At 40.9% G+C, this 67,490-nt stretch overlaps 3 protein-coding genes across 4 annotated transcripts; 2 read left to right on the forward strand and 1 right to left on the reverse strand.

Annotated features, from left to right (window-relative positions):
• Positions 1-684: 684 nt before the first annotated feature.
• Positions 685-19,960, forward strand: RB195_013567 (uncharacterized protein; the record flags this gene model as incomplete). Of its 2 annotated transcripts, XM_064203453.1 has the most annotated exons (26): positions 685-732; positions 1,744-1,756; positions 5,968-6,105; positions 7,915-9,202; positions 9,887-9,954; positions 11,682-11,838; positions 14,370-14,489; positions 14,649-14,706; positions 14,841-15,012; positions 15,738-15,847; positions 16,107-16,225; positions 16,309-16,438; positions 16,671-16,775; positions 16,861-16,991; positions 17,057-17,147; positions 17,290-17,364; positions 17,506-17,594; positions 17,657-17,732; positions 17,803-17,904; positions 17,964-18,076; positions 18,400-18,520; positions 18,607-18,726; positions 18,812-18,901; positions 19,573-19,647; positions 19,733-19,818; positions 19,879-19,960. In XM_064203453.1, the coding sequence occupies 26 exons, from the start codon at positions 685-687 to the stop codon at positions 19,958-19,960; spliced, it is 3,777 nt and encodes a 1,258-aa protein (XP_064059333.1). The 2 variants fall into 2 exon arrangements, with proteins under 2 accessions (XP_064059333.1, XP_064059334.1); XM_064203452.1 differs by lacking the exons at positions 685-732; positions 1,744-1,756 and having other exon boundaries at positions 5,970-6,105.
• Positions 19,961-31,930: 11,970 nt separating this feature from the next.
• RB195_013568 (uncharacterized protein) lies at positions 31,931-48,712 on the forward strand (the record flags this gene model as incomplete). The annotated part of the gene is made up of 53 exons (XM_064203454.1): positions 31,931-31,987; positions 32,279-32,416; positions 32,489-32,629; positions 33,006-33,162; positions 33,216-33,321; positions 33,542-33,621; positions 33,947-34,051; positions 34,117-34,215; positions 34,288-34,391; positions 34,835-34,898; positions 34,986-35,060; positions 35,131-35,249; positions 35,829-35,896; positions 35,980-36,064; positions 36,151-36,321; positions 36,387-36,527; positions 36,583-36,660; positions 36,721-36,864; positions 36,936-37,065; positions 37,316-37,433; positions 39,151-39,280; positions 39,807-39,943; positions 40,211-40,351; positions 40,413-40,491; positions 40,916-41,026; positions 41,155-41,226; positions 41,290-41,400; positions 41,922-41,987; positions 42,051-42,227; positions 42,547-42,611; positions 42,894-43,041; positions 43,103-43,219; positions 43,331-43,467; positions 43,816-43,897; positions 44,156-44,292; positions 44,349-44,478; positions 44,981-45,069; positions 45,119-45,221; positions 45,280-45,393; positions 45,451-45,630; positions 45,683-45,823; positions 45,889-46,002; positions 46,065-46,196; positions 46,282-46,374; positions 46,854-46,973; positions 47,024-47,146; positions 47,284-47,349; positions 47,415-47,516; positions 47,632-47,711; positions 47,762-47,867; positions 47,933-48,028; positions 48,093-48,242; positions 48,638-48,712. The coding sequence occupies 53 exons, from the start codon at positions 31,931-31,933 to the stop codon at positions 48,710-48,712; spliced, it is 5,904 nt and encodes a 1,967-aa protein (XP_064059335.1).
• A 600-nt stretch (positions 48,713-49,312) lies between these two features.
• On the reverse strand, positions 49,313-53,166 carry RB195_013569 (uncharacterized protein; the record flags this gene model as incomplete). The annotated part of the gene is made up of 8 exons (XM_064203455.1): positions 49,313-49,367; positions 49,437-49,501; positions 49,625-49,701; positions 49,775-49,892; positions 50,048-50,163; positions 50,569-50,692; positions 50,870-50,965; positions 53,080-53,166. 8 exons carry the CDS (start codon positions 53,164-53,166, stop codon positions 49,313-49,315), a joined length of 738 nt encoding a protein of 245 aa, XP_064059336.1.
• Positions 53,167-67,490: the final 14,324 nt, after the last annotated feature.

Here is a 67,490-nt window from a genome sequence, read left to right on the forward strand (position 1 = left end):
CGCTCGTGGATACGGCGCGTGTACAAGGGGGGATTTTCTCGTACCTCGTAGGAACAAACGCAGTTTCCCACGCCCATATTTCACTGCGATTAGGTCGAATTGAGTGGGGCACAGTCATACTCGTAGCCTAAATCCCAAACTCTATATTTTCCAGCAGCTTCTCTATACATATTAATTTCGTGATACGCTGCTTTTAAGTGGTAATCTACGCTTATTGGTCCTCTCTTCTCCTCTGTGCTCTCCAAAGCTGCCACTATCTCTAACCTCAGAATCCTACCAGGAATAGCAACTTTTGCGGCGACGACGAACACATGCACCCATTGTTTGAATGCACTTTGTGTGTTGTCCGCCGAGGAAAAAGAAAAAACTCGTCGGCGCCCACTCCTGCAAATCTTGCAATGGGTGCAAAGTCATAAAAATCGAATGGCGGCCACTTCTTGAGTACACTTGCGTCATAAAATCACTGCGTACTGTAAGATGTTTAAGGTCATGTTAGGTAGGAAATGACTAATGCGATCGAGTCCGCTGCATAAAAGCTGCATTAGCGGTGACCATCTTCATTTGCAACGGTTTTCCTGCGCGTGGTGGATGTCCTTGACTGCACTTTACGCTTAATGTGTTTTTGCATAATTTTTCTCTTCTTGTTTCTTTTCCAGTAACTACTGGATCTTAATCTATCATTGCATGGCAAGGGCAAAGAAACACGCGATCCTTGCATTTATTCATAACGAGGTTCTCGTCACTAGGTGTGAGAAAATATTCATTTGCTTAGATATGATTTATTCTTTCGTTCTAATCATTAATTATTGCGCTAAAACTTTCGGGAATCCCTCCAGGAACTTCTTCTCCTACTCACATAGAAGTTGGCTTCCACAGCGTCAATACTGAAACACTGCAGTTATGGAACTTTTTTCCATAAAATAAAGAGATTTCCCAGCAAAACGGATCAAAATGGCATATCTATTTCTTTTGTTTAAGAGTTAATTGATGAAAATTGCTTCCTATTTGCCATAAAGTCGTTCTGATAGGAGGCACCTACATTAGATAAGCGGAAGCTTGCAGCCTTGATAGAAAATAATGCGTTAATTGTCTACCATGTGCCCAAATGAATCCGATCTCCGCGCTGCACTCCACTGTTTCGTGTCCTCGTTCTACGGATCTACCGTAGTTGTTTGCGCGGCGGGACACAGGTAACCTACCGTTCTGCCTTGAAACATGTCCAGTTTCATAACACGTTTAAAAGACGTTTTTAATCGTAAGTGGTTTTGGAAAGACGCGTTCAGTCACGCAAGAATCGCGTGCAGACATGAAAAAACACGGTTGTCGCACCTTAAATCGAGAGTTTTCGCCCGTACTGTAAACACCACTTCCTCAAATCGTTGCGTGGTTTAGCCTCTTCCGCATCATTTTCTTCAGTGATGTCACATAATTACAAATAATAAAGCCAATAATTGACCTTGACGAGTCATGCTAGACGCTTGTAAAGAAAGCTTCGTTTCTAAAAAATTGAGCTGAACAATCGCTATTTGTACTTGCCACCATTCCTAACGCGAAAATCTGAAATCTATAACTTGGAATAAAGATGAAAAGCCGATAAAAAGTTCCCAATATCACTAATTCCGTAACAACGTTGTTTACGATGCTACTCTACAAGGAATTCAGATAATTTATCGATTTTCGTTGGTCAGTTTGATAAACCTGGATGAGGAGTTTCATTGTATTCGAGTGGTTCCTCCAGTCTAGGTACATGTTCGGTGTGAGTCCACCCTTTTGTTATTTATTCACATCTGTAACGCATCGTACATTTCGTCGACAAGGAGAGACTCCAGAAAATTGCTGTATAAAAGGTACAATGGGAAGCTAAGAAGAAAGTCCGTAATTAGATGGTTTAGCTTGAAGACCTCATCAAATGAAGGTTTTCTGGGATCAAATGAAGTTTCATAGGAACATCAAGAAATTTTGCAAAACATTCGCAGCGAGCAGGATTCGAACCTGCGCGGGCAGAGCCCAATTGATTTCGAGTCAATCTCCTTAACCACTCGGACATCGCTGCATGTCAACGGGCTAGACCGGCACCCCTACAACAAACGAATTGGCATGAACATGGTTGCATGACTCTAAAGAGATTGTTTTGTCTTAACACTTACATATCTGTGCGCATTTGAAATTATTTTAAAGGCATCGCACCACGTATCTGAGGTGGTACAGATTTCAGGTGGAGTATTCGTATACGGGATGGGACACTATGGAGAGGAGGGTGATTCCGTCCATTTCTTCCCAGTTGCTGTAAAAAACGGCCCGGGAAATGCGGCGCCGCACAAGGCTGGCGCGCTCCAGTCAAACTCCCTGTAGAAACTAGTGCGCCAGCACGCCAGAAGCCGTATCTTCCGGGCCGTTTTTTTACGGCAATTAGGGAGAAATTGGCGGAATCACCCCCCTCTCCATAGTCTCCCATCCCGTATACGAATACTCAACCTGAAATCTGCACCACCTCAGATTCGTGGGGTGACGCCTTTATACGAGGATGATGTATCTGAGAATATAACGATGACTCACTGGGGCTTCGAGAAATGCGCTGAAAAAACATGTAGACTCTGCATATTTGTTGTACAACTACACCCGATAACGTCTCCTGCAGGAAGCGTGCAGTGTAAAATTGCGTTGGAGGGAATTTTCAGTGTACAATTGCGTCTACGTACAACTACTGAGGTGTAGTATCTTTAAAAATGGGCTCGCACCGTGGTTATTGCACACTACATTGTTGAGAGTATTTGAGGGAGCAATCAACTAGTGCGAGTCAGCTGCCGCTGAGTTGAACCTGATCCCATTCTGAAAGTTTCTTCGTTCTTGTGTCACCGTTTTAGATTTGTCTGCATCATTTTTCTCCTTGGAAGGAATGATGTGCTATTGCCACAGCAATTTTCTCCACTTCTGAACTCTTGGACTTTCTATGTAATTCGAAATCCATGGGAATATTGCAAAGTTTTGAGCAGACGTGGGAGATTTTCATGGGTCTGATTTTCTTTTCAAAGATTTCCTGCTCCTTTTATTGCTCATTGTTTTATTGTTGTTTCACTAGTCTTACGATTATTGGGTAGTAACGAGATTTCAACTTACTAAAATGACAAATGAATAAAAATTAATAAAATGAAAATATGATTCTACTATGCTGAAGAAGACCACCGCTTCAAGAGGCTCTCATTAGTTGCCGCCTCATTAGAACCACCCAGAAATTCCAGCCAGCTTTTTTGATGTCTCGAATACATTTCCGGACGCTAAAGTGATAAACGTCTTGCTCTTTCCTTTATTGCTCTGCGCATTGGTCCAACAACAATGCGAGAATATCTACGAAATAAGCATGTAGCGCATTCCGTTCCACTACAGTATTTTGCACCTCGTATACCGTAATAAGTGGTTTTTTCTCAAAGCATTTTCCGTTATTCCTGTGGAGGAAGCATGTTTTCGAGCTAATGGAATGTGGAGCATTGTTAGAGAAAAATGGGCGGGATGAGCGTTAAAATGATTGGCTCATTGAAACGTCCCCGTCTTTACATCAGCAGCTTCTTTTCCTTTCATATCCCGATTATATGATATTTGTGTAATTAGCACATATTCAAACCGACTGAGGAATGGCCTGGTACGCCTTTGATGAGTAGATGAAGAAACGATTAGAATTCTCTCCATCTTGATTTTCCCTCAGCAAAATCCGTTTTCTAAATAGCAGCGAACTTTCTAATGGAACTTGCTTAAGGATAAGAGATTCGTGAGCACTATTATCGATTCTATTCGATTTTTTTACTGCTTCAGTTGTAACTTCAGTTTTCTTCTCTAGGCTTCCTCAACTTATCGTACATTTCAAGCGTTTGATCTTTTTAAACTCCTTATCACTTCCTCGTAAAAGTGTTGTTAGTCCAAGCATTGCCCGTACAAAATCCACACTTTGTCGCTTATCACTGCACCACTTTCTCACCAAGGTGCCATTGTTGACTTTAATGAAATGCAGTGCGGTGATCGTCGCGATTGATTTCTTCAACAGAATTGCAGCTTCTTTTCTGTGCTAATGATCCCTGATCTCAATTTCCCCTACTTTATTGCTTGCTTTCTGTTTCCTTTACTAGGTGGTTCAAAGGTGTTAGATCGGCAGATATTACAAGTGTAAATAGTTTGATGCGTATTTCTTGTATTGTCCTTGTACACTAAAATAACATTGTATATAGTAGGGTCAAAAAGACATGAGGCGCGTACGCAATTGCGTAGGAGAGGCGCTTCGGTGGAGCGTAGTGGCTAGGAGCGTAATGAAATCCTCGCTGACACCATCCATCGCTGCAGTTTGCGACGGTCCCAACTTGGTCCCAACTGCTGCCTCCACCGCGCCATTTCGAGCGCGTACGCAAATGCACCGCAACTACACTCGTGTTTCATGTCGTATTGATTCGACTATGTGTATGGTCGGGTCAAAACGAGCTAAGTTGTGGTCCAATCGCATAAGTAGTTGGTTGTCAAGTCGTTTTGAATCAACCGTCAATTTGCACATATATCTTAATTCGCAATGGAACAGTCGCCAACTTTAATGGGACTGCCGAGCTGGACAAGGGTCCCACCGCGCCACTTCAAGTGCAGTCATTTACGGAGGTTCGCTACAAGTCATGTCGTTTTGAACCTTCCGTAAATTTTAATTTAAATTTTCACATATAACCTAATTATACAATTATGTGTTGATTAAGCACTGTCAAATTCGCACCTCACTTATGGAGACGTGTATTACAGCTTTGCACACAATAGCGTTCCCACAAGTAAGGAGGTCATTTTATAGATGCCAGGAGCAGAAGTGTAGGTTTTAGAGACGACCATACAGATTTGATCTGACTCAACTCTTGTTACCTTAGTACAAATATCTAAGAAGTCTATTGTTCAAGTTGCTGCAGCAGCTTGCAATGTCTCATTGCTAAACCATCAATTATGCTTGCCCCGCCCCTACTTCGCCAACCAATCATGTGCAAGTTGTAGTCGTCTCCTGCCACGATTGCTGGGAGACTTTTTCCACAAATGATTGCAGTACGGGGTAATTCTTTTAAGAGGGAGTCATGTCTTTAAAATTCTGTCGCGATAGCAGCCGAGCAGGTAAGCGCTGCCTACGTTCTTCCTAATCAGCTTTTGGATTGGTGTAATAGACGATTTTATCACTCTGTTGTTTTTGTTGTTGATTTCTATGCTGTCAGCTAAAGATTTCCTCGAAAACACTTTCTTGCACGGTTTTCCGCCAAACTTTATCGCTTCATTTAATTAGCTTCATTTAATGTATTTCCGTGCAAAGTGGCTGTTTTAAGTGGATGTGCTTGATCAATAGGTATAGTTTCCTCTGTTAACGCCTGCTACAAGATACATTATCTCCATGAGCAGATTAGTAGTCGTCCTTCACCACGCAGCACCCATTTCCGGGTAAAATGTAGTTAGGAGAGGGGGGTGGGGCACTCAGTGGTGCCCTCGAAGTAGATACTCAAATCAGTCGGTAAGGCCTTAGCATTAGTCTTCGAGAATCCATGACGTGCAAACTAAAGTTACTAAGAGAAAATAGTAAGTTAGAGCGTTGAGAAATAGGGGCACCACTGAGTGCCGAACCCTCAACTACGTTTTACCCCCTCCCCCATTTCCTATGTCCTAGTGATTGACGAGAAACCTTTGGGACCATTAGTCGTGAGTATTTCCCTGTGGGCATTTGATGCAATATATTCCGCAATTGCAGAACATCTTGTTCTTCTAAGCGCGTAGCGTGCAAGCGAGCAGTCTACTTTCTCTGCGTCTCTCACCTGTGAACGATGCCCATATCTCATTTCGCTTCTCATGCACATTTTCTCTGAAGTGTGTTGTTCATGTGTCTGATGAGGCGTGACACGTTGCGTGTGCCCACGAGTGAAGTTCACAACTACGTATTCCCGAAACAAGCCAGTTAATTTACCTAAGTTTTAGTTATGCCGACATCCTTGAACGGCGTGAATTTCTTCAATCCTACCGAAGAAGACGAGGTGCAGCACGCAGGCGACTCACAAGCTGTCGGATCCCCTTTGGCGACGGACCCTCTCGGATCACTCAAAAACTGTTCTTTAAGTGAGTCATTGGTTTGTTGGTCATTAATGGTATAGTCCAGTTACTCTGACTTCCATTTTTTGCACTCGATAAAAGTATGAACAGTGGTAAGATAAATATATTAAATGCATCATACTCACTACGGGTTGCTCCCATTAAATTCGCGTTCGATTAGTGATCAATCGGTGGGCGAATCTAGATGCCCCACTGCCACAGCATGTCTAGATCACCGTGTTCACGACCCATTTCACACCATGGTCATTCCAAGTCGATTGGATAGTCAAGTCGAAAGTTAATTAATGGTTAATGGCGAAAATGATTTAAGAGGTTGTGTACACAAGGTTTTTATTCGCTTGTAGATGATTGTAGGTGAAGGTTATGTCAACAATTCATACCAAATTTGACGATCCACATGAGAAAGACCCTATATACAATGAAAAGAAATGATTGGATAATAAAACCAAGTGACACCTAGTGATTTGATAACGGGAGTAAGAAAGGTGATGACAAAAACGATATGACAATGAAATAGAAGGGAAGTTGGAGAAGTCAGCAAATCAGGTTTTGCTGAATCATATAATGACGATAAGGTCGACAGCAGTGGCAAATGCGCCAAAAGAACGATGGGTGCCTATCATCATTCACAGTTCAAGATATTGTTAAATGTCGATTTCAAAAAATTTCCGCTTCGGACCTGAGTGTATTAAATCGGATGGACACGATGCTTTTTTTGATTGGGCCTGGACAAAGGAGAGTGTATAGTCGGATCAAAACGACATGAAGCACGGTGAAGTTGCGTAAACTGTTGCGCACGAAGCGGGGCGGTGGAGATAACGACACCGCTTCGAGCGCAACCGCTTACGCAACTGTACCGTGCTTCATGTTGTTTTGACCCTACTATATGTCAAGCAGTGAAACAACGTGCGTTTGTGGCCGAAGTGTTGCACGCAGCTGGGTGAATACATTCAGCACCGATTACGCACTGTCTTTCTACCACACGCATCACACAGTTCGTGTAATGATAAGTACAGACGCATAGATAGAGTGTGTGCAGAAAAGGTGTGTTCCAAGGATAGAAGATACGTGAAGTACATTAGCTTCATCGCCTTTTATACCTGCATAAGAAACAGAAACATAAGCATTGGCACTTGAGATACATTGAGTAAGACTATGCTTGAAATATTAAGCTCCAGCATCTCCCCATTCAATGCACAAAATTCCTGAAACCGAGAAAAAAAGTCGCTCGGCTGAATTTAAGTGACGGCGAACTCTCCCATCCATCTGAGCAGGGGTGTAACCAGACAGAGCACGAGACGGTAAGATGGATGACAGAGAACTATAGAAAAAAATGAAAACTTAGGGGGAATCTCCCTTGTTTCGAGACGCGCGCAGCGTTTTGAGCAACCGCTGGCGTATCAATCCGTTTGGGATGCGCCAGAAACTTTTTCGGCAGTTCGGAATCGATGAGGTCTTACGCGAATTGGCGTGCGCAAGTGCCTGCACGATTTGCAAGAGCTAGCCTATGTATGTTATGTATGTTTCGACCTCATAGGGATGAACTGTTTGGTTGGCACTAGGATTGGAGTAGGAGTGGATTCGAACCATCGATCGACCATGTACAGACTTCTTACCGAAAGCGTTACGGCAGCCCTTTTTCAACATTACGGACAACAATGGCACAATTTGTGCAGCTAGTGTAATTATGAGGAGTGTTTCACATCTCTAGTTCCATTGTCTTTCAAGCCCTATACATGCTTTTTTTGCTTACATTACTGATTCCTTGACTTCATTATAGGTCTTGATCCACTATGTTATGTTGGGTTTTTTTAGCACCAGATCTTGCTCTTAATCAAACAATTGGCGGAAAAATCCGGGAATTGATACACAAGTTATCCGTTGTAACAACGATGGGAAAACATGAACCAACCAAGAACATCCTTACAGTTCATGGGGTGAATCCATCAAAAAACTCACCGCAAGAAATTAACACAAGTAAAAGCAGCACTTCTCGTGCGTCTAATCCGTCAGTGTCATCGAGCAGATCGTATTCATCTGAAGATACTTGCGAGAATGTTAGCTCAGTTACATCGAGTACGGTGAATAAGACTACGTTGGAAGCAAAAAAGCCGGAATCGAAGGTTCAGGAAAATATGATGAGGACAAAGCTGATGAACACAAAGAAAATGTCAACGCAGAATGGTATCAGTGGTTCTACTACTGTTTCTCAGCTAGACCATTCTCCTACGTTCATTTCGACAGGAAGGGGTCGCTCTTCTGTGGAAGTGTGTGCAGATGAAAGCGCTTATGGTGTGTATTCGGATATGACCAGTGCATTTGTTCCAGTTCCAAAACAACAAAAACCTGGATCTTTGCTTCCAACAAGACCACTTTACGAGGATGGTACTCAAAGTGACAGATCACCAACTCTTACGGCATCTGGAACTGTGATGAGAACAATGAGAAAACGAAAAACAACCAAGAACATTCTTCGAGTTCGAACGGTTACTCCATCAAAAAACGTGTCACGGAAAGTTGACGACAACAGAAGCAACACTTCTCGTGCGTCTAATCCGTCAATTTCATCGAGAAAGTCGTATTTGTCTCAGAAAATACTCGAGAATGGCAGCACAGATGCAATGGGTAAAGTCAAAATGAAAGCAGGGAAGTCGGAATCGAAAGTTGAAGCGAGTAAGGGTGATCGTGCGACTACAAAATTGCTTGAAGCACCGAAAAAAATATCTAGAAAAAATGATATCTGTGGTTCAACTACAGTTCCTCAGCGAGACCATTCTCCAAAGTTCATTTCGACAGCGAAGGATCATTCTGCTGCGGAAGTATGTGCAGATGAGAGCGCTTATGCTTTGTATTCGGATGTAACCAGTGCGTTTGTCCCAGTTCCACAACAACAAAAACCCGGAACTTTGCACCCACTTGTCGACGACGAAACTCAGAGCGAGCGATCACCAACTCGTACGGCGTCTGGAACTGTGGTGAGAACTCCGCCCGTACCTCACCATCCTGGAAAGGATCCGAAACCAAAACCACGGAAAAATCGCAAATCAAACAGAAACATTGCATTATGGGAAAGAATTATATCGCCATCATACACGCCGGTCAGGTATCCATGCATATTTTTATATGATCCAGTCACACTTCTGCAGAACTAGTCCATCGCATATCTTGACCAGCAAAATACTACATTTTTAAGTAAGTAATAATGAAAATAAATAATAATTCAATAGTAATAATACCTAGATACTAAGGAATATCATTCGCTGTATAAATCGCTATTGTTCGATTAAAAGTTCCTTGTCGAAGTGATGCATCCCGTTATGGCGCGTTTGCTCTTTGCCTCAAGACACTCACCTCTCAGAACCCTCAAGCTTGAAGCTGTGAAAAGAGTGTCAGTTTGTAGGTTCGTGATTCTCCCACTCATGTACTCAAGCAGAAGTATTTAGAAATTGTGTGTGCCAAATGGATAAACATCCAACTTTTTTTTTGTGGATGCATATGATCTCTCTGTGACCGAAAGTACTCTTTTGTGACCACATACTTAAAAAAAATAAAAAAGGAAGACTATATAAAGAGCTTCTGCGAGGATTTAATGAGAACATCAACCACTTGTGAGGAGAGAAGTTTAAGATTTCTAGCATTCTTCTGCGGATTCATAACGACCTCGTTCGTAGTTCATCCCTTCGTGAACCCGAACTCAATGTCTGGGTTCTTTACTAGTTTTCGTGTGCAATCGTGACTGGTTCTTTTCTATTCGAAATTTTACTCACACTTCATGCATACATCCCAGGGACTGTGGACCTCTGGTGAAACAGTCACCGCCAAGTAGGAGAACACGACATCATGGAAAAAATTTGAGTAAGTTCTATATATTAGAAGTCTATGATGATAGGGAGGTTGGTAAGATGGTATCTTCGTCGCGTAACTTTTCTTAGTTGCGATTGTATATTCGATATCATAGTTTTAATCAGTTAGAATCAGTGCAGTAGTTACGAGTTAGCAAGTTACAGAGAAACTAACTGAAAAGAAAAACTCCTAAAAGGTTGGCAAAACTTCCGATTAATTGCAAGTTCACGTTGGTGCAATTGGTTTTGATGAACATTTTATTTGCACACAACGACTTAAAAGATTTCTCGCTGAAACTCCTTGTTTTTTGTTATTGTTATTGCTTTGATTTCGACTGCTGCCATATCTGATTGGACTTTGAACAAGAGGGCTTTTTATGTTGTGCACATTATTATTTTTTTTTAGTAGAAAAATCTGTTCATGGGGCAACTGTATATATTTGAGTAGCTGCGGTCCTTCATTTTTTCCCTATAATTCTATGCATCTGTTCAATCAGTCTGTTTGAATGTTAATTGGACAATATTATTAAGAGCGGGTGTTTTTATTAAAGAGTTGCTTTCTTATTAACACGCATCTGAGTTTAAGTTGACTCGATGTGATTTTTCAAACGAGGCAATTTCTTGTCCTTTCTTCTCGTTCTTCTCTTCAGTTCGAGTGCTTTTTTTCAAGTCGAGGACCGTACCTTTTCATCTTTTTTGAATCATTTTAGCGAATCATAAACATTTTAGGCGATGCTGCGTTAGATAAACAACATCATCTGGGTAAGCTGCTACGTTGTGAAGTATTAGTGTTGACTTTCTGTTGGTGAATATTTATGTCCGGAGGAATAGATGCTGTCATTTTTGCGCACTGTATTGTTTGCACGTCACTATTTAATTTAAATCTACGTTTGCTCAGAAGTTGTTTGGCCAAGATTGGAGAGGGAGCATGGCCAATTAACTGATTCCGCTTTTGTGCCTTATGGTCGAAAAGCCGTGCACCCTCACCACTCGTGCAGCTTCCGCGAATGTTCAAGCACTGATCGGCTGGGATGAATTTATGTACAAGTTCCATCAATTTCACTTTCTCGAGATCGTTGCATTGTGACAGCTATGCTAGCTATCTTTCTTCTTTTCTTGGCTGTTTGCATTTAAGTCATGATGCACTCTCGCCTCTTCGTTATTTGTCGACTGTTGCTGTTAGCGGTTTTGAAGAGCTTGCATATCGGGAATAGGACAAATTCACACGTGTAGTGAGGAAATGCGCGGCTGCTTCGACTTTTATCGTTCCGAAATCAGTGGTCGGGGCAAGAACTTTTCGAGGTTTGCATCACTATTTTTTCCACAATTTCTAATGTGCAATATCTTCAGACCCGTTTATCTATGCATGAGCAGGATTTGTGACGGGATTTGTCTGTAGTTCCGTCTTCAAGAGGACGGCGATAGCCAGAATTCGCTGTCGCTGAATAATCAGAGGAAAGTAGTAGTTCTTGGTCGGAATAATTTTGGTACGCACACGACAACCATTGAATGTCATAGAAGCAGTAAAATTGCATTGACAACTCTTAGCTAATGGATACCGGTGACAGCTGTCAGCAACTCCAGAATTCTGGCTAACAATGCGATTAGTTTCGGGGGATTACCGCTCTTCTACTCTATGCCAGACTTTTGCTTTACGCAAAGTTCGCTTTGAATTTTTGCACGCTATGAGCAGATTCTGGTTTTGAGTGTGACTTCCGATGATTTCCCATATGTTTCCAGAGTCAGTTGATAGCGAAGTGTTCGATAGTGGACCATTCCGACCGTCGTATGCATTGGGAAGCTACGCTGATCATGGATCTTCCCCTTATGAAATCTCTAACACACCCATTGAGGTCAATGAAAGCAGAAAGCATCGAACGATGGAAATACAAAATCGGTTTGTTTGATGAAATTCATTAAGTTATATCCTCAATTTTGTGTGTGATGCTTGAAATTCTCGGCAATGGGTGATCGATGGAAAGAGAAGTAGTAATTTACTACGCGAAGATAGAAACTTACTATCGATTACTCCTGAAGCTTAGATAAAATATTTCCCGTTGTAATTCCTGTATTTTTTCATCATAATTTCTTTTGTAATATGTTAAAAGAAAGCAATGCTCTTGCTGCACACGAACCCGGAATCTGCTGAGGTGCACTCGATGGGCGGCTTACTATAATCTGATGGTCAGTAGCTATGTACATAGCAGTATTTCGACCGATAGAATTGGAAGTGAAATACAAAAGAAAAAAAAAGACAAAGATTTTAACCTAAGTTGTATTCAAAGAAAGAAAAGATTATGTCAGCCATTTTTGAACGAGCAAATCCTTTTTGGACATATTTTAATTTGATTCGACTTTTTTTTATTCAAACGAATAACTTTGATTACCTCAAAATGGAGATAAATCTATCCGATCGATTGTGCTGTATAATCTAAATGCTTTTTATTACTAACTAGTTTTTCATCTTGCATCTTTTGACCTTCCATAAATCCAGAAGTTCTATAGTCAGGGTGTAACGGTTACAGGCAGGATTAGGGGAAAATGTAGTTAGTGGGGGGTGGGGGAGGGGTGCACTCAGTGGAGCCCTTATTTCTGGGCTTTTGTACTCTCTATTTTACTTTTTTTTCCTTTAGTAACTTTATCGTACATGTCATAGATCTTCTAAGACTAATTCTTAGGTCTTAGGACCCTGACTGGTTTAGTTATTTACTTCGAGAAATAACGGCGCCACTAAGTGCCCCCCTCCAACTACATTTTACCCCAGGATCATTTAATTGAATCCTTATATAAACCATGATAAAGTATATGTTGATGTTACCATATGATGAAGTTTGAATGTTGCAAATGTGTTTGCAGTGTTAATTTTATCGTTGTTAATTTCGTTTTACTCATATTTTTTTTTTGACTGACTAATCCTTGTGAAAATCGTCGTCACAGGAGACACGATCGTCGCTGGTCATGTCTGTGGGTTCTTTGCGTGGTATCTGTCATTTGTTGTTAGCATGAGCACCTATCGAGTTGCCGTAAATATATATCATAGTAATCATTACATAAGTACCAGCTTTGCACCCACCATTGCCTTTTCTGTTGTAGAATATTTCTGTGTATGGTCTCTCCTTAGTTGTAATTATTACGTTTTTTTTTCTTTTTGGAATCATTCAAGTTCTTTTCGATTCCAATTTTCAATTCAAGATTTCAAATGGGAAAGATTGGTTGTAAGTATCCTGCTGTAATTTTTTTGCCTAAGGCACTAACAAGAAAATTTAAAGATATTCACTTCATCCTTTATGGTTCCCTCTATTTGAGCAACTCTTCGGTGAAATCAGTTTGGGGCGATATCAGTGCGCAGATTATATGGTCGGGTCAAAACGACATGAAGCACGGCGCAGCTGCGTAAGCGGTTGCGCTCGAAGCATTACGGTGGAGCGTAGCGGTTAGGATCGACTGAGGACCTGTTCGACCAATGCTGCAGGCTGCGATGGTCCCACCTGGATTCCAACCGCTATCTCCACCGCGTCGCGTCGATCACAACCGCTTATGCAAGTGCACCGTACTTCATGTCGTTTTGACTCTACTATGTATCCATATCGTTTAAATCACGTACACTATGTGCAATCGCATTAGCAGGGGCGATTTGGTTTCAATTAACGTATTTCTGAGGTCTTCCTCTGAAGAAAAAGAGAGAGATAGAGCCAGAAATATATCCATAACATCCTATAACAATGGTAAAATCAGTTAGTTATTGGTTACTGTCATGTCATTGGTGTTTGTTTGCTTGTCACGCATTCACTGATTTTGGGGCCAAATTGAACAAAAATGGGATCGGGTTGCCTTTTCGGGGTAAGAAAGAAGGAAATCATAAGAAATCCCTACAGGCGTGATGGTTTTGACATGTGCTGGCGCACTTTTTTGCTTCGATTTTTTTGCCGTGCAACTGCTAAAAATTTGCTTGTTACCAATTTGATCCTAGATTTATTCGATAAACTTTCTTACTACGTATTTCCCTATATATCTTTGTTGTCTCCACACAGCATTTTTCCATTTGTCTTATCTACGTCTATAATTTTTAAATTGTTTCTTATTCATACTTTTGAAAACCTGCGACTGCGAACAGAGGTAGCAGTTGCAATATAATCATGTTTTGATAAAATATTTCCTTGATATGAGGAAATCCTATCCTATCACGGGACTACTGCAAGGTTTCCACGAGCAGATTAATCATTCCGGCTGGATTCTCAGCAAATTCCCAGACATTATCATACTTGTCGTATCATGTCTCGATCTCTAATAATTTATGGATTGTGAGTCGATCTTGAGTTCATTTCTCTTTCACTATCTTCTATTCACTGTTAGCCGTTGTGAAAGCTATCTTGCATGCCATTGAACCCGTTCAGACCTTCTGCTTCGAATGTAGTTTTGTCATTTCAGAGCTCGTTTGGAATCTCACAATGATCAAGCATGTCTTTCACCAAAATCTATTGGTATACCAGATGAACCACTGGATTCACGATGTAAAAGTCCCCAACTTGTCGAAATGCATACATTCAGGTGAAGAATGTTGTTTCTTTAGTCATCTGTATCTAATTCCGTCTTTAGTCATCTGTATCTAATTACTTAATTCATATATTCTAATTCCGAATTTCATGCCTTATATGGTCGTAGGTTTTTGAGCTACCTGTCATATCAGCCAGATTCATTCATCTTTAGAGATGCTGTTGATGTCAACTATCAAAGAATGGCTATAACTGGCGAAGAGCTGTCCGGGGTGAGTTAATAATCCAATTTTTTTTTGCTGCAGTTGTGCAGCTAACATTCTTGTTGAAGGAATGACAAGCTTCTCAGAATCTCAGCGACTCTATCTTCAGTTTCGTTCTAGCTTTTGCATTTGTATATCTGCAGGTACCTCTCGAGGATCTGAAAGATGCTGCCTCACATCTGATTGAAGCATTGCGCATGCGAAACCAGTACATGGAGAAAATAGGAAATCAGTTCCCAATTACAACTAAAAGATTTCTGTCTGGAGAGTATCCAGCGAATCTGCCGAAGTTCCGTAAGAAGAACACCGAAATCAGTGAGTTTTTTTTTTCTGAGACAAGTGATAAGAGTTACTCGTTTGCAAAATAACTTGTTAAATTCGTATTATCTGCGCTTTCTATGATTTTTCCATGCGTTCTCCATCTTCTGCATCATCCGGACGACCATTTTATTCAGATGTTCAATTATGTAGGTTAATCACTTGATAAAGACGGCTGGTACACGCTGCACCAAGATTTGTTAAGTACAGCACTCTTCTATCGTGCGACTTTCTGTGACAGATTGGAATGTGACTTGTGGCTTCTACGGGCTTCGATTGTTTCCTAATAATTACAAGCGAATTCTGTGACTCAGATTTCCTTCTTCTTGAAACCTTTACTTCCATGTAACTTGTTGTGATCTGCTTACTTATGCTTTAGAAATGATAAGAAGAGATTCGTCGGTGCCGTACTTCAATAGTGGTAAAAGTTCTCCCATTGTAAATTTCATCTAATTTGAGTTTGCATTGCTTCACCATACTGACCACTTGAGTGCTTCACTTGCTAATAAATTGACAACTGCTCTCAAGTTCAATCAGATTGGAGTTAGATATGCATGACGGCATAGTTCACAGTATCCTTGTACAAAATTTTCTCTTTTTCACAGTGAGAAACTCACCTTTCATAACACTTTTTCATGATGTGTGGTCTCCTTTGATTCTAAACATTGTGATCCGTTCACGTTTATCACTTGAAGGGAGCGAATGTTGTCCTTTTTTTCCAGCTGCTAACACATCATTCAATCCGCCGGAACCACCAAAGGATCATTGGGGACTTAATACTCCACTGCCTGTATTCCCAACGAAGTATACGTTGACGAGGAAAAATGGCGTGGTTAGTTTTTCTTGCTTTAGATTGATCGGATGTCTGTTGAAGACAAGCAAAGATTTGTGCTTCGTGGCGACTTTTACATCATTTTATCGACTTCAATTCTTGTTTGCTTGTAAAAAAAAAACAAATTAAGATCACATCTAAAAACAAGGGCAACAAAATAAGACTCTCCAAACAACATGAAGAGCACCAAAGAACAAAAAAAAAGATTTTTTTTTTGAAAACTTCTCTTAACCTTAGTCTCTTAGCTCTAACTCTACAGATCGAAGTGTGCGATGCAGATGGCAAACTCATTCCCACTCTGGCTGAATTCTACGTCTCCAAAGATCAATTCCTCGCTGATACAGAGCGTCTCACACAGATGATTGTGGATGGACCGCTGTTAGTTGTTGAAGACATAGTACTACAATGATATTTTCTATCTTAACTCAAATCTTCATATTTTAAGAAATGAATGTATTTAGGAAGTCATTTTGCTACCGACGTTTGTCATACCTGCAGAACAAATTTCAACTGCACGTTCTTCTCAACGAACTTCGCGAGTTACATGAACAAAAATCCGTATCTCATAGGGATTTCTACAATATTAGAAAGGTTAGACCATCAATAATAAGCCAACTAATAGCAGGTACTGGTAGCTCTTTTTAACAGTTTGAAAGTATACGTCTTGTTTTTGGAAACCCGCATACATGATATTCATTATATTTGCAATATTCTTATTTGTGTAGATTTTATTATTTCTCTCGTAGAAGCTCCAACACAAGTATTTTCACTGGAGAGTTAAATTTTCAATTTTATATTGTATTTCATCATCTAACAATATCAGGTTGACACCCATATCCACGCTGCTTCATCCATGAATCAAAAGCATTTGCTTAGATTCATCAAGAAGAAGATAAAGACCGAAGCGAACACAGTGGTGCTTGAAAAGGTTCGTGATTCGTACTGTATCTTCCTCATAGAAGGAAAAAAAACCAGTGGAAAAAAACCATGTATAATATAATACTTCCGTTTAGAATAAACAACCAGTTACTATGAAGGAAGTGTTCAGAAAGATGGGAATCGATGCTTATGATCTATCCGTGGATATGTTAGACGTGCATGCCGATAGGAATACGTTCCATCGATTTGACAAGTTTAACACGAAGTATACGATCATATTTGATTTTGAGCTCATTGTCTGTTTTTATTTCCTAACATATTAAACTACAGATATAACCCTGTCGGCGAATCTACTTTACGAGAGATTTTCATTAAAACTGACAATTACGTCGGAGGGAAGTATTTTGCGGAGGTGTTGAAGGTAAGTTTTGCTGAATTCTTAGAGATTTTTCCGATTCGTAAGTGCCAAGAGTACAATTTTTACTTGACAAAGTTTTTTCTTGAGATTACAACGATTAGATGTATGTTGTTCTGAGATGTTCTAAGATGAAATTTTAAATCAGGAAGTGCTATCTGATCTGGAAGACTCGAAGTACCAGCACGCTGAGCCTCGTTTGTCAATTTATGGCCGAAGCAAGGTAGATTTCCACAGTGGTTTCTTCTTTTTTCATTACTTGTTAGTGTTCTCAGGGTTGTTTTCATTGCAGTGTGTGTTGCTTCCAAAATGTTCTCCTACAGTTCCAGCATTTTTTGTATCTATTAAAAAGTGAGCGTTTCAGGATGAATGGGATAAACTTGCTAAATGGGCAATAATTCATGATGTATGGAGCCCAAATGCCAGATGGCTTGTCCAAATTCCTCGACTTTAGTGGGTGTCCACAGTTTTTCCTACCAAGCAGAGTTTCACGATGTGATGCAATAATTTTGCAGTGATATCTACAAATCCAAGAATATGATTAAAACATTCGATGAACTACTAGATAACGTGTTCACGCCATTATTTGAGGTGAGCATAGTCATTCTTGGATGGAAGTAAAAAGAAAACTCATGGTGTGAAACTGCAAGCTTTTCTTCAGGTGACAAACGATCCGTCATCACATCCTGAGCTGTACCATTTCCTACAACAAGTGTCTGGAATAGATTCTGTTGATGACGAAAGCAAACATGAATATGTCCATGTTGGTTTTTTTTCATATATTCGTGTCATATTTTTGAAAAAAGCCAGATTTCTCTTTAGTTCGATCGGTCCACCCCTACGCCACCTCAGTATAAAGATGGCGAGAATCCGCCGTACAACTATTACATGTTTTATATGTACGCCAATCTTACGGCGTTAAATGCATTTAGAAGGTAGGTTGATGAGACAGTTGCTTCGATCTGTGTTAGTCCATGTTGTCAGGGAAGAGGTTGAGCGATAAATTGCGATTAGTAGTACTAGGTGGGGGAATGATGGAATATACTTGGTTTGATCAGAGGGACATTTTCGGATATTCCACGAGACTTTTAATATGATGCGAAGACCCTTTAGAAGTACTTTAGGGTTACCTAGCTAGCGAGACTAAATACGAGGAGACCGTAGGAGAACTAGAAATGAAAACTTTGGATGGAAAGTCTTGTCTATGAACTTCTAAACATGAGATATACTTATTACAGCAATTTATTTTTCTTTTTAGAGAACGAGGTATGAACACGTTCTCACTACGCCCTCACTGTGGAGAAGCTGGTCACGTCAATCACCTACTCACTGGTTTTCTTACTAGCGAGAGTATTGCGCACGGTATTCTGTTACGAAAGGTGCAGACATCATTTTTTGGGCCTCTTTTAGATTTTTAGCCTTTTGTAAGATTTTTTTTTGTAGATTTTATTATTTTTTTCTTTAGGTACCAGTGTTGCAATATCTGTTTTATCTTACACAAATGGGTATAGCGATGTCTCCGCTTTCTAATAATTCATTATTTATTAGCTATCAACGTAATCCGTTACCAGAATATCTTCAAAAAGTAGGTTTATATGTTTATTATTGTTAGAAGTACTATGTTTTATGTTTGAACCTCTACTTAGAATTGGCTTATTGTGTTGTTTAAGGGTTTGAACGTCTCGTTGTCAACTGATGATCCGCTGCAGTTCCACTATACCAAGGAAGCGCTTATGGAAGAGTATTCTATCGCTGCTCAGGTATATTATAAGAACTAGATATGTTTCATTGATACTAATGAGCAAAAGACTGAAAGAATTACTGTTGGAGGAAGTTCGAGGATTTAAAAGAACCATCTATGACAGATGCATTCTTCCTTGATGTCTGTCCTGAATACGTTGAGAGGAACCGTCTTCTAGAGAAGCATGCATATAATCGAGATTGGCAGGAAATGAGCGCGTCAACCAGTATAAACACAGTTTTTTCTCGTGCATCGACCAATCGATATATTAACAATGAAAAGCTAATGTTATTTTTTTAAAGGGCTCTCAAAGATTCTTGTGTGCTCATAAAGTACCAATATCTAATTGAGAGTGAAAACCATGATCAGCCACTTCCTAACCGACGAATTTTCATCCGTTTGAGGGCTGATGCACTTGCAGCACTAATTTCAAAATACAACCCTGATGTTTATTGGAAAATGGATTTTAGTTCCCTCTTTTCGATCTTGGCGTTTCCGAGAAAATTACCTGTGTCTTTTAAAACCAGCGCTTCTATTGATCACTTATAGTTGTGAGATGTGAGAAAAAGTGGTCCTACAAAAAAAAGGATGATCTTGAGTTGTAGATGAATATGGTGATACTATAATGACCCAGTTTCGCTCAAATTCTGCTTCTCGTTGATTTTACAATGGTCAGTGAAAATCGTTTAGGTGTGGAAACTTAGTTCATGTGATATGTGCGAGCTGGCAAGGAATAGCGTACTACAAAGCGGATTCGAAGACAAAGTATATCAGGATATTGACTTCTGCTATTCCATATATTAGTACTAGTATCACATTGATACATCCATTTGGATTAATTCGTATTAAGGTGAAAATCCATTGGCTTGGACCAAATTATCGTGAAGAAGGAGTGATTGGAAACGATATTCACCGTACCAATGTTCCGGATATCAGGTTATTGTTTGGAAGCTCTAGGAATGTTCGAATTCTTTTTCTATTCCTTTTCCTCTTCAGGGTATCGTTCCGTCACGAAGCACATGTGGACGAGTTATGCAATTTATTCCGTGTACAACACTTCACAAATCCACCTGAGTAATATTAATCAGCTAATATTTTTTCGTATATCTTAAACTCAAACATTCTATACGTCTCGTTTTACATGATTTTGTTTTGTGAAGCACGGAATTTATTGAATTTCTCAACGTTTATGTTTTCAAACAATGTTTAACGGGAATTGAAATGAAACTGGCTCTTTTTCCCTTGGAATATCCGGTTGTTCTTTTTCTTCTTGTTGCTTTATTTCGATTGTTCGCAGATGTAAGTGGGTTTTGCAACGACGGTGAAATTGTTCAGATGAAATAGCTTATACGTAGTTATTCACAGATCTGTATTGATTTCTTGTTATAAATAATGCATTGATGCTTTGATAACGGTTGTTATGGAGGATAGGTGGTTTTATTTATGACACAATCTTGGAAATGTCCAATCAATAATCTAATCACAATATAAATAGGAACATATTCTAACTCTCTCTCTCTATCAGTCTGCCTCCGTCTCTTTCTCTGCATCCCACCCCTTTTTTCTTCAATCTCATCTTTTCAATTCCTTTTTTTTTTTACAAAAATGACTTATTGGTACGGTTTATGGTGTGAAAAAGTAACATGCAACTGTTAGGTTTATAGAAAGACGGCTGTCACTGTAGGATACTATATTTGAGGCTGACTTGTAGTAGAATACTAGCTGTTGTTGTTTATTTTCAACATTACCGCACTACAATCGTGAGATGTGTTCACAGCGGGTCGTAGTTGTAAGACTGCCAACCGGTGTGCACTCATACTCGATTTCCCACACTCGGAACTTCAAATATCGACGATTTAGAGCTGCCTCCTCCACTTTTACAGCATAGTCGATCAATAGGATAGGATTCTTGGAACCATTACAGTATGATGATTCGTGCTTCCTATATTCTAATTTTTTTTTAAATCCATTTATTCTCGTACACCAATGGAGCAGTAAAAAAAAGAAGGAAAACAGTGTTCCTGAGTCAGAACAGAAATAAAACAGGAACAAAATTCTAAAAGAAAAAGTGGGACCCAACATATTGCCAGTGGAACCTAGCGCAGTCCTTTCCCTGGCGGATAACACGTCAAACATAATCGCTGCATATGTGCTGGAAATTCAGTTTGCTAACATTTTTGGGGTGCTGTCTCAGTAAGAGCATAAATATTTTGGAAAGAACAGTTTGTAGTCATTTCGAGTGTAGATTGTCCCCTAACTCTGACCCGCTTACTAATTGTAATTCAAAATTCTCGAATTTTCTTCAAGTTTAAGCCGCTAAACCCGTAAGATGCATAAAAATTCAAAAGAGAATATATTGCAAGTGTTGGGATATTTCCGCACGCGATAGGCGTAGGGATGATTGACCAAAGTCGGTATTTGTTGGACTACCGTATTCGCCTGTTAGATTTCTATACAGATTTTGTCAACACATACAATTTCCTTTGTGTAATGTCATTATTTGTTTTTTTTCTCGTTTTAAAAAAATACTAGCGTACTGAAATCAAGGCTTGAGAATTTTCGTGAAAGAAGTGGTTCGAGCACATCATTAGCGTATCCAGTTGACTTTACCCACCATTATGTCCCGGTATTTTTAGTAACTAATCTTCTAATCGCCTTGTATTGTAAGCAGGAGAATAAAATTTGCCTATCCTGCTTTTCCATCCGGTATATGTGGCCATAAATTACTGGAGATCTACCGTGGCCACTGGCTGATCAGATGGACTAAAGATCTTCAATAATCACAGATCCGTCGTGGTTTTGCCTCAAGAAGATCTGCCCTGAGTGAAAATTCTGAAATAGCGCTCGTTTTATTGAGTATAAGTTCATGAGAATTATTGACTAGGAGGAGCATGAATTCGTGAGCGGAATACTATTGTGAGCTATCGCGAGGATTGTTGAGGTTGAGGATCCGTCCGGGAGATCAATGGTGTCTCATCCGTCTGCCGGTGACGAAGGACTCGTCGTGTTGTTATCGCATCCATTAGCACATCGGTTTATTTTACATTGATGTTTCATTTTGCGGACAGCTCATCTAAAACATCACGGCCGATGACGGCTGTTGCTTGTACAGTTGTTCCTATTAAATCTGAAAATCCTTCGAAGATTCCAACTCACTCCCTTTTTTCGAGAATAATGAATCGATTTTTTTGTGTGAATTTTTCTCAAATTTATTTAGGATTTTCTTAATGAGATTCTTTTTGTTTTCCTCTCAAATTTCTGCGAAAATTCTCTCTAGGTGACCCGTTCATGTAATGCTCTCTAATCCTTCCCTGGTCATCACAGGCGACAGCTCTTGGTCAGTAGAACATGGATAATAATTAAAATTATGTAATAAAACAACAAATGATAATAAAACAATAAAATTAAACAATAAAAATTAAATGGCAAATAATTAATTGATAAAAATAAATAAATGTGAATTAAACTGTACATGGAACAGGCCCTGCCCATTGTTTTCTTTTTATCATTCTCTCTACTATTCGATTACTATATTAGTATGTGCTATACTATATTTTCTCTATATATTACTTTATATTTATTCTTATTCTAATATTCTTTATATAATACTATATTTTCGATGGTATTCTTATGGGTAGCTGATATTCTTTTGGTATCCCATTAAACGTGTTGGAAAATAAATAAATTTTGCGGATATGATTCCCGGACTAGCGGACCCTCTGCCACCGCCATCCCCATAATCTCTAATGCTCAGAGCGTTAGCGAATTGCAAAGCGTTTTCTTTTGTTTATTTTGCGATGTCGGTCGACTGATGGCGGCGGCCTCGAAGCCTCTTGAGATGCGTGTGTCGGTTGAATGGATACATATTCGCGAAACATGCGTACAGAGATGACAACGCCGGGCACGGGTTTATCCACACAAAATCCGCTCGGCAATTCGTATAACGCGGATTGCGGGAGGGGAAAAAAGGATCGCGATCGCTTACTTTGACACATGTCATATGATCCAGGATAAGTGGTTAACATACATAATGAAAAGCACTCATGATGTTTAACCGTTCAAGAAGTTGTTTTGCGGCCGCTGATCCGTACCTTTATGTAGCTCTGTGTTTTTGACTCTTGAGTTATTTCTGCTTGATTTTTATCTGACTGATTTTCATGGACGAAAAATTTGAAACCACAAGAAATGTTCTCATGTCTCGAGGTAGTGAAATTAGTGTTATTTTCAGAACAATTATTTAAACGCAGATAAATTCGACGAGCAAAGGGCATCGTGAATCCATCTTGCTTCAAGTCACATTTTTGTCGTCGAAGTAAAAGCCGGCGCGGATTGCGGAACGATTTGGGACGGCTGTGAAGCATTGTTTTTTGCAAAAAAGAAGTGCTATATAAATTCTGTTGAAAATTACATTGAATTATTTTAGCATAACTTCAATTTTTTGTTTACGTAATACATTTTGGCCAAGAGAGAGCGAAAAAGATTCGTTGTGGGACATCATGTTGAGTAGGATGACTACGAGCTGCGTTTTGGGCGGGGCTAGCGCCTTAATAGCCTATAGCATGGTCAGGGAAGCGAATAGCATGTCCAGGGACTGCTCCACCCCTTTTACGCTGCAGTACTTCACCTCATACACGAATGCTTGCGTCAGGACCCCAGTTCTTCATGATCCCGGCTCGTGGCTCTCGAAAAATCAGCTAGAACCGGCTTATATCCAAAGGTTCACAGGAACGAAAAATTTCCAGGAAAATAGTTTTTATGCGGTTATTTTTTCATTATTTTCTGTTTCTAAATAAAATTGAAGTTGTCAAAACTTTAATTTATTATTATGCTGTTTGTTGCTCTGGATTCACTGTGGATGATTCTCTCTTTCTTCTTGCAACAGTTTTGAATATAACGTTTTCGAATTTCCTTAACGAGGAAATGTAAAAGGGAAGAAATTGTTGAAGTATTTTTCTTAAAATTCCTCTCCTTTCGTTTCCCTGTTATTTCCTCTATTGCTCTATTTTTCTACTCTATTATCACAAGATACAACGGTTTGCTCCGCCCATTCTCACCGCCATCTCCGCTTTCCATATCGGAAAGCGTAGAAGTGACGAATTATGTAGCGCATTTGGTCGGCCGAAGGAATGTGAACGTCTATGCTGATGCATAGTCCGGAAGTGGGTGGAGACAAAGATACACAACTTTGTTTAATCTTCCTCATTCCTGGGCACCTCTTTCCAGCTCTTCATCCTGTATCCCTACCAATGTCAGCGCTTAGCATTCGCTTTCTGTTTTCATAACTAATTTTTGTTTATTTTAATTTTAACAGAATGTTTTCCCAACTCCTAACTAAGTTTTAATTCAGTAATTACGAAAACATTTGAAATCCTAGAAAATCTGCGCTAATTTCTCGAAAAAAAAACCAATAAAACAAATCATAAAGGTTCTGAAATGGGTAGTGGCAGTATCTGAAGAAGAGTTCCACTCTTAGTGCATGCTGTGAGGCTTCAAAATAAAGAGGAAATTTCTTGTGGTCCAAAGAAATGACCATTTTCTGTATTAATTTTAAATAAAACGTGCTTCATAAAAATATTAGGTGGATATTTTAAGGATAGCTCAATCATTTCACGTTTCTATGCATACACAGAACTCTGAAAGTGTTGTTGTATCCGATTCCAGAAGCTTAGTGAAACTTAGGGTATAGCGCAGTCGGTAAGAGGTCCCCCGTGCCAACCAAACCTTTCTTCCGTCCGTGGTCGATAAATTGGTACCAGACTTTTCCGGGGAAAATGAAAACACCGACTTGATACATCGGCTAGCCCCCGCAAGGCCCTGTACAAGCCAGTTCGTAGAAATCAAGCGATTCTGAATTGATGTGAACGTGGTGACGCATCTGAAGCGGAGTGATTAGCATCAGACACTTCATCCTTTAGTGATACTTGGTCCACTGCCGTAATTGAGGCAACAGTGGACGGGTAGTGAATATTTGATCCACGGTCAACCGTAGAGGCGGCCCTATTTATAGGATAAGGCGTTGGAAGTAGTGCTACAGTTGTTCGTACAACAAAGCGACCATGTAACCACATAACCACATGGTTCACAGCGTCTCATTTACTTTTCGACAAAATCCCATGGAACTATTGCGCGTTGCTGGTGCACAAATAATCCCGCTGATTCCAATTCCTGGTTGCGGCGCACCGCCGCACGCCGCGGGACCCTTGCTCTATGTTATCGTTTTCTACCACTGACGCATCAATCTGAAGGGTATGGGACCCGTCTGTTCTGGAGTTTCTTCATAGAGATACAGACACATAAATACACACATGCACATATGTGACAGAATAATGCAGCATTGTCTGAGTGCAGATGCACTCATATACCTCAGACGATTCTATAGTAGGCTCAAAACGACATGAAGCATGGTGCAAATGCGTACGCGGCTTCTCTCGAGGCGGTGCAGAGGAGCGTAGCGGTTAGGAGCGTACTGGAACCCTTGCTGACACCATCCATTGTTGCGGTTTGGGACGGTCCCATCTCGGTTCCAACTGCTGCTTCCACCACGCCATTTCGAGCGCGTACGCAAATGCACCACAACTACACTCGTGCTTCGTGTCGTTTTGACGCGACTGTAAGCGAAATCGAACGCATTTGGTGGATTCCAAGGAGACTGATTAACGACAGACACTTCATCCGTCGTCCTTTTACCACCGTTCAACGGGCGGCGATTGGAAACGTTGCGCTTTCACACTGATTAGCTGCGCGAGGCACTGGTCTCAGTACGGCACATGCGAGTGACGCGTCAAAGTTCATTTCAATTCAACATTCGGCAAACTCTCACTCCTCGTGATCATCCACGCATGCATACGAATCCTGCGTTGACTCCTCCGGAACAATGTTAGCGCGAAGGAAAAGTGAGATGAACTGGTCGAGCAAGTTCGAGGTCCTCAATCTCACAAAGCTCGAATGGTCCGCTGAAGTGCACGCTGTCGTTCACTGCGTCCGTTCGTGCGTCCGAACTCGCCTGCAATTTGGCATACACTCAGTCTCCGTGCTTTTCTTCTCGCCGTTGTTCTTTTTTCTCGTGGTATTTTTTGTAATTAGGACTCTCCCTCTCTGTTTAGTGGAGTGCTTCATTTCTTCTCAGGTCTGGTTTTTGAAATTACCGCGTCACGATTTTTAAAGGACTTTTTTTTTACGCACTTCAAGAAGTGTACTCAAAGAAAACTCTTCGAACAAAATTTTTACCCAGCGCTGCCACCTTCCCACAGATTTCAATGAATACACGTAAGCAAAGACCGTTCTTCTAGTTTCCTGATTTTTTAACTTGGCAGAGAATAAAATTTGCTCGTAAAACTCAAACTTCTCTCTTGCAACGGGGAGAAAATCACTGAAATGCTAGTATATTCAAGTGGAGTTAAAAGCATAAAAGGATAAAGTTTCCGGCGTTAATCAATCCGCTACTGGAATTCGTAATCGTGGGGGTTTTGGAACGAGTGTCGGCCTATACAATGACTTGCGAGGGCCAGCCAATGATTAAGTCAGTGTTTTTATCCTCCCAGACAAGTCTGGTGCCAATTTATCGACCCCGGAGTGATGAAAGGCTTGGTTTGCACTAGGACGGTTTCGAACTCTCGACCGTATGCCTACAACGGATCTTTAACCGACTGCGCTACACCCGCCTCTCAAGTGGAATTAAGCTAATAAATAGAAGAACTATTTTCGTTTCACCTTGATTTTTCTCTAATGGGCCGATAATTTTCAATTGGTTCCCAACCAATGTTCCACTGCCATTTTCCAGTCCAAGCATTAGTTTAATAGAAATTTCTCAGATTTTAATTTTCTTCAGAGCTTAGAGGGATCGATATCAGCCATTGCCTATTTCTACGATCCATTTATTGGAAAAACAAGAGAGAATTCCAAGAATGAGGATCTGGACGGAAAAAAGACCCGAGCAGATTGAAGTTATTTTGAAAACTAGTGCTAAATTTGATAATTGCCAGGAAATGGCCTTTGAAAAGGTTCCTGAAAATCTTCGCAATATAAGACCTCCAAAATATTCCAGCAGTTCAACATGTGTCTCGGTTGTGCAAAACGTTCCCTCCATGCATGAAAAGTCCAAGATGCTTTGTACATGAATCCAAAAAGAAACAGAGGTCTCCGAGGAATGGACTTCCAATCGCTTCAGGACCAGGTCTAGTTTACGCTGTCGTCGTACACAGCCATTTTTGATTAGAAAAATCTTGTGTAGAGAATGTAGGTAACGCAGAAATATTCGCGACACCGTTTTAGTTTGTAAATTCCTACCGTAATCCGTCTACATTTTCTGTATGGTCGGGACTTATTCAAGCTGCATTTTCGAATGGTTTGGTACCGGATTTGCTTCTTCTGTCCCTCTGGAGCTCCTTTTCCTGTTTCAGATTATTTTCCTTCATCGTCGTGAAGGCTACGTTCAATCTACCGTATCTGCCATCCAAAGTGCATCCACGTGAAATCTGGACAAGTAAATACCGCCTGGCGGCAGTGTGATACACAAACATCCCTCCTCCGCATACGAATTATATCTGCTCCAATAGGTTCGATCGATATATCGATAGTGGACCAGACGGGAGCGTGGTGTGTTTGTTTCTCGAAATTATTATTTGTGATTTGTGAGAGTGCGGTGATGTTGAGTGGGTGCGCATGCATGCGGTTGCTCTGCAAGCGTCGACGGTGGAGGGAGGACGAACTGGGGCTGGAGGAAAGGGACGAGCTCGAGTGATGAGTGACGCGCTCGCTCAGCCCGGTGCTGCGCGTGGTGGCTAAACAAATCCTGGTGCTCGGCAGACTCTGGATTTTTGACTGGCTCTGGCTAGTGGTGACTCTCGTCACATCACCGATTTCCTCCTCTCACCGCTTTTCGGATTTTCTTCTTAATCGCCATCTTATCTGTCACTTTTTTGACTAATTCTACCCTCAATTCTAAATGGAAGTTTCCAAGTTCTATGTTCTTAGTAGAACTGTGTCCTTTAAAGTAATTATTTCTTATTTATTGTACTCCGAAAAATTTTCACTTGAATTACTGTAGGAAAATAAAAACATTGACCGATTGAGAATCTCCCAAGCTTCACCTGTTTTCGCCCGCTTGCGGAGAAATCTTGGAGGAAAATTCTTGCTATTCTATTTGCATATCCTCGTGATTTATCAACATTCCCTCAGGATTGGGTTTACTGCACAAGCTGGAATTTGTTAGTGGTGCTTTTGAACAGAACGTTCTTTTCAGTTGCGAAAAGAACTCAGAGGAAGGAAAATGTTTCTTTTCTGTGAACGAAGCAAACTCTTTTGAATGGCTCCTTTCTATAGATGAACAGAAATAGTAATGGGCGTAGAAATAAATCAAATAATATAGTAAATATGCAAGTAGCGGTCACAATGCAAATAGGAAAATAAATTAACACAAATAGATCTACTTATGTTGATTTATTCTTAGCGTAGAATCTCAATGACAAAAAAAAAGAAATGATATATCATCGTAAGTGACAAGACAACATCTCATTCTTAATGAACTCGAAAAATGTGAGTCCAGATTTTAGAAATAATAATATCAGGATAAAAAATGGATTTAAAAAAAGTAAAATGCATTAATAAAAGTAAATAGTAATACTTTTCAGAGCACTTTTTTAACATTAGAGCTTTTATAATTCGCCCGCAATTCATGTAATTTTGTTTATAATTCAGAAATTATAGTAGATGACGATACAATGGGAGAATAGTATAGAAAGTAGAATAAGAGATAGCATCCAGAGAATTATCTTTAGAAGGAGATGTACGCATTTTTTCCTTAAAAATCATTTTCTTAACAGTTGAAAAGTGTCTTTCTAAAGTGAATAAACTATAAAATCATGAAGAAATAAAATTTCTTTCCTATAAATTACTGCAAATCGAGCTTTTAACTGAATATGTAACTTCTCTCCAATCATTCTTTTGTCTTCTCAATGTTGCGATTCTTAGTATTTCCAGATCACAATACATCTGTTTGCCAGTCTTCATCTACTCGGTTGTTAACAATATCATAACAGTATTAGTTGTGCCCAGCGTACGCCAGAATTATGGCCCTTAACTCACGGATGCAAGTGAATTTAGTCGAAAAATAAACTACAAGTAGGAATTCACCTCTCTGCTTTGATGGCTGTTGCTTGATTGGAGCTGTCCAGTCACCGCGTGTGCCTAGCGGCGGTAGAAGAATTCCCACTGATCCTAACGGTTGTTCGTTCACTTCTAATTATGGGATCAAAAACAGATATAAATAGAAGATATATTATATATGGATCGAGAAGTAGAGAAGTAGATGAGGATTCTCGTTGAATCACTTTCGATTTCACCTCTTCAGGCTCCAGAGAAGACGAATCCGCCAAAATGTTTATAGTAAACAAAGATAATAACAATCTCGCGTCCGGTTCAACTGAAAGAAACAAGCGAACTCAATCAAAATAGGGGCTTTGTATGCAAAATTCATCAGATATGTTCTGAAAGATTGAAATTCAAGAAATAGTATAAAGGATAAAGAATAAAGGATAAAGGATAAAAGATAGAGTCACTGGCGTATCAATCCACATGGGCCAACGCCTTTTTTACTGCAATTCGTAATCGTTTGGTTTGGTAATTGTGGTTTTAGAGCGCATGTTGGCCTATACAATGACTTGAGGGGGTAGCGAAGTCAAAGTTTTTATAGTCCCATACAACTCTGGCATCATCCCGAAAGGATGAAGGGATTGGTTGACACTAGGGTGGTTTCGAACTATCGACCGTTCAGCGCAGCAACAGCGGACCTGCTTCCGACTGTGCTACACCCACTCATAATTTTTATGTATATAGGAAATGAATTATAGGAATAGGTAGAGTTTTTGAGGATCTGTATCTTCATGATACGGCGGAAAAATATTTTGGGTTCAATTGGAATTTTACACTACTATTTTTCCTCACCGATAGGAATACAATCTGAAAACAAAGCAACTATTCAAAGCTAGTTTTAGAATAAATTGCACTGATCTGCTCTAGTGAACTTTTATGACTACCGATTACCGTAAGCATACAAGATAGCGAAGGACAAGAGGAGAGAACAACGTATAGATCTTCTCCACATCTACTCTGAAGTGCTCACGCTCACGCTAGTGCTTCTCTCAACTCCAAGACGAAATCTAAGATGTAAGTAGAATTGCGCTGATACCCACCGTCAGAGAGCAACTTATCACGTGAGGTTTTTCTTTTGTGAAACTCATCATAACGCTCAGTAACACTTCAACGGGACCAAAAGGTCCGTGAAGTGATTTTTACAGTTTTCAAAAAGTGAAATAGTTAGTCATCCAGTCATTATCATATCTTTTAGATTCAAATTGCGGGATAGACCACATGATTAACTTAATCAAGCGATCAGAAATATAACTAGGATTCTGTACATAATTTGATCCTGTTGCTAATTTTACAATTTGTACTCCTACTATATAAGATATAACCCAAGAACATATGTACTTATAAAACGCGGGGTGGCACAGTCGCTAAGAGGTTGCGCTGTGACTCCACGATTGATCGATGGTTCAAAACCGTTTCAGTGCCAACAAACCTCCCCAACACTACAGAGTCGATGAGTCGGTGCCAGACTTGTCTGGGACGGAAAAGAACACTAACTTGACACATCGAGTATCCACGCAAGTCATTGTAGAGGTGGCTAGAGATGCGTTCTGTGCTTACAAAGTTCTTGTGCCTCAAATGGTTCCGAATTGAAGTCGAAGGCGGTGATGGATCCCAATCGGATTGATTAACGCAAGACTCTTTGTCCTTATCGTATAAGCAACACACAAGAGCTTACAATGGCAACAAGATCTACTTGGTTTCTAAACATTAATGTTGCGACAAATGCTAAGCATCGTTTCCATGAAATAAAAGATTAGACGATGGGCACAGCTCGTACGCTTATCCTATACCACGGTGAAAAACTCTAATTCTGGTATAAATAGCGCTAGGGACTGCGTACAAAGTAGAACATTTTCTTACGGTATGAAATTGAAAACTATTTCAACCACCTTCAAGACAATGGGCGAGATGGACGGGATGCGTTGCGCTGAGGCGTCCACGGTGGATTCGTTCAACACAGACACACGACAGCAGGAAGGCAGCGCTAGACATGCGGGAATTTCTTATCAGACTAAGCATTTTTGAAGGGAGAAGCTACGAGAACCTTTCAGTAATTAAGGAGTTTTTTCCTAGCGAGGACTTTTCCAGAGCGCCACTTTTCCAGAAGGCCAATTTTTCGTCGGCTTGCTGAAGAAAGATCATATCTTGCCTATTTATCCCTGATAAAACTTAAGCGTGCCTTGAGAATTCAGGGAAGTTTCTCCTGTGTCCTTTTTTCCATCGATCCGAAGAAGAGAACAAAAAAGAAAAGGATGACATATTTTTTACATCCTCCAGTTATTTTTTTTACGTGCAGAAGAGCACATCCAGAAACCTGGACATTTGGAGGTTTTTCAAAGTGAATACGAAATTCTTACTTTCAATTCTACAACATAATTTTCATTTACTTACTCCCAATTTTCCTTCCATCTTCTGGATTTTTCTTCCTGCAAGGTCAGCCGTCAGCCGCAGAACTGCCAGAATCTGGCAAATTTGGCCGCGTCCTGCTTCTGCAACGATTACTTGGGAATCATCTTCTAACCAAAGATTCAGAGGAAATCTTTAGTAAAATACGATCCGTTAGACTGTCCAGCTTTGACGTTTTTCAGCCGTTTCTCGCTGGTGTTGCCCTTTGAAACTATCTAATCCCTGACATCCTGCTGAAATTCTGGTTCAATTTCATATCCATTCACATCTGCGCTTGTCGCGACATTATGCCTCTAATATCCACAATGATTAATAACTTTGAGCGCTATTCAATGCTCGTCAACCTCTCCATTTTAAACGATTGTTCTTCTGAGCCATGTCATTGAACCACTGATCTAGGCGTTGTTTTCCTAGATAAGAATAGTATTTCTGGCGAAAATCTAGGATTTCCATTTGATTCCGCTCCATTTTCAGTCACGATATTTGAATCGGTATGGGCAGCTACGAAGACGATCCAGCGTGGCCATTTCTTCGACAATCCCAGGAGCAGGTTGGCTGACTTCTGTTTGTCGGTTTTTAGGTTTTTAAAAAGGGCCCCACCCTCCGTGCCATTTCGCCTAGTATTTGAAGTGGTTTTTTTAGTGAGATCTCTTTTCAAAAATTAGACCTGTGCTAGATCAATACTTTATAATTTGAGACCTACGGAGAGAAAAACTCTGTAATTCATCCTTATCCTCCGAATAAAGTTCGAAAAATGGAGAGATTTTGCTTAGAAAAAATCAAAGGACCAATTATTAACCGTTAAAAGTGATAATCTTGGATAAACTTTTTTTTTCTGCAGCTATTAGCAGCAACAACGAAGAAATTCGACTCGAAGAAGAATGTTTGGATTACCGACGCTGAAGAGGGATTCATTGCCGCCGAAATCAAATCGTCCAAGGGTGACAACATTATTGTTGTTACCAGCAAGGGAAATGAAGTACGATCATCTGATGAAATGTGTTGAAAATGGAAAATTTTTAGCATGAAAACAATGAGCCTTTTTTCTTAGAAGACCATTAAAAAAGATGAAGCTCAGCAGATGAATCCACCAAAATTCGAAAAAACTGAGGATATGGCGAATTTGACGTTTTTGAATGATGCCTCAGTGCTGCATAATCTTCGTCAAAGATACTTCTCAATGATGATCTACGTGAGTTCTCAGAATGATCCCTCAAAAATTTCTCCTCATCACATTTTTATGGATATGTCTGGCCTACTCCTACCATTCTACTCGTCTTGTTTTCTTATTTTTGCATATTTTGCTAGAGATTTTCGAAAATTGAATTTGATAATTTCTAATTCGATCGTACCTTCGAAACACGAATTTGCGGATCCCCTTCGTCCGCAAGCTGTAACCTCAAAGCATAGATATGGCTAGATTTAAACTAATCTGTCGGAATTTTGCTGACGGTAGAAATCACTGGAAAAATCATTCTCAAAATCACCATGTTGATGGTGATCATGAAATAAAATTTTTACACATATAAAAAAAAGTCACCAGTTGGACAACTGTCACAAGTTTTTAGACCTATTCCGGTTTGTTCTGTGTAGTCATCAATCCATACAAGCGTTTACCGATTTACTCGGAATCTGTATGCCAAATGTACATGGGAAGACGTCGTAATGAGATGCCACCGCATCTTTTTGCTGTTTCCGATGAAGCGTACAGAAATATGAAGAATGGTGAGGATATTTTAAAGTAGGTCATGTAGACACAGCCTAGTTACTCCTTCTAGATCACGAAAATCAATCAATGCTGATTACTGGAGAGTCTGGAGCTGGAAAGACGGAAAACACGAAAAAGGTTATCTCATATTTTGCGATGGTTGGAGCATCGCAAGGGTGAGTTTTGAGTTTTGAAAATAAGTGGGTGTGAAGCGAGTGACAGCGACGTTTGTACATAGAAGTATTGCTATAAAAAAACTGCTTGAGGATATTCCAGTCAGGAGAGAAATTTCATATCGTATCAATCAGTCATGGCAGAAGATTTTTTCTCATATAGAAAATCCGCGATTATTTAATAGGTACATGGTAAATACAAAGCATAGACATCCTTTTTCAGCAAGAAATCCAAGGTGGATAAGGCAAATGTTTCGCTGGAAGATCAAATAGTACAAACAAATCCTGTACTAGAAGCTTTCGGTAGGTCAATCGAAATTAGTGAAAGCGATAAATTATAAAAAAAAGTAAATTGTGCTCGCATTAAAGTGAACAGTAGGCGAATTTCAATGTTCATTTCATACGTTTTTATATAGTATACAAAAAATGCAAAAAAAAAAAATTCTACAGGATATGATTGCGGAATTGCAGAAAACGCCTTCGGACGTTATTTGTAAATAACTAAGAGAAAAGGAAAAAAATCGAAGTCTTTCAGTTTTTCTTGTTTAATGTGCAGAATTCCAAATGCTTAACGTTCAGAAGGGAACTAAAAAGTATTTTTAAAAAAAGCAATATTAATTTACTCCAGGTAACGCAAAGACTGTACGTAACAACAACTCTTCTCGTTTCGGAAAATTCATCCGTATTCACTTCAACAAGGCTGGAAAAGTTGCCGGAGGAGACATTGAACATTGTTAGTTAATTTTATTTCTTTATCGATCGTGAATCGATATAAAACTTTTATCGAAAGCAATTCAGATTTGCTTGAGAAATCGCGAGTGATCAAGCAAGCTCCGGGAGAAAGATGTTATCACATTTTCTATCAGATGTATTCGGGAGCAGTCAAAGGATTGAAAGGTGGACCGTTTAGGAGTTCTTGAGCGATATCGATTCCATTGATTACTGTTGATCATAATGTTGAAATTTCAGAGAAATTGATGCTGACTCGTCCGCTCAAAGAGTACCATTTTGTCGCTCAAGCTGAGATAACTATCGATGGTGTAGATGATCAAGAGGAAATGCTCATGACGGATGTGAGTAGATCAAACTAGGATAATTAAGGAAAGATCGAAGAGTTGGAAAAGGGATTTACGAATTGTCTTCAGATCCACTTTCAAAGTTCCTAGCTTCTATACTGCCTACCGCTAAGGCAGAAGAGGTCCCCATCGTTTTCCTGTCCCTTACAGAGAACCACCTCATTGTCTCTGACGAAACGATTCAGTTTGTAAAAAAAAATTCTCTGTTACTCTGGATTCCCTTTGTCCTCCGCACTGTCTAAGAGATCATCTCACCAAAACTTTCGCGAAACCCTTCGTAGATACGGTAGTCATATAAATCCGCTAACTATAACCTATAAGTACGCATACTATAGCCAATAAGTATTAGAGTTACTTCAATACAACATACCTTGTAGATTTGCTAGTACTCAACAGGTTTATTTTGTATTGAACAGAAAAATCATTGTGAAAAAATTCAGGAAGCTTTTGACATCATGAAATTCTCCCAACGAGAAAAAGATGAACTGTTCGCGATTACTGCAGGCAAGTTCTCTTTACTTTCTTAATTTTTAGCTTTTAGTTTTCCATAGTGGTACCAGCTGTTTGGTTACTTCTTAAGATATGATTTAGGTATTATGCACATGGGTGAATTGACATTCAAGCAAAGACCACGAGAAGAACAAGCCGAACTGGATAATGGAAAAGGCAAATAATCTTCCCAGAGTTATCTCCTTGTCCAGGATTTTCATCACTTTTTCAATAGATTAAATTTCAGAAGGTGAACTAGCTTGTAAGTTATACAACGTCGACTACGAGAAATTCATCAGTTCGCTGCTAAAACCACGCGTTAAAGTCGGAACAGAATGGGTGAATAAAGGGCAGAATCTGGAACAGGTTGGTACTCGTGTAAGATAGGTGTACGTGATTGCGTCCTCGGTGTGTTTTAAAGGCAGCGTATCAGGATAGTGACTTGGTACGGGAACGTTAGAGAAAACGCAGGGTTTGTGTCGTACATTCGGAAACTATCGTGGCCCTGCCCAATCCCACATAGTCGTCCTGAAAAACGCCGTGGGAACCGCTTTATTTCCTACGACGTACGCCGAAACGCGCTCTCTTGTACACGATCTGGTCCCCTCAGCAGTCGTTTCACTTCTTTTATTTGAATAAACTTAAAGACTACATTAACCTTCGACCACTGGTCCGTGAATGCGGCGCGTGCAGAGGGTGGTGCGCTGCAGCCGATTGTGTAGGAAAGAACCCCATCTTCCCCCTTTTTCCTACGACGATTAGGGGAAGATGAGCAGAGCCACGCTCTTCCGTTTCCGTACTCTACAACTCAAACTCTACTTTTTCCCAGCGGTTTCTGTACTACCCCGATTTCGTGATACCCTGCCATTCGAGCACTTATTCGCTGAATTAAATCTAGAAACCTCGATTCCGAATATTTCTCGACTATGACTTTGCGAATTTCAGGTCAACTGGGCAGTTGGTGCTCTCGCAAAGGCGCTGTATGCACGAATGTTTACCTGGCTTATTAAGAGGTCCACTTCATCATCATATCGCTTAGATAACTGAGAAATATCAAAATTCTTTCGAACTTTCAAATGGTTCTCTCTTGTTTAAGGTGTAACAAAACTTTGGATGCCCAAGATTTGTCCCGTGACTTCTTCATCGGAGTTTTGGATATTGCTGGTTTCGAGATTTTCGATGTAAATTTCAAATCTTTCGTGCACTCCAGCAAGAAGGATGGGAATGTTCCGAGAAGGGGTGGAGGTTAAACTTGATCTTATTGCAGCACAACTCGTTCGAACAACTCTGGATCAACTTCGTCAACGAGAAGCTCCAGCAATTTTTCAATCACCATATGTTCGTGCTCGAACAGGAAGAATATTCTCGTGAAGGAATTCAGTGGGAATTCATCGATTTCGGTCTCGACCTGCAAGCATGTATAGAGCTGATCGAAAAGGTAAGTAGGAGATGCAAAGGACTCCTTGCTCTCTATCTTTTCCTTCGGGAATCCCGCAATTGCAGCCTTTGGGCGTAATTTCCATGCTTGACGAGGAGTGCATCGTTCCGAAGGCTACCGATTTGACATTTGCGTCGAAGTTGAATGACCAACACCTTGGAAAACATCCGAATTTCCAAAAGCCACGCCCACCGAAGGGAAAACAAGTAGGCCAAGCAGCTAGGCGGCACCCGATCCCTGTCCTCTACACGGTTTATTCAGGCTGATGCACATTTGGCTATCGTCCACTATGCAGGTACGGTACGCTACAATGTAAATGGATGGTTGGAGAAGAACAAGGTAGATACACTCTCTCGCTTATGGAGACTTAAACCTTATCGTACTCCGGCTTATCTTCAGGACCCACTCAACGACACAGCAGTCACGGTGTTGAAGGGGAACCAAGGCAATCAATTAATGAGTGAGCTCTGGGCTGACTACAACACTCAAGAAGACATTGCTGCTGCCTCATCGCAAGGGAAGAAAACTCCCGGGAAGAAGAAGGTATTGTAACTCCGGAGACGTCTCTGTGGTGTTTTTTTCTTCTTCCTGATAGCACAACGATTGAAATTCAGGGTAAATCTGCATCATTTATGACCGTATCAATGATGTATCGTGAATCGCTTAATAATTTGATGCATATGTTGAATCAAACACATCCACATTTCATCCGATGTATCATTCCCAATGAGCAAAAGAAGAGCGGTAAGTATTGGGGTTTTGACTCTACTTACAATAATGCACGTCCGACATTGTACAATATGATTAGAGTAAGTTTGAACCCATTTAAGAACTTAGGGTAAGAATTATCTAAGTTCAAAATTTAGTTTTTTGCGCTTAGCGCACGCAGCGCAATACTAATTCACAGACTTCCGAAAGGGATATTTTCGCTAATTTCCACATTTGTTCACCACGAAATCACCTTTCCCCATGTTTGATGAAAATCGTTATCTAGGAGTTATCGAGGCAAATTTGGTGCTAAATCAGCTGACGTGTAACGGTGTACTGGAAGGAATCCGTATCTGCCGTAAAGGTTTCCCCAATCGTATGCCCTATGAAGACTTTAAGCAGAGGTATGTCATTAGCACTTGATATTCATGATTATCTTTGAGAATAGTACAAACATATTTGAGAGAAGGAATAATGTGTAGTCAACACTCCCCTATTTTGAACTGTACTTTTGGGCGCAAAAACTTTTGTAGCTTTACCGAGTTTAAGTGCCAAACGACTTTACCAAGCTTAAGTGCCAAATGACGTCTGCGTTCAAGAGGCGTTTGAGGAGGTAAAGTTCATCAATCGACAGGTGACGGAAGTGAGTAGCTGGAGTCACTCGAGAGCACTAAAACCTACGCAGTAGTATTCGAGAATCCGTGGCATGGATGCTAAAGCTACTAAGAGAAAAAAAGGAAGATAGAGCTGGATATATAGTTGGGTTAAAACGACATGAAGCACGCTAGAGCTGCGTCATCAGTTGCAGTCGAAGCGGCGTGGTAGAGACAGCAGTTGGAATCGCGAGCTCCAGGCATGGACGGTGTTGGCGAGGGTCCTCCCGCGATCCTAACCGTTACGCTCAACCGTGTCGCTAACGCGGCTGAGTTGACTGATGAGAGTTGAGAGCTGGTTGACTCCGGGACGCCCCCATACTGTCGAAGACTTCGCCACTCTCGAAGCTGTCAAAGAGAACCCGGAGATCAACAACCGCAGTGTTGCGACGAGACTCGGGTGTAGCTATTCAACAGTCGTCAGCCGCCTCCAGGCCCTCGGCTACAGAAAAGTGCTGGCTCGACGGATCCCTCCCACTTTGTCGGATGACAACCGGTTCAACCGGGTGTCCATCTGTCATTTTCTCCTTCTTTGCGCGCACCGAAGGGAGTTCCTTGAAGATCCTATTACTGGAGATCAGAGTGGGGTCCTCCACGACTCTCTCGCGCACCGTGCCGTGTGGCTTCCCCGAGTAGAAGACCCGCCGACGCAAGCCAAATCGGACCTGCAGCCCAATGATTGTCTCTTTTGTTGCTTCTGGGATTCGGGAAGCTGTTTTATAAGTCGTTCCCACAAGGCCACAGCGTCACCGGTTCCATATACGCTAGTCAGCTTCAGAAGATAAAATCGGCCGTTGGAGAAGAACGACCGAGAGGAGCTTCGGTGCACCTCCTCCACTAACGCTAACACTAACGCTAGGCCCCAAGTAGCTAAGAAGACCCATGAAGAACTGGAGGAGTTAGGCTGGGACACGGTGCCTTATCCTCCTCCCCCTATCTCCCGACCTTGCCTTCTCAGACTACTATTTCTTCCGGCCTCTCAAGGCTTTCCTAGCTGAGAAAATCTTCACCAAGAATTAGAACTCGAAGAAGTCGAACGGGCGGTCAGCGACTTCTTCGACTCCCGGTCCCCCCAGTTCTGGGAGAAAGGGATCGCTGACCTGCTCATGAGGTGGGACACTGTTGTAATTAATGGTGGTGATTATAATTTTATTTAATTAATTTCATTTAAGAGAGAAAAAAAAAAAAAAAAAAAAAAAAAAAAAAAAAAAATTATAACTTCCAACAAAACCGAAAATGCCCTGAGAGATGCTCTCCACAATCCGCGTTTGACAGCTGAGAACGACTCTTGTGCACCAGGAACGATTTTTTTTGCGCTCCAAGTGCATTTGGAGTACAATGGGCTACAATTTGGCCTCTCAGCAGTTAAATAAGGATAAATGAAATCTAAAGTCTGAAAAAGTGATCTTGGATATAACATGGTCATTTGCGGATAATCCATAAGAATAAATGCCTTACTTATTTTTAGATATGCACTGCTCGCTGCTGATGCCGCTAAGAAAGGAAAAACGGACAAGGAGGCCGGTGAGAAAATCGCCGATGAACTTATCAAGAAGGGTGCCATCAAGGTCGAGGAGTTCCAATGTGGTCTCACCAAGGTGCTGAGATGAGATTACTAGAGAAAATTGTTGTGTGCATGCCTTACTTTACTTTTTATTAACTTTCCAATCCTTTCTCGTTGCAGTGTCGATTCATTTTTTTATCTCTTGTTTTTCCATAACCCAATTTTCCTAACATCCTTCATCTACTACAGAGAAGATGCACGGTGTGGAATATTTCATCTTCTGATGGAAATAACTGATTCGAAGAAAAGTGAGAGGTCTGCTTCTGCTTCTCCATACATTCTGTTATGTTTTCATTAGTGATACACTCAGCACGCTGTATTGTTACCGTAACTCTCCGTAGTTACAATCGTTAAACATTAACTCGATCCTTATCTTCTACGTGAACGTGACTTTCTGTCATTTCCTACCTTTTGTTCCACTAATGACGTAGTCAGTTTGAAAAAAGAGTGAAACGATTTGAAATGAACTTGAATCGCGCGGTAACGCTCATAAATGTGAAGTCTCAAGTGGCTTTCATCGAACGCTGTGAGTAAATATTGAATTTCTCGGCAAATTCCAGGTGTTTTTCAAAGCTGGTGTACTCGCTCATCTCGAAGAATTGCGTGACGAAGCATTGACGGTGATCATTACCAAACTGCAATCCACATGTAGACACTATTTGGCTATGTGCGATTATAAACGTAGACTGGATCAGAAGTGAGTGTTTTATGCAACCGCAGGTTATTCGTACATGTGACAAACATAGTTATTGATGAACTGGCAAACATAGTTGCTGACTGGTTGTGTTACTCCATTTCATGTCTATGTTTGGGGTGGGGGGAGGGATCCGAGGATGCGTATCAGAACAGCACAATATAGAACAGAACAATGGGTGCCCACTGGGCCGCACCAATCACAGTTGCAACCAGTCACATTGCATTCAAACACAGAGCTTTTTGACCGTAAACGACTCGAGCATTCCAGAGTTGGTCTACTAGTTGTTCAACGCAATGTACGTGCATGGTGCACGCTACGCACTTGGCATTGGTTCAAGCTCTACGGTCGTGTCAAACCTCTCATCAGAGGAAACAAAAAGGATGAAGAGATGGAAGCATTAGCTAAAAAGTAGGTAGTTAGCAAGTACAACTAGTTAGTTCTACCAGTGATATTCTCCTCGATTTTGTAGGCTTAAAGAGCTTGAAGAGAGCCATCAAACTGAAGAACGCAAGAGAAAAGATTTGGAGGCGGAAAACGATCGTCTTCAGGTAAAGCTTTACAGAATTCGAAGTATTGGAAAAAAGCTTAGAAGTCTGTTGTTATTTATATTTCGTTGGACATCAAGTAAAGAGAACAGATTTTACTTTTAACGAAAAATACCAGGTCCGAAGTATTTGCACCTTCATCTCACACTATGAATTAATCCACACTATTTTTTTTGTATCGTCTAGTGTAATTTTTAATTGTGTTTGGCACTTAGTTCCGACCAACCAAAGATCGAAGCTCCACCCATAGGTGACGCAGTAATACTGTAGACTGGCGAATAAACTCCTTGAAAGAAAAAAAAAAACTTATCTTTTCAAAATATTATTATTAAAGGCATGGAACTATTTGAAAACATACACTATAATACAAGTTAGACCAAAATAGGTTACTCTGCTCGATGAAGAACTTGAATTCGGAACTTTTTAGGCAGAGAAACAAGAACTTCTCATACAATTAGAGCAGGAACGAGATGGAAACGCTGAAATCGAGGAGAGAAGCGCTAAGCTGCTGGCACAGAAAGCAGATGTAGAGAAGCTGGTGAGTTCTCATAGTTCCAATTGCAATATTCGTATGTTTACAGTCATTCGTTTATGCCAATCCTAACTCTAAAAGAACACAATGGATTAGGTGAGCCATTAAAAAAGAATGATGCACACGTATTGCAGAATGCTGATCTCAACGATCAACTGGCTGATCAAGAGGATAGAAACGCTGCCCTTACTAAGGCCAAGAAGAAGGTGACTAACGAATAAATAATCCTCTTACTAATAAATAAATAAATAAATGAACTAAGATTGCAGATGGAACAAGACAACGACGCTCTCAAAAAAACCATATCTGAACTAGAGACGACAATCAAGAAGCAGGAGCAAGAGAAGCAGGGCAAAGATCATCAAATTCGAAGTTTGCAGGTGAGAGCTTAGAGGAGTACGTTTCTACAGTTGTGGTTGGCAAATTGTTCAAATGGGTGACCGCGTCTACCGCTATGTGCTCCTATAAGCTGCTCATATGTGCGATAGGGAGAAGCCGGACCCTCCTCAGGAGAAGGGGGTTTAGCTCATAGGGTGCAGCTCAAGTGAAGTTGATCCTCTCGCCTACCGTCCAAAGGGGAAGGGGGTAATTTCGCCAACCGTTTAAAAGTGAAGGAGGTCCCTTCCCGGGGTCAGAGCACCGGCTCTGTCTATCGCATCTATGAATCTGCTTAGGACATGCTCTCTTCCCTGCCCCAGTGAAAGGTCCATTGCTTGCTTTTCAGATTTAACTTTGACTACATACACAAGAAAGTAAGCACGTTATTGTTCTTAGCACAGTTATTGTTAGAACAAGCTACAGCTGAGGTTCAGTTAAAACGAAGGAAAAAATGAGCCGCTCGATAGCTTTAAAGTAGGACAAAGATATAATAAGATAGACAAGAAAAACAGGAGATTTGCAGGATGAAATTGCATCACAAGACGAAGCAATCTCCAAGATTAACAAAGAAAGAAAAAATCAAGAAGAAGTGAGTAGTTCAGAATTTTCTGTGAAGCTGGGTGTGCGGTCATAATAATTTCTGCACTTGTAGGTGAATCGTAAGCTTCTCGACGACATACAAGCACAAGAGGACAAGGTGAACCATATCAATAAGGTGAGGGCAAAGTTGGAGTCAACACTAGATGAGGTGGAGGATAGTCTGGAACGAGAAAAACGAAATCGACAAGATGTTGAGAAGCAGAAGCGTAAGGTGGAGGGAGAGTTGAAGGTGGGTGGCCATAGATTACGATCATCAATAGATGAAGAATCGAAACAGAATCAAAAGGTTGCTTGTTTCAATTACTAACGGTTTTCGAACCTTAGTCCTAGTCTTTAGACTTTCTTATACGAGTGGTTGCACTCCTAACGTTTATTTTTGTCGATACGTATAACTCACCCTTTTTGGTGGGAGAAGTTGCGGCTTCCACCTCTCTGCTACAGGATGAGCTCCAATTTCTCTACGCTCGACAATTTCAGACTTCCATAGTTTTAACTTTCATAATCATAGGTGTATATTAGTAATGTCTAATGCTTAACCGTACTTGCAGATTGCCCAGGAAACTATCGAAGAGATTACCCGACAGAAACATGATCAAGAGAATTTATTAAAGAAGTAAGAATAAATTATATTTAAATGCACAGTAATGCAACCGAACAATGTGTTCTAGCAATAGAGTTGTAATAGCAGAATGTTCTGCAATTTCGCAGAGATATGTATATATACATGTATATATATATATATATATATATATACATATATACATATAAACATATATGGATACATATATATATATATACATATATATATACATATATATTGAATTACGTCTCACCTAGTAAAAACATTCTTTCCATGTTTTGCGTCTCTGACCCACTACATCCCTTACTTGTACAGAAAGGAAGCTGAAATCCACTCGCTGACCAGCCGTCTTGAGGATGAACAATCGCTTGTTGCTAAACTTCAACGACAAATCAAAGAACTTCAGTCTCGTATTCAAGAGCTTGAGGAAGAGCTGGAGGCTGAACGTCAGAGCAGGGCCAAGGTTTGCATCGTTATCATGCTGCAAATCGTTTCTATCTTAAGGATTTTTTTTTTAATTTCAGGCTGAGAAGGGAAGGAATGAAATGCAGCTCGAGTTGGAAGAACTTGGGGATCGTTTGGATGAAGCTGGCGGTGCCACTCAGGCACAAATGGAACTGAATAAAAAAAGAGAGGCTGAGGTGAACTATACGGACTAAGAATCCCAACTAGACTAGCTATGTAGTTACATACTATGATTTTAACTGCATTTACCAGATTTCTTTCAAAGATCTAGTTTTAATTCATTCAAGTTGGCCAGTCTCCGCCGCGATCTGGAAGAAGCTGCCATCAACAGCGAAACAACCATGGCAGCTCTACGCAAAAAACATTCTGAGGGTATTGCTGAGATCACCGATCAGCTGGATACTATACAAAAAATGCGGGCTAAGTGAGTTGCCAGTATTGATTCATTATCATTCCATTCATATTTGCCCGTCATTGTTTTTCTTCCATAAATCCCTATTATCATCTGACGTATTATATTTGTAATTAGAGTCAATTATTTTTTGTTATGAGAATTGTGCATATGTACGCTAGTTACCAAATTTTTGTTACACTGGTATTTGCGTGGCAACCATTATTTCTCCATTCTCATAGTTTGTTAGCGTAAATTGATGAAAATGTCCTTTGTGGCCCATATTGCAGCCCGTATCGCAACATCTGTGACAGGAACTAAAGAACTACGTAGTTAAGGGATTCGGAGCTGGAAGAAGGACAGTTATGACATCTTTTCCAGGCTCGAAAAGGAAAAGGCACAGCAACAACGCGAAATCGAAGAACTACACTCGGCTATTGACAGTGAATGTAAACAGAGACAGGTGAGAACCACACCTTTGATGGCAATGGTCATTCCGTATAGGAATCAACCCTACTGTCAGAATTAGCCAAGGAAGCTGGAAGGGCGTTTTGTTAATTGCAGACTTCAATATTTTCTCGATCTATGGAACAAAGTACTAGTTTCTCAACAAATCTCAGAACTAAAATCACTTTGTTTTAAAAATGTATCATCAACTCTTTTGCAACTGGTTACGAGAGAAAAGAAAAATTCCGGTCTGCCTCTAACCATCTAGTTTCAGAATGTGGAGCGTCTAGTGAAACAGCTCGAGGTTCAACTCACCGATATGTCCCTAAAAAGCGACGAACAGGCGAGAACTATCCAAGAATTGACAATGTACAGGAGTAAACTGCAAGGAGAGAACAGCGAACTAAACAGGTAGGCTTACTTAGTATATAACTCCCATTCATGCAGTAACGATGCTGCCTCTCAAGGCAACTGGAAGATGCTGAATCGCAGTTGGCCGCCGTCAATCGAATAAAACAACAACTCCATGCGCAAGGTGAGGAGTCACGTCGACAACTGGAGCAAGAGACCAGAGAAAGACAACAGCTACAGATGCAAGTGAGTTGCACGAAAATCTCTTACAAGCGAATCTTGTAATAAACAAGAGTCAATAGTGTTCGTACAACGATGCTTTCAATCAGTCAATTTCAACACATCACTACTATCGCTCCAAAATAAGGGAATGTACTGTTTCTCTATTTTTCCTCTCATATTAATTCTCTGTTGAAGCATTTTTTCTCTGTTTTATTTTTATTTTTGTTTTTTTTCTCTTTTGTTTTTTTTATAGCCCTATTCTTCACAAACAAGTACAAGCTTTGTTCACGCATCATTCCTGTAGTTGGGAATGAATTGAGTTGACCGTGAAACGTGAGATGAGTGAGAATGAGATGTTTCCGCACATCCCTTGATTTTTTCAAGCGAACAAATCCCCTTTGAGACTTATTCATTCCTGTTCACCTCCTCACATCCTTATAAATTGCAAGCCTTATCTTGTTCTGCGTTTGTTCGAAGAGGGGATCATTTTTGAAAAGAAAAACGTCGTTTCCTTTTTGAATTTCAGCTATCGAATTATCAACTGGAATGCGAGCAACTGCGTGAAGCTTTGGAAGAGGAGCAGGATACAAAGACCGAACTGCAACGTCTGATCAGGTACGTCACACAAAAAAAAAGAGAAAAAAATATGATTGTGGGGATTTAGCAAGGCGAACGCGGAAGCTCAACAATGGCGTGCTCGCTTCGAAGGTGAGGGTATGAATAAAGCTGAAGAATTGGAAGAAGCAAAGCGAAAACTTGCCCACAAGGTAAGCAACTTCATAGAATTGAAGTTGTCTTTGATCAACATATATAGGACATGTTTAGGTACAAGAAATCCAGGAACAGTTAGAAGCCGCTAATCAGAAGATTAGTTCATTGGAGAAGACTAGACAGAGATTGGTGCATGAGCTTGAAGATGCTCAAGTGGACGCTGATAGGGTAACCCTTTTACACTAGTTCATTACAAAAATCTAAAGAAATGACTAGCAACTTTAGGCCAACGCTGTAGCTAATTCCTTGGAGAAAAAGCAGAAAGGCTTCGACAAGATCATTGATGAATGGCGACGAAAATGCGAGGCTCTCGTCCAGGAAGTGGAAGCAAGCCAACGGGACACCCGCGCGGCAGCCACTGAGTCGATGAGGCTGCGTAACCAGCTTGAAGAGGCAGCTGAGCAGGTAGTCATCTTCCTCAATTCCATCAATCAATAGATCAATCCCTGTTCTCTAGACCGAGGCAGTGCGTAGAGAGAACAAGGCGCTAGCTCAAGAGCTGAAGGATATCGCTGATCAACTCGGCGAAGGCGGAAAAAGCGTTCATGACTTACAGAAAATCAGAAGACGCTTGGAATTGGAGAAAGAGGAGCTCCAAGTGTGTATCGCTCCGAGAGGAAATTCGTATTCTTCTTCTAAAACTTCTCCTGTTGGATCTTTCAGCAAGCACTTGACGAATCTGAGGCAGCTCTAGAAGCGGAAGAATCGAAAGTGTTGAGAGCGCAAGTAGAAGTGTCACAAATCCGTTCCGAAATCGAGAAACGCCTTCAGGAAAAGGTTTATTCACTGTCTCAGGGTCGGGTGTGCTATTGGAAATTTCTAGAAACTTGCTTATTTAGGAGGAAGAATTCGAGAACACTCGCAAAAATCATCACAGAGCATTGGAAAGTATGCAGGCATCACTGGAGAGCGAATCTCGCGGACGGGCTGAGTTGTTGAGAATGAAGAAGAAACTAGAGAGCGACATCAATGTAAGTTTCATTCAATCAATCATTCATTCGTTTATTTATTTATTTATGCTCACTGTTCATGTTAATTTTTTGTGTTTCTATTTAGGAGCTAGAAGTCGCCTTAGACCACGCAAACAAAGCCAACAGTGATGCTCAAAGAAACATGAAGAAGTACCAAGATTCTGCGCGAGATCTTCAGGCAAGGAAATTATATTTTATCCTAAGACTGTTATATGGTAACTAGTAGCAAACCATTGTAAGACTCTCTAAATCTAGTGTTCACGAGCGCTTAGCACAATCAATGGAAATATGCTTAGATATTTTATTATTGTTATTTATTAAATTGGAGAATAAATTTCTTGTCTTCTTGCATGTACGCAAGCAGATGGACGTGTATGATTAAGAGAATGTAGTACGGTCAAAACGAAATGAAACAGGGCGCACATGCGTAAGCGGCTGCGCTTAAAGCGGCGTGGTATATACTACGGTTGTAATCGAGGTGGGACCATCACGAATTGCAGCGATGGGGGATGTTAGCAAAGGTTCTTCTACGATCTTAACCGTTAGGATCCACTACGCAGCTTCGAGTGTAGTCGCTTGCGCAACTGCACCGTGCTTCATTTCGTTTTGACCCGACTGCATGTGGCTAGACCGTACTCCAACAATTTTTATCTTTAGCTGCAACTTGAGGAAGAGCAACGTCTTCGTGAGGAAGCGAATGAACAAACATTAATGGCTGAAAGACGAGCTCAGATTGTGCAACAGGAGAAGGAAGATCTGACAGCTGCACTGGAACAGGTAATTAGTCGAAAATCATTAATCCCTCTGTGATATCACTCATTTTAAAGGCGGAACGAGCACGTCGACAAGCAGAATTCCAAGCCGCAGAGAACAAAGATACTGCTACTTCACTGACAAATACAAATGCAGCTTTGTCTGCAAATAAAAGAAAGCTAGAAGGCGACATCCAGGTACGGACGAATATTTTGTTAAGTATTTAACCTTTTTTTAGATGTAACCTTTCACCTTTCCTTGTATTTTATCTCTCTTTTCTGACTACGTTTTTTTTTGTTTTGACTTTGATTATTTTTGATGACTTGTGCTATAGCATCTCCAATCCGAAATGGAAGAGGCGCTTAACGAACTAAAGAGTGCCGATGAACGTGCAAGAAAGGTACGTACCCTATTACAAACATATGACCCGTCATAAATGATTAATGCACACTTTAATTTATTAAGAGCGCAATGGAGATTGGACGACTAAACGATGAACTGAAATCCGTGCAGGAACATTCGCAAGGTCTAGAGAAAACAAGGAAGGGACTGGAGTCGCAACTCAAGGTTTTTGCTTTGCTTTTTTAGTTCCACCCAGATTTATTTAGAGCGCTTGAACGTTGATTTTGTTTCATTTATCAGTTTCATCATTTATCTATCAAAATTATCCTTCTTTTAACAGGAAATGCAAGCACGTCTAGAAGAGGCAGAGGGCCAGTCGATGAAGGGAGGAAAGCGAACCATTGCGAAGCTGGACGCTAAGTAAAAAGACCTTGTATGTGCCTAAAAAAACCTAAGATTCGTCCTTGTAGATGCCGTGAACTAGAGACAGAATTAGAAGCAGAGGGTCGCAGACATGCCGAGGCCACTAAAAATCTTCGCAACAAAGATCGTCGATGCAGAGAATTGCAATTCCAGGTCTCATTTCTACCCAGCTTCTTTGTGGCTTGGCTCAGATCGTGCTCTTTATTGCATTATTGCAGGTAGACGAAGACAAAAAGTCCTCAGAACGTATGTACGATCTTGTTGAAAAGTTGCAGCAGAAGATAAAGACGTATAAGAGACAAGTAGAAGACGCTGTAAGCATCCATTGATTTGATCGTTGCTTTCGCTGAAGGGTCAAGTTTCTTTTTCCATTTCTAGGAAGGTCTTGCTGCCCAAAATCTCGCTAAGTATCGCCAATTGCAACATGCACTAGAAGACGCCGAGGAACGAGCAGACGCTGCTGAAAATGCGCTGGCAAAGATGAGGCTAAAGAATCGGAGCGGATCCTACAGAGCATTGTCACATTCGGTCAGTCCTTGAAGAATGCTGGCACTATTTGTTTTGATCACAGGGGCCTTTGTTGCAAGGGTTTTCGCCCCATCATCCTTTACACTATGTAGTGCTTGGACGTGTTTGAATAACTTGATAGACTAAAAGGGATGATTATTCGAATAGTCGCGTGTTTGATCTACCATGTCCAAACATCACATTTTCTTCGCAAGTTGGCATGCCGTCATCGTTGCACTGAAAATAAAGAAAAAAAGACATAGTTGACTCTGATTGGATCAATTGAGTGTGCTTGTGCGTTCTCAAAATCGAGATACGAAGAAGTTCTGAGGGCACTCCGAGCGAGAACTAATTTATAGCCTATTGTCGGACTTTTAGCGAATGTTCTTTGAAAACGTAGTATATTTTCTGTTCAGGCCTCTGCAACTGGTATGAACATGCGAAGCAATTCTCGAGGTCGTATGCTCGAAGAAGACGGTGTCGACGAGTAGAGGATTTCGTCAAGTGTACTTCATATCATTCTATGTCCATAATCAGTGCCTTGTTAACTTTTTGCAAACTGCTAATCACAAGATCCATGTTTAGTAGTGCTAGTCTCGATATCTGAAGACCGTATTTTCATTGTCATCTCACAATTTCCGCTAGCACCCCAACCACTGCAATGAGCTTTCGCACCCTGTTCTCATTATGCATATTGCTTGACTAGACCAAGTAGTTACAGTTGAAACAGACTGATTATTCCAAGGGCAATTAAACCCATGTTCCGAATAAATATATTACTTAAGTGCTACAGAGAAAAGACAATGATTGACAATTCGTCCACGCTTCCTTTGCAATGTAGCAATTTCGGAAACGCGGAGTTTGATTATTTGAAAATTGTGAAATTATGCGATTATAGGTAAGTTTCTCGGTTTTTGTGAGCGAATACGGCTAGCCATATTGTCTTTGTCTTGGTTTATTTTACTGTGGTTATTTTGTTTTACTAATTAGGTTATTTATGAGGGAAATGTTTTGGTAATCTTTATTGAAATTTTAAAATTTTTCGTCTATGGTTATTCATTATTCTATGGAAACATTAATAGATCCTTTTTTTAGTGTGCCTTCACTTTACTGTAGAATTTGTAAGATCCATCCTTAGCCTCGCAACTGAAATATGCAGAAAGTATGATACATTCAAAGCAAAATGGATAAATCTATTGAAAAAAAAAGACGTACTGGTATTCCAAGTTACCAGCTGATACTTTGCCGTTAACAGGAATCAGATCATCGACAGCTTCAACCTTGAAAAAAACCCTGTAGTACGAGGCACTTAAAATACTGTAACGAAGCTCATGATGATTTATATCTTTGCTAACTAGCTGGTGTTTCATTGATAATGAAATGTATAAATGATGCGTGCTTACACGGCATCCAGTAATTTCCACACGTCCACGCTCTTTGCAAACCTTCTCGAAATATTGGTTGTCGACCCATTTTTCACCTGGAACCAATTTATGTCTTCTTCTTTCTAGTCATTTTATATGATTACGGAAATGTGGAACTTTGTCCGAGACCTTGGTTCTTCTCTTTGCCGTTTGAATCTTTGCACTTGGCATCAACAGCTCGATCAAGCACACCAAGGGTTACCGTTCCGTTTGCGTGCTTCTTGCATTCCATTTCGAATCCGTCAACCTTGAAAAGGAATTAGGTGAAACGGTTCGCTTCACGCTAACTTTGTTTTGCCCTTCCACTTTTTCAGCGTTATAGTTTCTGTTCTGGTGCGCTTTGATGTGTGCCGTTGGTTTGTAAGAAACAAAGAATGCCGGAATGATGGCTAAGCTACTCACCGATTTCTTCTCTCCTTCCTTAATAAGAGCACCTGAAGAAGTGACGCATCCGATGAACTTTGGCACTCCATTCTCACCACATTTGAATTGGAATGATTTCTCTTGCCATTCAGAATCTAAACGACGTATGTTCTTTTTTTTTATCATTTCGAAAGAAAGGAGAAAAGAAAAAAGAAAAGTACGGAAAAGTGTGGAAATGAAGATTTGAACAGTGCATTCAAAGTGTTTCAGGCATGGGCGTGACGTGATTTTGTGTCTTTGCGATACAGTACTAATAATTATAATATTAATAAACGTATTAATAATAACAGAAAAGAGAATAATCATTTTGGATGTTGCTGTTAGCAGCACTCGTGAAACTATTAGCCCCCAAATGTACAGTATCACAAGTAGCGATTTTGAATTTCTATAGAATTACGGAGGTTTTTCGTTCAGCCTTCATTTCAGTTTGGTTCTATTCTATCTGTTTCTTTGTTTTTTTTTTCGTTATCGAACGTGATACATTCTTGGGAACAACTCACCAAAAGGATGTCCATTGCATGCAGCATGTTTGTTCATTTTTTGCTTCAGTGTAATTTGACCGCCTTCGTTCATTTTGCACTCCCATATATGGTCACCGATGTCTACTTCACCATTAACGGGTACCTGAAAGGGACTTTATGTCTTGAGAGATGTTTGCGGTGGTTCTTGTCGCGGTTCTAATATCTTGAAGTCATTTAGTCTCATTTTAGTTAATCTAGCTCCCAAAAGATGCTTTGAATCTGTTTACTAAGGATTTTTCATGGATGTTTTGAAAAGCCAAGCTTTAGCTTCTGCACTTACCACTGTCTTATCGGGAGTGACGCATCCAGAGACTTCTGTTCGCCACGATCCATTCGGGTCAATCTTGCATTTCATCTTGAACGCTTCATTTTCGGTCTGAAAAAACTCACTATGTTCTCGTAGGAGATAAGGTTTCAGATTTTCGTATTTATTATTGTTGTCCTTTAGTTATAACGAAATGAATTATTATACCACTTCAAATGTAGAAAAGCCCTGTTTATTCAACAAATTCCGTTAAGATTCGGGGATAAGCAGTTTTTAAGACATATGCTCCGTTTCAACAGCCTCGGAACCCTCTTTAAATTTTCACAACCATTTTCATCAGAATGTTCCTCAGTTCGTATCTAAAAAGCTGGAAAATTCTTGAAGCCTTTCATACTTCGAACTGTCAAGTTTGAAATATTGGTTTCAATCGGTGACGGTCATGATGTACGGATAATAAGTGGGCTAATAAATGAATGTTCATGTACGTTTGGAACTATCTGTTCACAAAGATGATTTTCTTTGTAGCTTTCCTTTCTTTTCAGTTTTGTTTCATCGGGAAAGATTCGCAACACCTGTGGATGCAGTAGGAGCACATCAATTCTTCGATTTGTCACTGTTTGATATTTTTTGCCAACAGGTTTCGGATGGAGACATTGGGAGAATTGTTCGTTTTAGTTGTGTAACATGAGAAAGTGACCGACTGCAGTTTTTAGCCATCAGTTTTCTCAGAGACGAAATTAGTCCAGGATTTCACTTTTCTTCGTTGTTACACCAATTACTAAAGAACCATTTCCCGGTATCCGCATTAAAAGAAACAAATGTGACGTTAGTTTCTCCAGGATTCTCTTTCCTTGAGAGAAATTTTATGCTCTTATTTTGTGCATGGCGTAGCTACTTTTTTATGAGTTCACAAACATCCAAACTGTTTCGAAACTCATCGAAGTATCAAGAGAATACAAGATGCCGCTCTGTCTCACTTTCATCGACTTGCAGAAGGCCTTCGACTCAGTAGACGCAGAAGCAATCATGGAATTCCTGGACTACCAAGGAATTCCTACTTAATACACAAAGGTAATTCGAGAGCTGTACAGTAACTTCACGACCGGAATTTCGCCATTGTACAAGAATATCATCATCGAAGTGAAAAGAGGTTTCCGGCAGAGTGACACAATTTCACCTAAAACATTCACCGCAACTTTCGAGAACGTATTGCGATGATTGGAATGAGACGACAAGAGAGTGAAGATTGATGGTCAGCGAACGATCCCATCAGCACTTTGCTGATGGGATCGTTCTGATACCATCTAGCATCAGCCAAGCGGAATGAATGCTGACCGAATTCGACGAAACATGTGGATGCATCGGTCTTCAGCTAAATCTGCAAAAGACGATTTTCATGTGCAACGGATACGTCTCGGATGCCCCATTCACGCTCAACGGAACGAACATATCCTAATCCACCAGCTACAGTTATATGGGTTGGGAAATGAATATGAATAATTACCTGACCTCCGAGCTGGGCAGAAGGAAACGAGCGGCTCGGGGAGTGTATAAGAGCATCGAGGAGTAGTGCAGAAGATCAAGCACATCCGGCTTCGTGCTCACCTCTTCTACTCCACCGCACTTCCTGCTTTGACCTATGCTCTAGAAACGTGGGCACGTCGCAAGCAGGAAGAAAATACGATGAGCGTCATTGAACGCGCAAATGAAAAGGTGATGCGAGGAGTATCCCGCTTCACACAAGTGGAAGAAGAGATTCGAAGTTGTTTCCCAGGTCAGCGATCAAAGATTAGAGACGCAGCTGCGTTTGCAAAGGGAAATAAAATAAGGTAGGTAGGGTATGTGATGTGCTTCAACGACAACAGTTGGACCGAAGCCGTGAGTGACTGGGTTCCGCACGATATTAAGCCCACTGCACGGAAGTCGAAGTCGCCGACCCTATAGTTAGACTTTTTCACAAATTCCTTCGAAGAAAATTCTGATAATCTTGTTTCTCATGTGAAAAGAGGAGCCACTGGGCGATTTCACACGGAATTGGAACAAATGAGAAAATTAGTGGCGCACGCTTGGCTAGTTCCAAGAACAAAGGGAGTCAAGGTAATCAAGATAACGTGAACACAATTCTAAAGGTGATGTCTATAATCACAGACTTTCTTCTACCCCTTTTCTACCTTTTGTTTTCAGAAAAATGAAAGGAGCTTTTCTGCGCATATTTGAAAACTCACCCATTCCTCTTCATTCTTATAGGTTTTCCCCTTGAACTGGCATGCTAGAGCTCCACCCAAACACAAGCAAATGTAAAGGAATTTCATGCTGGAAAGAGACAACACTCAAACTGCCAGTTTTGATCATACTAAAAAATACTGTGTGCAAACGGTACGTGATAAGCCAGATCAGCTGCGATATGCCAAAACATGACGAATTCGTGACGACATCCACGCAATACAATACAATAAGAATAGGAAGTGGAAAATCTCATCTTCATGTTCATTAATCTACATGTAAAAATCGATAAATATTAAGACTAATTTTTTGTCCTTGTTCGTGGTGGCTAACCTGTGTCAACAGTTTCCCCCATAGCGCTCTTAGTACATAAGGGATCGCGGCGAACGAACGTAAAATCCTCGTTGTAAGTGTGGGCGATTTAAAAATATAAATGTAACAGATTAGAAAAATAGGTTCAATCTAAAAAAAAACAAATAAAATAAAATAAAAAACGGCAATACTATAGTAATAATAGGAAGTAAATTGGGTACCAGGCTTGTCTGCGAGGATAAAAAACACCGAGTTGATACACAACTACAAATTGAGTAGTCCAGCCTCCAAGTTATTGTATAGGCTAGTTACGCGTTCGTAAACCTCAAACGATTCCGAATTACTGTGAACGCGGTGGCGCATCCCAAGCGGATTGGTTAATGCCGGACCCTTTATCCTTTATCCTTTTGATATCTCTACCGTAATGGACAACAACAATAACTCGATTAATATCCCATTGAGGTTGAACGTTACCATGTAAGCTGCGCTGTACACATGCAGGCAGTTACGTAACTTGTGAAAATTTATTGATGCAACTCCCACTAGGACGATTTTTGATTCTTTTTCGTGTATTTGTCGCGATTAACCTATGGCTAGTGCTTGACAAAACCTTTTACTTCGAAAGCAGTTGTTTTGACGTTTTTTTTAGTTTTGAGAATTGGGATTACTCATTGGTCAATGCTGAAATTTAAGTGGGTATTTACATTTTTGCCCAATCCTGATTTATCTTACGGAAGTTAGGACTTGGAGAAAAACAAGAAGTGCAGTTGATAGACGTGAGTTCACCTGAGCGATGATCTCAATTAATCAGCTGTACTTTTCCTTCAAAGCGAAAAATTCGAGCAACTGGTATCGGAATAATTCTTGCAGAGGCAAAACTCTTTGAAGTAAACAAAACTGGAGTTGCTGTAAATCAGCTGTTTCAATTCAAGAAAAACGGGGATAAATCTTAAGGAGAATGAGATTCTTCAATAATGGTCGTACAGCTGACATTGAGTTAAAAATAGGCGAAGAAAGAAGCAAAGAGCAGTTTGTTCAAAATGTTATAGGTGCTGAGGAAGTTGTTGTGTAAAGAGATTTCAACGAATGAGATTGCAAACTAACGTAGGATGTGGCAGAAGGCATCCACTAATTCACATCCAGTATTCTAATTGAATACGACATGAGATGGATTAATGCGCGCAACAAAACGCTAAAGAAGATGGAGAATCTCCTCTAGACGTTTTGCAAAGATTTGGTGGGCCGTCTTTGCTCAATAATACTTCGAGAACATGTGTTATTTTATTATTTTATTTATTTCGAAGAGTTTTTTCTGTTACCTTTTGTTGTTCGTTGAAATGGTTTTTCTGAATATTTTTTTGCTTGAAGAATATTCGTCTTTCATTTGGCAATTTATATTGGGGAAAAACGAAGTGGTGGTAGGATGGATAGAAGGGAAAAAGATGAATAAGATTGAAACGTAGCCATAGGATCTTTAACTCAGATTCACAAGTAATTTACCCTGGAAGTGATGATACTTGTGGATAACCACATCAAGCCTATTGCTCCGATAGTTATCAGTTTTTTTTTTTGCGCTTGGAAGTATGTGGGGAATTCATAGCAACTCAATGTGATTAGCATCTCGAAAGCTTCAATGTAGTTGAATCTTCTAGGACTCTTGAAGGGATTCATATCTTATTTTTTCTCTTGAGATTTCCAGGATTTCTCTCCAAAACAAATCAGTAGCAACTCTGAAATTTCGCGCTGTTTTCTCTACGTAGCTAATGATTTTTGTAACAAGTTTAGAAGATGTAGAGTTCTCACGCAAGTCGGGTACCAATTTATCTGCCTCGGAGTGATCAAAAACTTAGTTGGCTCCGGAGCGATTTTGAGCTATTGACCGTGCAATCACTCTTGACCTGGATCCTTGTTTTTCGCAAAAATGATGCACTTGACTGATGAGCGTGTCCTTAAAATGCCCGCAACGATCCCACATTAAAGTGATAGCGATTGTTATTGACATTAATTAACTAGAACGAAGAGATCGGATAGCCTATTTGAGATGAAAAAGAATCCAGAAAACGTAATGGGATTTGGAGCTTTAGAACACTGCTAGTGGTCAGCTTTTTGGAGAACTTCCTCTGTATTTCCCGAGTTGCCGGGACGATCCTCCAAAACAGATAGAATAAGGAGATATGGGGAGTAAAATCTAGCGTGAAGATATGGGGAGTAAAATCTAGCGTCTTCCAGGCTCGTAATGGATAAATATCTTCACACTAAAATGAGGTACAGTTGGCTGAGTCATTTCACTTTTGTGCAATATTTTTTGAAAGTTATGTATTTACATACGTGTTTTAAATAAGGCTTTTCAAAAATTGTACGCTAACTTGAATCATATCATATCATAATCATATGTTATGCAGCAGAGTAGCATGAAAAAACTTGATTTTTGGTGTAATATCGCATCAGTGGTTGCCTACAGAGCCGCACAATTTTTAAAGGATTCTTTCCAAGGAATTTCTGATGTTTCTTTTTTAGAGTTTGGCGGAATTTAGGAGGTAGCTTACAATTCTTACAACGAAAACACCAAACACGCCTTACGAATCCAGGAATCGCAGAGTTGTGCTTGCTCAAAGAAGCAACTTTTTAAACTGATAGCGACAACAAAATTAAACCGTGTGAAGGGAGTTCCTCATATGTGTACAGAGTTGTCTCGTTTGCCAGACTAAGTTCTGGTTCCGATGTCTCTTATTTCTAGTTCTGCAGGGTGGGTTTTCGCTACAACTCTTAAAAATTGCACTCAGAACTTCATGTACTGCCGGGAAGAACCCGAGATGGGAATTTTTTGGACTGCTACCTCCAAATGCATGCGTCCGAGTGGGTGCGCACCTGTGCGACGCCGCAAACCATTCGAGCCTGAAGTTGCGGTCAGGCGGGTGCCACGTTGCGCAGGCGCTTACTGTAGATTCATCGGGGACGAATCCACGGAAATGAAGAAAATGTATGGGAATTTGCTTCTTACTGTATAATATGATACTTGGTCATTTTGAAATCAGCAGAATTTGGGCAAATCGTTGGATAAGAATAGTATGCATTAGTAAGTTCGAAGCGATGCGGTACTCTTATCCACATGCCAGTATTGAAAGTGTACTACTGATCTTTAAGGTTTATTTTCGCTTAAAGGCATCTCCCCACAAATCTGAGGTGGTGCGGATTTCAGGTGGATTATATGACATTCGTATATTCGTAGATTATGGAGGGAGAGGAGGGATGAGGGGGGGGGGGGGTGACTCCGTCCATTTCTTCCTAATTTCCGTAAAAAACGGCCCAGAAGATATGGCTTCGAGCGTTCTGGAGCGCTATTTTCTACAACGAGTTCGATTAGAGCGCACCAGCCGTGTGCACGCGCCGCATCTTCCGGACCGTTTTTTACGGCAATTACGAAGAAATGGACGGAATCACCCCCTCTCCATAATGTACTATCCCGTATAAGAATACTCCACCTGAAATCCGTACCACCTCAGATTTGTGGGGTGATGCCTTTAAGAATTGATTTAAGAGACTATTTCTGCTGGAGATAAATAGAGGTGTGCGGTCAAATAATCGAAAACCACAACCACAGAGGATTGTGGAAGAGATTTGAAGTTTAAAGAAGATTCTCTAGGAGAAAACGGGATCAACGAGAGCATATTAACCATCGCAGTACAGAAACACATACGCGCACATGTCCGCCATCCCGTTGGAGGTCATTCTCGCAAGGCGTAACCGCTACCACTTTACAATTATTATTCGACCAAAACTGTATGGAATCGAAAATTTTTCAGCAGGAACCGGTTCTCGGCGGATGTGATCAGGATACGATTTCATGGACAAATGCAATTACAAGGACATTTGTTTGAGTAAGTGTAGAGAGTAAAATAGTGACATGAATTGGAACAAAACGTGACTTGAGATGAAAATCCATCGTCGTAAAAGTGCTGTTGAAATATCGGTGAAACTGGAAAAGTGCGCCAATTTATTTGCACTTGAGTATAATAGTAATTTGTACCAAGCGACTGCCTTCGAATTTCAATTAATTCTTCTGGAGTAAACCTTGAAACATGGAATATATATGTATGAAAATAAAGTAATGAGTGAGTGAATGAGATAGACAAATACATATTTATTCATTACATCTTTCCCAAATACCCACACAAACACTTACTACAAATTTCCCAGATGCACTGAATATTGAAATAATGAAATTATATGGAATTCTTCAGGAGTTCACAGAAACTATGGCAGCTGAGGGGGGGAAGAGCGAAGTTAAATACACGAGAGAGAGGGAGAGATCTAAGAGCAGAGGTTTTCGTTCGAAGACGATAGCAGCCAACTGACGCCGGAGAGCTGATGGCGGTAATTTATTTCGTTCATATGGCACCAAACGCTCATGCATACACTGCAACAGATGCACACAAACACATATATAAACACCGCATTGAATGATCTGCGGCCGTTGGTGATCTTTCTTTTGCGATGGCGGAAAGCGAAATAAACAATAGGCTTGGGAAAGCGAGCATTTTCTCGATCATTTCTAGGCGAGACGTTTGGATGTGATGGAACTTCAGATGTTGTAGAGGGGCTCGTTAGAATGAAGACTCGTCGTTCCACTTCCATTCATGGCTTACGTTCACAACATCCATTCGGTCGTTATTAGCTGTTCAGTTTAACTCCGGATCCATCGAGTTTCCAATTTCTTGGTCCCGAGGAAAAAAAAAACCCAACTTTCTGACACCCAAAACAGAGAAGAAATCTCCCTTCTGTTTTGAGTGTCAGAAAGTTGGATTTTTCTGCACCGGTTGATGGTTCGACTAGTCATTCAGAGAATGCATGACTGAGCGATCCGGACATGTTATGTCCGGCATTTAATATCCTAAGGCGACCCTTCTCTGGATATTGTTAAACAAATACTTCTCATCTCCTCTCCGCACCTCAGCTTTTTTCGAATACTAGGTTAATTAAGTTTATTTCACTCATCACCTAATCGAGGTTTTTCTATGTGAACTGTAGGTCTCAGAAATTTTTCTTCACATCAGAGTTCTATTGGCATAAAATTATCCAGATTACTTGTTGTGCTGCCTTGTGGAATCCAGTAGCTAAGGGTTTTCGCCCTAAGATTTGGAGAAAAATACGCTGTTAAGTGTTCGGACCATCTATTCTATGTACCGTTGCTAGTGTGGGAACATACTTGGCCTTCAATCGTTTGTAGTAGGGTGGAACTACTTATTCGATCCGCTTCTGTGGAATATGCGTCTCCTACTATCATTCCGCTGAATGAGTATATAACGCACTTTCTTCTGGTTGTGAAGCGTTCAGATTTGGTGGGACAGAACTTTCAGAAGGATGGGCATGGAACGGGTTGTTTTTGATCTTTTCCTTGGTCCTCGTTTTGAGCAGCAACAGTAATAAGCTGTTTTGATTGACCTCAATACAGTCAGAGCGATTGTGTTGAGGTTATCTATGTGTTTTTTCTCCTGGATAAAAAGAAGTCCGCACAATCCTGATCTTTGGTGCCTAATCTTCCCTGACAGTTGCTCCATTCTCTATCACCACCGTACCGTACGTCTGGATGATTTTTGACAACCTGCGTTAATCTTCCCGTTCTAAATAGCTAATGGCAGCATTACTTCATAGACTGCCGTCAATATTAAAGGCAGCATACCATGAATCTGACGTGGTGAGCAAATCACCTGGAAGATGGGCTGTAAATTGCGGAATCCAGGGTGGTTCCGTTCACCACTCCGGAATCATCCTAAAAAAACGGCGGTGGGAACCGTTTTTGTTCCCACGAGGCACGTTAGAACAAGCATCCTTGTAAACGCTCCGGCCCTTCCAGCAGGCTATTCATTATGTCCAGTTGAATAGGCAATCTAAGAAAAATCACTAGCTTCCGACCGCTGCACAGCTGTATGCGGCCCATTGCAACTGAAATGGTCGTGAAAGGCGAAGCCTTACACGCCGTTGTTTTAGGACGGTTAGGGAGGAGCGGAACGAACTCGGATGCAATCCCATCTCTAGGCTTCGCTGAGGTTTCGCTCACCACATCAGACTCGCCTTTAAAGGCATCACCCCACGAATCTGAGATGGTACGGATTTCAGGTGGAATATTCGAATAGGGGATCATAGATTATGGAGAGGAAGGTGATCCCGTCCATTTCTTCCTAATTGCCGCAAAAAAAACGGCCCGGAAGATGCAGCTTCGGGTGTTCCGGCGCGCTTTTTTCTACAACGAGTTCGATTGGAGCGAACCAGCCCTGTGCACGCGGCGCATCTTCTGGGCGTTTTTTTGCTGCAATTAGGAAGAAGTGGACAGAAATGACCCCCCTCTCCATAATCTACTATCCCGTACAAGAATACTCCACCTGAAATCCGTACCACCCCAGATTCGTGGTGAGATGTTTTGAACAGCGATTACATAGGTAATCATGGATACGATGGATTGAAACTGAACCCTTTCCAAAGTGAAGGGGGTCACATCTAATGTTAGACAGATTTAAAGGCATCTCTCCACGAATCTGGGGTGGTATGGATTTTCGTTGGAGTATTTCCCGTAGATTATGAATACAGGGACTGTTCCGCTCTTGCCACGCCTTGCTCCCCGCCTGCGATTCGTCGAATGAAAAGAATTTCCTGTCGGGCGTCCGAGTGGATTTTCGACAAATCACAGCCTATCGGACTGGGCGCAAGGGTGGCGCGTTGCAGTAGAAGACGTCATAAGGAACTGCATTCCGAAGCCGTCTGTTTACTGTGATGCAGGGAGAGATGAGCAAAACCACCCCTGTATTCATAGTCTACGACTCGATGTAGGTATACTCCAACGAAAATCCATACCATGCTAGATTCGTGGGGTCATGTCTTTATGTGAATGGTGTAATCATGTGACGTACTTCCGCTCATATTTTTTTTTTAATCTGGGATGTTACAGAGGGCAGCGCAAAGTGCGATTATAGATACATACGAAAGTTTGAAATTAGAACTCTAAGTTGGACAAACTCCTTGCCCTTTTAGTTCTTTCTTCCAACAACACGTTTTTAAAGGCAGTATGCCACGAAACCGAACATTTTGGAATCTTAACACTATTAGTCAGGGTTAGAGGAGAACAGTAAAAGGCTTCCGGAAACTTTTCCGGGATTTCCTCTGATACATTACGTATCTAGTGGATATGCTCGAGGAAACACCAAGATATCTCAAAGTAGCCACGCTCCAGTCGTTTAAGGAGGCTGTCATAATCATCTTTTAAGTGGTACGACAGTTTTAGTTTAAAAAATACGAACTTAATACAACGTGAAGTGTTGCATTGTTTGGTGGTCCGCTGGGAGTAAAGGAGCGAATCTCATCTAGATATAATCCTTAGCAAGTTTAGACAACTATTCAAACTATTCGAATTCAATTCAACTACTCCTTCTCCTTCTGGGTACAGAACATCTCAAACGCCTATTTCCCACTCTATAATCAGCTTCTCATCAATCGCTCATAAGGTTTATGCCCATTTGTTTCAGAACTGATAATATCATTTGTAAATTTCATAAGGTGAAGACGCATCTGATGAACTTAACTTGGAATTTTTCGTTGAAATCACAAAAATTTCAGCTAAATTTTTATAAGAAAATTCTAATAACTGTATGTGAGTTTCCGAGAGAGTCTGGTAGTTTGAGAATTATATCCAAGTGTTTTCAAACAGTTTGACGATTACTGATCGGCATTGGGATCTTTTCCAATGGGCTTGCGACGCAGCGTATGATCGCTGGAAGGTAGGTAGGGTCAGCTATTCGAGTAGCGACGACGATGGACCTTCATAATATACATTTTCTCGCTTACTGCTCAGGCAATGGATGATCGGAGGCATGCTCAAAGTCTCTATGCGGGTCTCTCTTTACTCGTACCCGTAGGGGTGCAGCTCAAGAACGTTAGCTTTCCTCTGATCTTTCTTCCTAATTTCCTCTGATTATCCGGATAAACAGCGTTGGCATCGGTTTTACCTGATTCCCCCAGGAGGCGTATAGTGAAGTCCCACCTCTCCGAGAAGATTCGTACGCGCTGCATCTGCCAGTGGTCGTGAGAGACAGCGTTGATTGTATGCTCGATTGCAGATACGCGCGCGTCTGCGCTCACAGACATGGCGCGTTGCTATTTCTCTTATATGATGATTCAGTGCTACCTAATTTTTCTGAAAAATTAGAGGCAATTGGGCGCAATTACACTGATGTTCATTAACCAGACCCATAACCCTTTCTATCCGTGAAGAGATCTTCGATTTTGATAATGCTCTCTTTCTATTGCTTGGTTTTTCGAGAGATGTAACTATATAGTGAAGGGTAGATAGTCGTTCTGAAGTTCTTCATTCTATACAAGAACAACCTGTTCCACCCGTGAAAGTGTGGACCCGATCTTGGAGGAGAGGAGGACACTGCATCGTTGACGTTCTCTTCCTAGGACGTCCTCGTCCTATCCTTGACTATCTACTAGAGGAAACCGAATTTAATCGTGCTCCACGTCTCTCCATTAGGAGAATGAAGTTCTTTAGTGTTTTATATTTTTTCTGGCATCATTATCTCCACATTTTCTATGCATATAACACCGATCATTTGGACTTCGACAAGCAGATAGGAAGCAATAAACACACAACTTTTGACGTTTCTGAGACCTCTTTTATGGCATTTCTTTCAGCTTCGAAAATAGAAAACAGGAGAATTTTTGGTACAGCGGAACAGCACGTTTGTTTCTGCATCTCGTATTATATATATATATATATATATAATATATAATATATATATACACGTAACTTTTCTTATGACGAAGTTAGAATCTTTCAAATTGCAACACTCCAATTTTCGTCCTTAAACTGTCATCTATCATTTATTGAACAATATCACAATGTGTCGTTGCATGCTTCTTCTCAATCTGTTCACATAGTGAAGTAGTGGCAGGTCGGTTCCATATTTCTCCAAACCTTTATACGAACGAGTCCCTCATTCTTTTCTTCTGGACGGCCAATTTACTTACCTACTTAGATACTTATACGATCCGTCTATACTGGGAAGTGCGGATCTCAGTGTCTTTTCATACATTTCGTTTCCTTGCTGTTGTCATCCAAGATGTTCTTAAGTTTCGTGATCTTGGGATTCACTCTTTCTTTTAATCCGTCTCTAGTCGTTTCTTCTCGTAATGATACCCGCCAATCTGTGCTTTGCTCTCGATATATGTTCCGCTAGGTCGCGAACACGGGACATTCCTCTCAAGTCGGAGCTGCATAGACCGATAGGGTTGCAACGGTTGAACTTCAGAAGATATCTCTCAAGGCTTCTGTAGGTAGCAAGTAGCTTCGCAGGGATGGCTGCGGTGCATGCTTATGGCGCCGCTGCATAACAGAGCGCTGAAAGAACTGTTGAGTCAAACAAATAAACACAGAGGTCCTGGTTAGTCAGAGGTATACGTATGACGATGTTTCTACCATTTCAATCTTTCAAGTTGTACTCCTCGCGCTAGGCGTTCTTCATGAACTGTGTCTTCTTTTCATGTTTAATTGCAGTTCTGCTCTCTTTCCTGCTTCGTTCAAATTCTTGAACATCGTTTCTCCTTCATTGATACTTCTCGAAAAGAAAACTATGTCGTCCGGAAAACGAAGTCTGGAGAGGAATCATTCACCAATATGTATGGCCTTTTTTTCTCAAGGAAGTGATTTCATTATCCATTGCAGTCCAGCCTTGAACAGCTTCGGCGATATACTATCGCCTTGTTGTGCCCCTTTACCAATGGTTATAGTGAGGGACGGTGGAAAAGCTGTATCCTAGTGGTGCATCGATCGTACCAATTGGCTAATGCCCTCACATACGACGCGACCAAACCTTGTTCGATCAACGCTGACGGCATTGCATTCGCTTCTACGCTGTCGAGTCTTTTCTCAAGGCTAGTCGACGGAGGTTAGAACGAAAGGCAAGCAGAAACTCCATGACCCTTGACACGATCTAGGTGTGCTCCATCCAGCTGAACTAATAACAGAATCAAGCTTATTCTTGAGGCTGGGCTTTATCCAGCGTCTTAGATATGCGCGTGAGAATGATCTTGGTGAATTCTTTGTACAAGACAAGCATATCGGACGACAGTTCCGAAGGTCCTCTTTGTCTCCTTTCTTATAAATAAGAACTGTTTGCGAGGTCTTCCATTGGTTTGAGATCCTTGCTCTCTGAAAATAGGACGTCATGTTATTGTCATTCTTTACTCAGCATGTGTTCCGCTAGAATTATATTTGATGTGGATGGGCACCAGCTCGAAGAAAGTCTGATCAAAGATCACATCTGGGCTGTGCCAGGTTTTATACTCTTGATAGCGACTAGTACTTCCGAAGGGAGAATCCTTGGTGGAGCTTCACCGTGGAAATAATTGGGGTTGACAGAAGAGCTGTCGAACACAAAAGGTTTGAGTGGAACCTCTCAGTAATATTTCCCATCTCACGGCAATAAGATGTGTGAATCCCGTCTTTACTCAGCAAAGCTTTAGCGGAATATTATGTCTGCTAGCTTGGAGGTTGCTGTGACATTCTTCGGACTTGTTCTTTTTTATAGTGCTTCCAGAATCTTCTTCTGCCTGCACTTCGAAAGATCTTCCGGCGGCCCTCTGTGTAGCAGATCTCCACATTTGGGTCCCCATCGATGTGCCAGTTACCTTGGCACAAGGAGTACTCGAGTATGCGATCATTGTATATGACTTTCTCCGTCCTTTGTTGCCGACAGCAGATGTTCTTCTCCATTGTTTGGCTCAGTCGCATTTTCGCACAAAAGAGACGGTGATCAGAACCACTACAAGACAACAATATACGAGTCGCCAAGTAGACACCACCTCCGGTAGTGAGTATGTGGTCGATCTTCGCACAAGTTGTGCAACTGGGCGATTTCCATAGCTATTAACGATGATCTCTGTTAATGAAAAGAGAATCCCAATAAGCGGGGGACAACAGCCTGGCGAGACGATTACCATTTTCATTTCGATTCCCTAGTGCAATTCTTTGGATTTTGTATTTCTCTTCTGCGCCCTTTCCCAGTTTTGCGTTGTAGTACTCGACAACAAACTTGAAAAAGGACTTCTCGTTGCGGATCACTTCCTCCAGCTCCTCATAAAAGGCATTCAATTCGGATTTATCAGCTGTTTTTGTTTGTTATTCTGTTTTGCCTTTTAACATTCAAGAAAAATCATGAGATTCGAAGTAATTCTTCTTGTGCAAACGAAGTGACGGAAGAAGTTTGGGAAGGTGTTTTAGAAACACCTGCGTACTACGTAAACTTGAGAACGATGTTGGAGAGGGTGGAGATTGCGGAGCTATTTATACCAGAAAATGCGAATCAAAAAGAAGGAACACGTTTAGGTTTTCTTTCGTTAACCCAACGCATCACACCTTCACAAACTCTTCTGCTTAAAGGAGTTTTCAGGATTATCATTGCGCAAAAGAACGAAAACATCACACTGATAAACACCCCAGTAGCCATCCTCCATGACGGTTCTGCAAGTACAGGCACATATAGTCCGGTCAAAACGACGTAATACACGGTGCAGTTGCGTAAGCGGCTGCTCTCGAAGCGGCGCAGCGGAGATGGCAGTTGGGATCGGCGTACTACTATCGCGAACTGCAGCGATTGATGATGCTAGTAAGCGTCTCCATTCGATCCTAATCGCTACGCTCCGCAGTGCAGCTTCGAGCGCAACCGCTTACGCAACTGCACCGTGCTTCAAGTCGTTTTGACCCTACTATACGTTCGAGCTTTACTATTCTAAAACACCCGCTGATATGAGAAAATGAGGGTATTTTATAAGGCTGTCCTTTCGCAATGCGCTTTTTTGAGAAAACTGTGGAAAGTGGACTCTTCGCTCTTGTTGCCGAAAGAATCCACGAGGTGCTATCTAGGAAACTTCGATGACAATGCCCAACTGTACACCTTACAAGGTGTCTGCACTGGTACAGTTAAGGTTGCACCGTTTTAGGCGATCACATATAAGAAAACACTGGATACGTACATGACCATTTTTAGGATATTGAAGGGCGACCAGTATTATCGTGGTGTGACAGCCCAAGCGCGAGTGGTACTGACTTTGAGAAAGCCGACATCGAAGCTCCACAAAGCACCTGCGAAGGGTGCAATTGTTAAGGGTTGTGGACAGCACTTGTCTAGGCCTGGACAAAGTAGAGGTACAGCCTCGGATTCTGACAATGTGTTGTAGGCAGTCGTAAGTGCAAGTGGCACCGTGGAAGGACACGGCAGAGCACTTAGTGAATAAAACTCCCACCTCTGTCGTCCGTCGTTCCCACCGTGTATTTATGAAATGTCAAGAGTTTCTTGGGGCGGATGTGGCGCAGGCGGTCAGAGATTCGCTGCGGCCACACAGTCGATGGTTCTAGACCGCCCTAGTGCTAACCAAGCCTTTTATACCTTCGGGATCGGTACCAAACTTCTCTGGTAGAATAAAAACACGAACTTGACCATAGGATGGTCCACCCGCAAGTCATTGTATAGACCAACACGCGTTTTAAAAACCTAAAGGATTTGGAATTGCGTAAAACGCGTTGGCGTTGGTTTGATACGCCAGGGATTTTTGACTCACTTCAGGAGTTTCTCAATTATTCGCACCCAACATAGCTCGGGAGCCCAATCAAAGGCTCGTTGTGATAATGACAGGTTAGATCCGGAACTTGCGATTCGGGGTTGCGTAAGCTTTCCATAAGTGAGTAAAGGAAGTAGAAGCCGTAGTCTATCGAACGCAGAAGAACAATAACCATTACAAGTCATTGTAGCAACCTTCGCAAGCATCTTAGATGTCAGACGGATCCAGAATTCATGACGCTGTTAGCGCATGCGATAGTCGGAATCGGTGTTCTAGTTCTCCTCGCTTTAGGATGATTGCCAAAGTGAGCCCCAGCACCTGAGCTACTCCTCAATCACGCGAGAACAACAAAAAGGCACAAAAGGAGAAAAAAGTGGGGATCTCGAAAAATGTAATTTAATAGTTTGAAATGATGAAGCAATGTTTATAGGAACTCTTCTACCAATAGAACGAAGATATGCAGCTAGAGCGTGTTTCTCTTTGCTTGCAAAACTTTGCTGAATTAAGCAGCTAATATCTCGGCCCAGAAAAAGAATCGCTAGAAGGTTAAGCGTATCTGGAAATACATCAGTATGTAACATTAAACAGTCCGTAGCACTTTCAATATATTTTCTTTTCCGCCAAGGATTTGGTGTCCAAAGTTAAGCATGAAAAATCTGGTGTTTTCATTTCTAGGCTCATAACTTTGGTGAGGCCAACATAAAGCGGATAGTACAGCGAAAGAGAGCAAGAAATTCACTACAAAACTGATCCATTGTTCATTCGACTGAGGTGAACTAAATGGACCTGATTTGCTAACCGTGTTGTTCCCGTAAAGACAACTCGTCCAATTTTCTCCTGAAGTGCGTGAGAATTTGCTCACAGTCCGGTTCTGGTTTTTTTTTTTCTGACGTCGCATCTCGCCAACAGCGACTTACGTCAATTCTTCACGTTCGCGAGCATCCAGACAAAGATCCTTTGTGGTTTTTAACGTCGGTATTTGATCATGTGGCTATGTTGATCACACAAATGATGGTAGTCGGACCCGGTACTCCGCTCCCCGTTCACTTTTGGATGCTTGGCAAAGTGACCCGCCTTACCGAGCTTTATCCTACGCTCCTTAAAAGAAGAACCAAAAGAAGTAGGTGAACGAAGATGTTGAAAGATGTAATGGAATAGTACAAAATGAGGAAGAAGGGTTTCAGGGGAGCCATCCACCAGCGTAGAGAGGATGTTCAGGTAGAGCGTGGTTATTGCTGTTTGCGAAAATTCGCTGAAATAATCGGCTTATATCTTCGTTCAGAGGGCGAATCGTCATGCAGTGAAAGCCATCTTGGAGTACAGTAGGATGCGGCTAATTAAAATTACCACATTCATTAAGGAATTGAGTGGTTCCGATTCTCAACCGATAACTTTGTCGATAGAGAAACTAACAGAAAGCGAATAGCAGATGGAGATAGAAGAGGAGATCTGCTACAGTACTGCCTACATTGTCGACTGAGGTGAAGTAAAC

Source organism: Necator americanus, chromosome V (genome assembly GCF_031761385.1).
Source record: "Necator americanus strain Aroian chromosome V, whole genome shotgun sequence".
Taxonomy (NCBI): Eukaryota; Metazoa; Nematoda; class Chromadorea; order Rhabditida; family Ancylostomatidae; genus Necator; species Necator americanus.